The following is a 69,833-nucleotide window of genomic DNA, read 5'->3' on the forward strand; positions in this document are numbered from 1 at the left end:
AGAGGATTGGGAGGAAAGTCAGGCACCTTTCTTGCATCGGATTTAAACGTGGGGATATGGATATCTGTGGTGCCATGGACTGTGTTCAGCCTTTGACTTCTGAGAGCTGCTTAGGCTGTCAGATTTCAATGAAGAATAAGAGAGGAATGGGTTGGTGATCAAAAGGCAGTAGGTTGGCGTCAACAGTTGAAGGAGATAAACCGTCTCGTGATATGTATTTTCTCTTTTTTTTCCAATTTTATACAGCTTGTACCATATCTCTGGTGCCCTATTGCATGAGGAGGAGGCGCACAGATCAGAGTTTATGGAAGTTACAAGTAAGACCATCACAAAAGGATGTGATGATGTTGCTGTAAATCGGGAAAAGAATAGAGTAGAGTCAAACTCAAGAGCAGATGAGCATTCTTAACTCTACAAGAGGAGTGATGTGGATAAACCTTAGGAAAAGCAGGAGAAAACCAATTCAAACTTGAGTTCAACCTCAGTAGCATGTTCAGATAGGAGCCAAACAGATTTTTGTACATTTTTATTTAACATTCTTCCTCAGTTTTATTGATCATGTGACACCTTGTGTGCCTGAATATGTGACTTGTTAAAATCCGCTCATAGTAGGAGGAGAAATATTGTATATGACTATTGCTGGAGTTCTCTTAGTTGCTCTGCATGTACCCAAATCAGAGCAATCATTTTTGCCTCGGAAGTTGGTATGGGTATTAACTGCGAGTTTATAATTAATGAATATTAACACTTGTTGTCTGGACTTCCTTATTACGAGGACAGACCTTATACGTTAAAAACACCCCTATGCCAGTCACTGTTGAAAGAAAAGAGAAAACAAGTGCCATTCAAAGGGTCATGTGCGGGTCCTATTTAAACTGTGTGCGAGTCCTGTTTACTGTAACTAGATATTTGCTTGAATTCTCTCTTTAACTCTCTTTAGATCAGGCTTCCATTGTTTGAGAACTGTCTGAATCTCTGCAGGTCAAGGAGGATGTTGTTTCAGAGTCTAATGAAGATGAACATACTTCATTTTCCTCCAACAGAAGAGGTTGAGTTTTCCATTATCCTTTTCTTCTGTTTTAATCTTGTCTCCTCATTTTCAAAATCCTGAAGATCAGTGCTTTTCTTGTTTATCCATGTAGATTGCAGGGTGATCAACGGGTGATCTTGGTGTTGCCACACAACATATTAAGAAAGAAAAACAAAGACTGAACCCTAATCCATGTTGTCAGGAAGCACTGTGCGGTCAGTCCATGCTATGCCCCTTTAAAAAACTTAAAATTTGACATTTAAGAGATTATTCACAATCCAATATGTCATTAGTCATCCGTTGTGACCGCGGAACAGAAACCCCTTACTGACTCTCATTGTGTTTCGTCATCAAACACCAGTCAGTTAGTCTAACTAAAATTATAATCAACATGTTGTCCGGTCCATCATCTGTCCCACTCAACCCCACAGGTCGGAATGACTATAACGGATGACTGAATTGAAGCCTGTACAGTCTCGTTTCGTTCGCCCATGAGCCTTAGCTGTGAGAATGGACAATTGTCTCCTATGTCATCCATTCTGTCCAACCTCTGAGGTGGTAATGGATCGAAGGGACGAGCCCTGTAACTGATGGCTGAAAGGAAACCTGTTCAGTCCCATTTTGTCTGTCCCAAACTATTGTTTGACATCCGTCCAAGGGTCTTAATGGGCCTCACGCCTTCTGCGTTGGCACAGATGGCCCAACTCTGCTGGCCACCAAGAGTTATCATTTACAAGGAAATTGTAGTCTTCGATCAGCACTATGTCAACTTAAATGGAAATGGTCAACGGGTGTCAAGCTTGAGATTTGTCGAGCAAAAGGCCGGTTAACGATCCATGTCAATAAGGAAGCTGAAGACTATTCTCTTCAGTCAACGATGGGTTGACCTTTGTGGAAAAGTCAACGACCGGACATGCATTAACGGTCAAATTTTTCTTCGATCTAGTGGAGAGAGCTTCTCCGGATAGTACCCTGCAAATGCGCAAGGAATTTCCTTGCTGATCTTCAAGAAATCACTCCTTTGTGAAAACCCGTGTCACTGCAAAGCATACTCCACAACGTGAGAGAGGAGATCAGGAGTTTATCGAAGAAGAGAAACGATTCGAAGCACGTTGGCTATGGATTGTAGTGTCGTTATCGTGCGTAGATGGGGACGATTGATGGGGATGAAGAGGAGTTACAAACTCGCCAAAGCAACCCACGGAGCTGACATGGACCACTAGGGTTTTTAATAAAGAGTAGCTGGAAATAATCGGGCACGTACCCCTTATACTCGTTAGAGAATAGATGAATAGGAATCAATATAAGTTCCAACACAGATAGGATTCAACATAGATATGATTTGATGGTTAGGATTAGTTTTAACGTAGTTGTTATACATATTATATCGGCTATGATTAAATATAGATAGGATAACACATAGAAAAGATCCAACGTTTAGGATTATTTTTAACACAGCCATTATTGGTGGTGCACACGACCACGCACCATCACCGGATGTTACACCACTACCGCAAGAGACACCCCATATCATGACATGTTGCCAACGTCAACTTTGGACCCGGGATTCGAGCGTCACTTAAATTTAGATTTAAATTTTCACAGTATTTAAAATTATCTTCCCTCCAAAGCCTATAAATAGGCCAATGTTATACTGAACTCTTTGGTGATTATCATTCGAATTGAAAATTTCTTCTAAAGAAATTGGCCTAGTTTTCTCTCCTCCTCCGCCGCCGCCGCGGTCGTTGCCGCCGTTGCCGCCGCCGTCATTGTTGAGAGGATGTTGTCCTCCCCTACCCCTTGTCTGATCGCAAGCCTCCCCATGCCCAAGTGTCTTCAACAGACCACCGCTATCACATGCCACTCGCGCAACTGCCCGTGCCGTTGCATGTCGCGTGCAACTTCCCGCGCCATCACCCACCCGTGTTGTCACCTGCTGCACACGATTACCTGCGTCGTCGCTTCTTGTGTGTAGCTGCCCGTGCCGTCGCCCACCATGCACCACCGCCCGCGCCATCACTTGCTGTGCGCAAATGCACGTGCCGTCGCCTGATGCGTGCTGCCTCCTAGCCCTACGGCTGCAGTGTATAGCAGCCCGCCCATGCGACTGTCGCGTGCAGCCGCCCAGCCTCGCAGCCGCTTGCACAGCCACCTGGCCACGCGCCGTCGCCACTAGCAATGCATCGATAACTTTTTGCATCGCCCCTTCACACTACGCCCATGCTAAAGGTCCATTCTTTCCTCTTTGGTGTCGGTATTACTTCCTCTAGTCTTTCTCGTGTGTTTTCCACCGCCACCGGACTTAGTAGAATAGGTGTGTGTCTTTTTCGTAATTGACTATTCAAAATATTGAATTGACAGCTTTATTTTCACTGCAATGGTTGTAAGACAGTCCTCTCACCCTTGACCGAGGAAAGGGGCTGCACCATCAACATTTTCACCGGATTTAAATGATCGACAATTGGTCATGTTGATTTATGGTATGTTTTATCCATACTTAGTTGATCGTTAGTCTATCCTATCTGCCTAAGTCCTAGTCGTCCTGCATGAAATTGGTATTAGAGCCTAACATGTGTCTGCATTCCGTCCTGCATTTTAGACAACTTCCATCATCATTTCATCTTGCATGCATCTACGGTTAGGCAAACGCGTCATCGCCATGGCTGATCCATCCCTAGATAATTGCGAGGCTTCTATTCCCATCTGAGAGTCGTCATCCCCTCCTCCACCATCCTCATCACGTGGGATGTAGATGGTATGTTCGAGGCTGTCCATAATGGTTTTCGTGACATGAACACACGTCTAACCAATATGGACAATCGTCTAACCAACTCCATTGATACGGTTAGTGAACGAACTTGTCAGTTAGAAACTCAAGGTCATGATAGGAATCATCATGACCTTGACGATCCTTATCCACTTGAGCTTTGACCTCAAGGACACAATAGGAATCATGCTGATTATGATGATCCATGTCTGCCCGAGGGTAGACCCAGATGTCATGATCGGAATCGTCCTAAGTGAGATGATCCGCATTTGGCCGAGGATAGAACCCTAGGTCGTGATAGGAATCGTCCTCCTCGTGACGACACCTATCTGCCTGAGAATAGAACCCCAGGTAGTGATAGGAATCGTCCTCTTCGTGATGATCCCTATCCGCCTGAGGAGAGACCCCCAGGTCGTGATAGGAATTTTCCACCTCAGAATGATCCCTACCCACTTGAGGATAGATGCCGAGGTTGGAATGGGAATTGGCATGAACGAGACGATCCCAATCTACCCGAGAATAGAATACGAGTCCGAGATCATCATCGGCCTGATCATGACAACCAATGGCAGCAAATCCAAAAGGGTGTCAAAGTTGATATTCCATACTATGATGGATCTAGAGACCCTAAGGAGTACCTTGTCTGGGAGTCAAAATTAAACATCTATTTCAAATGGTACGATATGCTTGAGTGGCAAAAGGTCCAATATGCTGAGATAAGATTTGGTGGTCAAGCAATTTTTTTTTGAGAAAATCTTGAATTTTCAATTTATGACCAACGAGGTGAACCTATAGAGACGTGGCCACAAATGAAGGGTAAGCTTCATGAGGAATACGTACATGTCGCCTATTTGGATAATCTTATAGATCAGTGGCACAAATTACAATAGGGTAGATGCTCAGTGTCTGAATATATCACACAGTTTACAGAATTTTACATGAGGTGCAGGGTAGAAGAAAATACTCGAGTAGTTATTTGCTGTTTTTGAACGGGCCTTAGTCCCTATCTTGAGATAGAGTTGCTCGTTCAAAAGGCTGCTACACTTGAGCAAGCCTATGAAATAGTAGAAGATCATTGAACTTTGCCAAACCCGTTAGTAGTCGTCCCTCTCTAAGTGATCGGGCATATCCCACTTATCCTAATAGATCGTCCCCCCGCAACCCACACCTAGCTCTTCCCGCACATGCACCCACACCGAATCGTTCCACCGATGATCAACGTGTTCCTGCTCCTACGCCTCAGTTGTCCATCCCGTTGCCTACCAACGGTCATAACTCGTTATCTCTCGACTCTACCTCTAGAGCCCCCACTCATCCACCCCCATCACAGGTTGGCTAGTCCGGCATGGCATGTTTCAAATGCCAAGGACGCGGTCATAGAGCCTCTTAGTGTCCTTGGAGAGCATTGTACATAGGGAATGGATACTCTGAATTTGAAACCCTCGTTAATGATACCAATTGATAAAGAAGAATATATGATTAACAGTTATGTCGTCGATGAATGTGTCAATGAGGATGGTTTAGTGAGATTCATTGTTATCACCGATTGTCCATTGTTGTTTCTTCCCTGTGATTGATCTACTTCCGCTAGGGGAACCATTTGCTGCACCCTTATCCAACCTACTACAGACGAGTCGCTCTTGAGGACATCCATATTTTATACTTATGTTAAGATTGGCAATGAGACGTGTAAAATGATTATTGATAGTGGTAGTTGTATCAATGCCATTTCAGACGACATGACTTCACATTTAGGTTACCTTTGATTGATCATTATGTCTCACCCATATTATGTCTCATGGATCGATGCTACATCGATCCCTATGAAGAACCAATGTCTCCTCCACTCAAAGTACAATCATACGAGGAAACGGATTTGTGTGATGTGTTGCCTATGAAGGTTGAAAACATTATGTTAGGCCGCCCTTGGCTTTATGATAACGATGTACATATTTATGGTAGGAGTAACACATGTTCTTTCATTTATAATGGCAAGAAGATTATCTGGCATCCTTATACTCAAACCCCTAAGACTCCTACACCGAAATCCATTTCCTTAGGTTTATATCTTCTCAACGAGCGTCAATTTCGAAAGGAATTAGATAGTGAGTTGTATGTTTGTCTACCATGATTCTTGATCATTCTACGGAAAATTCCACCCCACTGCCACCAGAGATTTCTGAATTGCTAGCTGAATTTGAGTGTGTTTTCCCTGAGAAGTTACTCAATGCCCTTCCTCCTATGGAAGATATTCAGCATGCCATTGATTTTTTTCCTAGCTCATCCTTGTTGAATCTCCCTCACTATCATATGGGTCCCACACAATATAAAGAACTTCACCGATAAGTTCAAGAATTGTTGGACAATGGATTCATTCAGGAGAGCCTTAGTCCATGCACAGTCCCTGCACTTTTGTCTCCCAAAAAGGATGGGAGTTGGCACATGTGTATTGATAGTAGTGTTTTTAATAAGATCACCGGTAAGTATAGGTTTCCAATTTCGCGCATTGATGATATGTTTGATATGATGGCTGGTTCAGTGATTTTCTCGAAAATTGATCTAAAGAGTGTTTATCACCAAGTCAGAATGCCTCCTAGAGATGAATGGAAAACTGCCTTGAAAATTAAGGATGGCTTATATGAGTGGACGGTAATGCCTTTTGGATTATCGAATGCTCCCAACACTTTTCAACGGGTGATGAAACACATTCTTAGACCCTTTATTGGGGATTTTTTCGTAGTTTACATTGATGATATACTAATTTATAGTAAATCTAAGAATGACCATATCCATCACCTACGACAAGTATGTGAAGTTTTAAAGCCCGAACAATTATATGCTCATCCTAAGAAGTGTTCGTTCCTTGTTGATCATGTCTCATTCCTTAGATTTATCCTATCTGCACAAGGTGTTTCAGTAGATCCTACTAAAATAGAAGACATAACTACCTGGCCCACTCCTAGAAGCACCCATGACATTCATAGTTTCCATGACATTCATAACTACCTTTTATTGACGATTCATTACGAACTTTAGTACTATCATGGAACCCATGACGGAATGCTTAAAGGGTAGCCATTTTGAATGGACTACCTTAGTAGAGAAATCATGAGGAGAAAGATTATGATGACCCAAACACCCATCCTTCGTCTACCTGATTTTGGTAAAGTCTTTGAGGTCGCATGTGATGCATCCAAATTGGGAATTAGAGGAGTTTTGAGTTAAGAAAATTACCACATCTCATATTATAGTGATAAGTTAAATGATGCAAAGCTCAAATTTCATGCCATTATTCAGTCTCTATGTCACTAGCGCCACTATTTACTTTCTAAGGAATTTGTTCTTTATTTTGATTATGAGGCATTGAAGTATCTTCATTCACAACAAAAGTTGAATCCTAGGCATTGTCGATGGGTCGAGTACATCCACTTGTATACCTTCACCCTCAAACATAAAAGAAGAACCGAGAATCGGGTCGCGGATGCATTGAGTAGGCAAACCCACTTGCTAAATGTTATGAAGATTGAGGTGATCGGTTTTGAACAATTGAAAGAACCTTATGTAGATTGCCCTGATTTTTCACCTATCATCCATTCCTTAGAAAAAGGTCCCACTCCTAAAACCAAATATGATGTTCTTGAAAATGGTTTCCTTTTGTATGATCGTCGCCTATGCATTCCAGAGACATCTCTTAGAGATTTTCTTGTTTGTGAAATACACGTCAGAGGCCTAAGTGGTCACTTTGGTTGAGATAAACCATCGCATCGATTGAACATAAATTCTGTTGTCCTACTTTGAAACGGGATGTGGCAAATATCGTATCTCAATGTCGAGTGTGTGCATTAACCAAATAGGAGAAACAATACTGGTCTATATACTCCTCTCCCTGTCCCTCATAGACCGTGTGATGACGTGAGCATCGACTTTGTTTTGGGGCTTCCCCGCACTCTTAACCATCATGATTCCATCATGGTTGTTGTAAATCATTTTTTTGAGATGGCCCATTTCATTCTATGCTCCAAAACTTCTGACACTTCTCTTGTTGCCCAACTCTATTTTAATGAAGTTGTCCATCTCCATGGTCTTCCAAAGAGTATAATATCTGATAGAGACCTATGTTTCACCAGTTATTTTTGGAAAACTATTTGGCATCTTTTAGGGATTAAACTCAAGTCTTCCACTGCTTTCCACCCACAAACCGACAGTCAAACTTAGGTTGTCAATAGGAGTTTAGGAAATATTTTATGATCTTTGGTTGCCGATAACCTATAAATCCCATGGGCTTTCTAGTGACCACTTCCAATGTTTTGGATTTGTGGATTGAGAAAGAAGATTTGGCATGCCTTCACCAGTTCTGTTGACTCCACTCAAACTCCCTAATGCCTACTCGTGAGATTTGAGTTCGTTTGACCCCGTACGAATTGGTGGCACACACGACTATGCACCATCACCAAACATGACACCACTACCGCAGGAGATGCCTTGTGTCATGACACATTGCCAGCGTCAACTTCGAACCTGGTATCCGAGCATCATTCAAATTTAGATATTAATTTTTACAGTTATTTAAAATTCTCTTCCCTCGAAGGCTTATAAAAAGGCCAATGCTGTACTGAAGTCTTTGGTGATTATCTTTGGATTTGAAGTTTTCTTCTAAAGAAACTGGCTTAGTTTTCTCTCCATCATCGTCGTCATTGCCGCCGCCGCAGCTGCTGAGAGTAGGCTGTCCTCCCCTACGCCCTGGTCTGATCGCAAGCCTTCCCACGCCCAAGTGTCTTTAGCGCACCACCGTTGTCACCCGTCGCGCGTGCAACTGCCTGCGCCATTGCTTGCCACACACAACCACCTGTGTTGTCGCCGGCCCACGCCACCGCTTAACACATTAACGTGTTAACCATATTTTACAATCAATGAGAATACAACAATCGTAACCTCTAGACTGTGTTCTTCTTCTCTCTCTCTTCTCTCCTCCTCTTCCCCCCTTCTTCTACTTGAGCGAGGACAAACGTGTACATGGTATCAGAGTGTTAAGTGGTGATCAATATGGCTAGAGAAAGTTCTTCAACAGTCACTCCTGCATGTTCTACAAGTGAAATCGGCGTGGCAACTGCTGGACAAGTCCCGGTTGCAATTCCTCTGAGAATTATAATCAACCCAAGGTTGAACATCAAGAATTATCAGATGTGGAAGGGCTCTATGCTTCTAGTTTTACAATTTTATGGCTTAATGAAGTTCATAGAAGAAATTCCCCCTCCAACTTCAATTGCAGATGCCCAAGGAAATATGGCAGAGAATCTAGAGTTCAAGATATGGTGGAGAATAGATCAACAAGTTTTGGGGTTCCTCCATCAAACTATCTCTGAATCGGTTCCGCCATACACAAGCAAGGCAAAATCTTCACAAGATGCTTGGGAAAAGTTAGAGAATACTTTTGTTGGATGGAATCAAGCTTCAAAGAAAGTTCCACAACATGAAAGGTACACTATCTACATACGACTATATAAAATATTTTAAAGATGTGGTCAAGTCACTGGAAAAAATGTGTCATCATGTGAATGAGTCATCTTCTACTTATACGTTTTTAAGAGGACTAGGATCAGCATATTCCCAATTTGTGGTTAGCATCAATGCAAACCTCTACTATTTGAAATTTGATGAGATTGTTGCTAACCTGAAATCTCATGAAGTATTCCTGGTTTTTGAAAAAGAAGATGAAAGAAATTCTTTTCGCCTATGGTAAACAACCTGCAGACTCAGGAAAAATCAGCAAGGATCCAGCTACTTGAGAAAAGACTATGGTCAAAACAGATTTTTTTTCAAAATAGAGGACGAAGAAGAGGAAGAAATCAAAGATTTCAACCTCAATGTCAGCTGTGTTCCCAATTTGGACACAGAGCAAGAGAATGTCCAGAATTATAGAAGAACTTCCAAAAGTCAAGATTCTTGAATCAAAATCAACAGGCCAATGCAAAAGCATTTATCTCTACCTCTTTAGTAAATCAAGGATAGTACCCTGATAGTGGGGCGATGCATCCTGTCACAGCAGATCAAAACTCACTGATTCAACCATGTCCTTATCAACATAATGATCAACTGCAAAGAGTAATGGTAAATGTTTGACTATTTTATCAATTGGTTCTTCCAAAATTAAAACTTCTGATAGAATACTGTATTTAAAGGATATCTTACATGTACCTGACATTACAAAGAATTTGCTATCTGTTCATAAATTTACTAGAGATAATAAAGTTTTTTATTGAATTTCATGACTTTTATTGTCTTGTGAAGGACAAAACAGCCAAATTGATTCTACTCAAAGGGATAGTTAAGGACATACTTTACTATATTGAGAATCAAAATGCTGCAATGGCTGTATTTGTTGGGGAAAAGGCATCATCAGAAATTTGACATTCTCGTCTTAGGCATCCTCAATTTCATATTATAGTTTCCATCATAAATAAATTTGGTCTTCTTGTTTCTCAATTAGACAAGAATTTAATTTGTGAGCCTTGCAATTTAGCAAAATCTCGTAAGCTCCCCTTTTCTCCTACTAATCATATCTTGAGTAAATGCCTAGAAGCAATTCATTCTGACTTGTGGGGTCCTTCCCCTGTGCTTTCGCGTTCAGGTTTATCTTATTATGTTGTCTTTATAGACGATTTTAGTAAATATACTTGGATTTATCCTCTTAACAAGAAAAGTGATCTTCTTTCTACTTTTATTGAATTTCATAATCAAGTAGAAAATCAACTAAGTTCCATAATAAAATATTTACAGTTAGATTGGGGTGGAGAGTTCCTATATCTCAACTCTTGTTTGAAATTAAAAGGCATTACATATGGTATCTTGTCCTCATGCACCTAAACAGAATGGGACTGCTGAAAGAAAACAGTGTGATATAATTGAAATATCACTTGCATTGTCAAAACATGATCGCATGCCAAAATACTTTTTGGATGAAACAGTCGCTACATCCACTTTTCGTATTAATCATCTAATAACACCAGTGCAGAAAAATAAATCCCCATATGAAGTTTTGTTCAAAATTTTGCCTGATTATACATTTTTGAGAACTTTTGGTTGTTTGTGCTATCCATATTTAAAACCTTATGCTCACAACAAACTTGAAGAAAGATCAGAGACTTACATCTTCCGGGGATACAGTTCAATGCACATTTGGTATCGGTGTCTTTCTCTTCAATCAGGTAAACTTTATATCTCACGCCATGTAGTAATCTGTGAAGATTCTTTTCCATTCAAATCTAATCACAATGATTATACAAAAAAGGAATTTTAGATCCTCATCCAAAAGATTCATCTATGTCTGATACAGCTTCTATTCCCATAAATAGAAATGTATCTACGGATATTGTATCGCTACCACATTCACACTCAGCAATTTATCATATTAATGATCAACTGCCTTCTGAATCAACTCAAAATCTCAACCTGTTGATGATTATTTGAGTTAATAACACATATAAAGACTATCCTGATGTTCTTACTGCAAAATATTCGGAGAATGCATCAACCTTTGATTAAACTCCTGAATCAGATGTTCTTTTAAAAACACAAAATCTTACAGATATATATGAACAAGGAAAAACAGATATCCAACATCACGATTCTGTTATCCCGAAGGAATTATTTTTGTTCAAATAGATACCCAATACCACATTATTTGAGTATCAGTAAATCAAATATTTCTGAACCGACTTTGTTTACCACTGCATCCAAAGATAAAAATTGGATGCAGGCTATGACCACTGAATTTAATGCTCTTAAGCAAAATAACACTTGGGATCTCGTTCACTTGATCCCAATTTTCATATAATAGGTTGCAAGTGCATCTATAAATAAATATAACCCACTAGCGATATAGATAGTAAGAGGGTTTTGATTTTAATGAAACGTTTGGCCCGGTTATCAAACATACTTCAACTCGTTTAATGTTATCCTAAGCAATTAGAAAAAATGGAAGATACATCAATTATATGTATCTAATGATTTTCTCCATGGTGACTTACATGAAACAATTTTCATGGAACAACCACCAGGATTTAAGGATAAACTATACCCTCATCATGTATGTCGTTTAAACAAATCTTGGTATGGTTTGAAACAATCCCCACGAGCGTGGTTTACAAAACTTACCTTTCAACTACAAAAACTTGGTTTTACCGGTTCAAAGACTGTCACTTCATTATTTTTCAACTTACATCCTAATCCTCTTTTTATCTTGATCTATGTATATGATATTCTGATTATGGGTCCTAATACTCTTGACATTATAAATATTGTTAAATATTTGCATTCTGAATTTGCAATTAAAGATCTAGGAGCAGCACATTATTTCTTGGGGATTGAATTTATTAAACATCGTGAAGGATATCTTTTAGCTCAATCAAAAATATATTGCCTCTATTCTTGAAAGAACTAACATGGAAAACTATAAGCATGTGTCTACTCCTTGTGCTTCTTCAGAATCCCTCGACTTAAGTAATCCACTTACGGTTGATACCATCTATAGACAAACAGTTGGCGCACTCCAATATCTTACGCTCACATGTATGGATATTGCGTTTGAGCCTGTCAGAAAATGCACTCACCAACAATTGGTGATTGGCAATTTCTTAAACACTTAGATTTTAAAGGGCACTATTCTACACGATCTTTTTATATGTAATGATTCATGTGTGACTTTAAATACTTTTAGTGAGACAAACTGGGCAGGTGATAAAATAGACAAAAGATCAACAAGTGCATTCCTTTTGTACATTGGTAAAAATCTTAGTTCTTGGAGTTCCAAGAGCAACCAATGGTTGCATGGTCAAGTACAGAAGCCGAATAAAAAGCACTCGCCAACTGTGCTTCCGAGATTCTTTGGGTTCAATCCCTTCTCAAAGAAATTCACATTAAGCAAGAGCATAATCCTGTCCTATGGTGTGACAACATAGGAGCAACTTACCTGGCGGCAAATCCAGTTTTTCATGCTTGAACTAAACATATTGCAATAGATTTTTATTTTGTTCTTGAGCATGTTGCTTCCAAAAATATTCAAGTGAAGTTCATCAAAGGAGAGGAGCAGCTGGTTGATGCTTTGACGAAGCCGCTTCAAAGAGTAATATTTTTCCTCCAGAGAATCAAGCTTAACATCCATGAACGGCTGTTGCGCTTTACGCGGGGGTGAAGAGGAGTTACAAACTCGCCAAAGCAACTCGCAGAGCTGACGTGGACCAATAGGATTTTAATAAAGGGTAGCTAGTAATAATCAGACACGTACCCCTTATACTCGTCAGAGAATAGATGAATAGAATTCAATATAAGTTCCAACATAGATAGGATTCAACATAGATAGGATTATACATACATAGGATCCAACCGTTAGGATTATTTTTAACATGGCCATTATACTTGTTATAACGGCTACAATTATATCAAATTAACTATGTTCGTTATAAGTAGAAAACTTATTAATAAGAAAATTGTTATCATCTTAACCTATCGACTGTGTTCCTCTTCTCTCTCTCTTCTCTTCTCCTCTTCCCCCCTCCTTGAGCGAGGACAAACGTTTACAGGGGAGAAGAACTTGTGGGCGAGCGTGCCGGTCGAGCTTCTGAGGGAAGTTCTAGCGAGGATTGAAGATTCTTCGGAGTCGTGGCCGCAGAGGAAATCGGTGGTCGCCTGCGCGGGAGTTTGTACGAGCTGGAGAAGAATCGTAAAGGAGATCGTCGATTCCACGGCGATCTCTCGGAAATTCACATTTCCCATCTCGCTGAAGAAGGTCAGCGGTTAAAATTTTTCTTTTTTTTCTTTTTGCTGTATTTCTCGCTGCAGGAAGAACGCCAAATTTTCCTTTTTTTGCTGTCTTTGGAGTTTTTCTCGGAGTTTTTTGCTACCCAAAGTTTCTTTTTTTCTGGACGAGACATTGTTCATCATCCATACCCATCTGGGTATGGATATTATTTGCTGGTAACCGCAGTAGAATTGGCAATAAATACGGTGCCACCCAGGAAGATTTTATGGATGGAAAACTTGAGTGTTCTGAATTGGAAACTCTTGTATTTGAATATTTTCCGGCTAATCGTGTGATTTCGGTAGGTATTTGCCCCCAAAGCGGTTTTTTCGTCCTGGGACTAGTTAATCACAAGAAACACGGTGCAAGTAGGCAAGTAGGCCTATCCAGCCATGCCATGAATGCCACCTAGGAAACTTTATGACGGAAAAGCTCTGTGTTCTGAATTGGGAGCTTTTGCTTTTGAAAATTTTCTGGTGAAGGTGTGATTTGGGTGTGATGGAAATTTGCTGTTTTTGAGTCGGGGGACGAGTTAACTGTAGTTTGGCAAGAAACAGACAGATCCAGCCGTGGCCTGGATGCCAACCAGGAAGACTTTATATATAGAAAAGTTAGTGTTCTGAATTGGAAACTTGCTTTTCAATATTTGTCAACTATATATCTTTGCAGAATTTTTATCTGCACAATTTGTCCTTATAGGGATAAAACCTATTTATTCTTCTTCTTCTTCTTCTTCTTTTTCGCATGAAGAACTGTTTTGATCTCCGGAGGGATCGTTGCTGACTTGTGTAAAATGTGATGCACGACTTGAAGCCCTGCTCGGGGGACTCTGTCGTCCAGTGTCTCATCAAGAGGAACCGATCAAAGCAAACTTATCACCTCTATCTTGGTCTCACCCCAGGTAATCTCTCTCTCTCTCTCTATCTATTCATCCATCCATCTCTCTCCCTTCTCTATCTATCTCTTTCTCCTCTCTGTGCTCTCTACCTCTGTTCCTCTCTATCTCTATCTCTTTCTGCTCTCTACCTCACTATCTCCATCTCTATCTCTATCTCTGCTCTCTGCTTTCGACCTCTATATCTCTCTTTCTTTATCTCTATAGCTTAGAGTTTGTGTGGGTGGACGTACAGCTCTGGCAGAAAACGGCAAGTTCCTCTTGGTGGGCAGCAGAAGTAGGCATCTGACCTGCACAGACTACATCATTTCCACAGATCCAACCAACATATGCGAAGAAAACGAAAGCTACGCCGGCAAACTCAGGTGGGTTTCCAATCTTATCCCCTCTGGAGAGAAAAAAAACAACGATTTTTTCCCTACCCAATAGATCGATTAAGCGTTTATATTATTTCTTAATATCAGATCGAACTTTCTGGGAACGAAGTTCGTCGTGTACGACTCGGTGCCCCCTCACGCGGGGGCGATCGCCAAGAGAAGCCGCTCGGTCCGGCTTCGATCGAAGCAGGTTCTTCCCAGAATTCCATCCGGAAACTATCCCGTCGCTCACGTCAACTACGAGCTCAACGTCTTGAATTCTAGGTCAGAATCTCCTTTTCTCTCAAAACCCATCATCTCTCTCTATCTTTCCACCTCTCATTGATATTAAATCTATCTATCTCCGTCTATGCATGCATCCAGGCATGCATATGTTCGAATGTTCCTTTCTCTTTCCTTGCGATTCCTCCCCCATCTATCAATCTATACCTTTAAATTTCCGAATAATTTCTATTTATGCGTGTCTCCAGTCTTAGACAATTCTTACTGGGATCTTATCTCTCTCTCTCTCTCTTTCTCTCTCTATCTACGTCGAATCTATCGATTTATCTATCTCCGCGCATGCCTGAAAGTGTTTGAGTGTACTTGTCTCTACGCATGTATCCTGATCATTCCCTGCATGTATCTCTCTAGATGTGAACACATGCTTTTACTGGGATTCCTTATGTTTTGATCTTCAATAATCTCGAATGATGGCTAATGACTGGCGATGAAATCAGTTCGAACAATGATGGATGACAAATTCAGACAAAACGGATTATGGCTATCATCCGTCTAAAGAGCCTGCCTCTATCTGTCTCTCTGTATATCTAGGGATGATAGATTTGATCTCATTGGTCAAATATTGAATTCTTTCTTCCATGACTCAGAAAATCGATCAATCAGACTGAGAGGAAGTTGTATATTGGGCCGTAGTAATTGTGGGCGTGGTCCACTGTCTCGTCAGTCTCTTCGTTGTTCGAGCATCAATTTTGTAGCAGGTCTCTGCATTGCCTGGTCTGGAGGGGGGCCTCGAGCAAGAATGCTTCGTTCGTCCTGTTCTTACTGATTCTGAAGCTTCCTAGACTTGGGTTTTCCACGTCTCCTGTATTCTTTGATTCTCTTTGTTATCTATAGATGTTGAGATTCTCAGGTCTGCAACCATCTACATCGGCTGCCTTTGTTAATGGCCCACCCTCGTTCACCAGTCGGCCAGCTCGATTGGGAGGCTGCTATTCGCGGTTTCCTTCAGCAAGTCCCTTTTCATCATCTTCGTCATTGTTCTGATCTTTGCATCTCATCTGTCTTACTGATCGTGTGATTTTTTTTTCTTTTTTTTTCAAATTCTATGTTTGTCATATCGGTGGGGAGTTAATGTTAATCTCACTAACTGATGTTTGTCAACATGTTTTTCATTGGTCTTCTCCAAGGTTTTGTGGATGTTGACTTTCTTGAAGCAAAAAACTTAAAGTAGACTTGGTTATTTTACTTGATTGGCAGTTTTCATCTTTGGTGTACCTCTAGCAGGCTCTGTTTTGTCAATGATTTGCCCTACGAGAAGAGGCAAGATGGCGGCCATTTTAAGGCATCTTGGAAACGGAAATTACCATGAAATTACCGCAGGTAAGGTTGTGAAATATTTTCAGCATGGCCTCATAATGTGGAATGCTGCATAGGCTTGGTGAAGATTTTACCTTTTGGCTGCATTCTCTTGTTTCTGGGTTCAATATACTTGAAAATTGCAAGTTTGTTACGGGCCTTCATAGTTCATTAAATTGATAAATAGAGTTCAGAATTCGGACCATGTTGTTATCATACGATTGAAGACAAGTTCTTTCCTAGCCCAATAAGGGGTTTTAAAAATAATAGGAACTGTTTTAATTTGAGTTTATAGCATTTAAAGTCAAGGGGAGTTAGTTTCTTTCGTATCTTGCACTTTTTTTGTATTGTTAAAGATTAATTTACCAGTTTAGGGTAGATAAAGGATAACCAAATTCGTGGCACCGTTTCTTAGGTATAATCAAGGGACTCATGCACACCTTTTTCTAAGAGTGTGCCTGAATCCACGAGCACCACTTAAAACTCTCACCGAAAGAAGATCACTTGGGAGAATGATAAAATCTGCAGGAGGAAAATGTGTATTCAATTTGAAGGGAGTAGATGAGGGGTCTTTTATATGCATCGACATGGGGAAGGGCGTTCACATAGTGAGAGGGAAAAGTGACAACATACTTGGCATTTGTTGCCATAACTGAATTGCAGGATGGTGGCCGGGGAAGATCTTAAAAGTGACAAAAGGGTGATTTTTGGCCACTTGCAGGGCTGATGGGCCTTGAAAAGGAACAAAAGGAGATTCTGATTAGAACCTTGTTCTAGGTATGTATCAGAGAATGTGGAATAGAGGAGAAGAGTAGAAATGACTCACAATGATAGTGCAGCGATTACAATTCTTCAGATATTGAGGAAGATCTCAGATCCATAGCACCTCCTCGAGCTCGCCAGCCGGATGCAGCCTAAGCTCAGCGATGCCCCCGATGTCCAAGTTCTTTCTCCACTTGACCGATGCCCCTCCAGTCCAGAGGGGGCTTCCTTATATAGGAGCAATAAGTCCTTGCTCCTAGGCCAGGCAGTTAGTTACTACCCTGCGCAGTTACGATCTTGATTTTGGACTACATTGACTCCACACTTGTGGACCCCAGTGTGGTCCCACGTGCAGATTCATTCACGTTTTCTCCTCTCTGTCCTCCTCCTTTCGTCTTTCTTTTATATGTAATCCAAGGTACCATAAAAGAGGGCTGTCCTATTTAAAAGAAATACAAAAGGGCCAAATGACAAAAACACCCCTAGTGGGCTAACATGACGAAACCAACCCTGGGGAGGATGGGCATCATATCAGATTCATGGCCACTCAGAGCTGACAGGAGATTCTGCCAAATCTGATTTCTGAAATGTCAGTTCCTTCAGCATCTAGAAGTTACGGAGCCCAATAAAGTAAAATTTTCAAGAAAAGTTACAGACCCAAAAGGTAGAGGGACCACAAGAACCATAAACCTCATAATGGACCGCTAGAATCAACTGTGTGGGCCACATCAGCAAGTTAGAAGGCAATCTCCTGAGGTCGCAGAAGGAGTTGCATTCTGCCCAATAAAGCAACATGCATCTAGCATGGTGCCTATTACTGGCCAGGAAAAAGATCAACATGGTCAAACTTCTGAGGGAATCCTGAATAAGATCTTGATACAATTCTTCACCTTATTGGATTCAGGAGAAAGAGGCTAGCAGAGAGGTGCCTCAGGAGTCAAACTCAGGCCGAGGGGAACATCCCTGCTGTGCCGCTATGAAGAGAATAATGATAAATTAATTATCACGTGACATAACATATGATGACTTCTTGGACAGGCCAATAGCCTGTTGGTTATGGGGGAAAAGCACAGTACGAGGCCTTTAAAAAGAGGATTGGGAGGAAAGTCAGGCACCTTTCTTGCATCGGATTTAAACGTGGGGATATGGATATCTGTGGTGCCATGGACTGTGTTCAGCCTTTGACTTCTGAGAGCTGCTTAGGCTGTCAGATTTCAATGAAGAATAAGAGAGGAATGGGTTGGTGATCAAAAGGCAGTAGGTTGGCGTCAACAGTTGAAGGAGATAAACCGTCTCGTGATATGTATTTTCTCTTTTTTTTCCAATTTTATACAGCTTGTACCATATCTCTGGTGCCCTATTGCATGAGGAGGAGGCGCACAGATCAGAGTTTATGGAAGTTACAAGTAAGACCATCACAAAAGGATGTGATGATGTTGCTGTAAATCGGGAAAAGAATAGAGTAGAGTCAAACTCAAGAGCAGATGAGCATTCTTAACTCTACAAGAGGAGTGATGTGGATAAACCTTAGGAAAAGCAGGAGAAAACCAATTCAAACTTGAGTTCAACCTCAGTAGCATGTTCAGATAGGAGCCAAACAGATTTTTGTACATTTTTATTTAACATTCTTCCTCAGTTTTATTGATCATGTGACACCTTGTGTGCCTGAATATGTGACTTGTTAAAATCCGCTCATAGTAGGAGGAGAAATATTGTATATGACTATTGCTGGAGTTCTCTTAGTTGCTCTGCATGTACCCAAATCAGAGCAATCATTTTTGCCTCGGAAGTTGGTATGGGTATTAACTGCGAGTTTATAATTAATGAATATTAACACTTGTTGTCTGGACTTCCTTATTACGAGGACAGACCTTATACGTTAAAAACACCCCTATGCCAGTCACTGTTGAAAGAAAAGAGAAAACAAGTGCCATTCAAAGGGTCATGTGCGGGTCCTCTTCAAATTGTATGAGAGTGGAATGATAATTTTGGGGAGAATTTGGGAAGAGCACAGTTCATTGCTGATCCACTGCTGGAATGGTGAAAGCTGATACAACTCCTATTCCTATTCTCATGTCCCTGTTTACCTCGTCTCTTGATACCTCTACTGCGGAAATTTTGTTTGATCTAATAGTGTATGCAACTGATAATTTTTGAGGTTCAGGTTTTGAATACTATCTCTCTGGATCAAGACGTCCCTTATCATTTGATATACAGTCAGAACCTCTCCCTGGGCAGAGTTCGGTATTGTGCAAGAATCATATAGATTCTCTGGCATCATGCTCCGAAGCCATGGATGAAGATTTAAAGATGACATCTAAGATATTAGAGAAAATCATGCAACAACAAGGCAGACTGGATGCTGCATCATCCAGTTCATTAACTCATCAAAAGATCAGTAGATTTTGGGGGATTCAGGCGTATGTAAACTGGCAAATATGGCTGCATTGTGCAGGAGTGAACTTTTCATTTTGCTGAAAGCACAGCCCTTGAGTCCTGCAGTATTAAAATTCAACATCTGTGATGTGGAAGTGCTTCTGTTTAGCTCAGTGTAGTTCATTGGTGTATTTGAAGGCGTCTTTCTTCTGGCCAAACCCACACCTAGATGAGAGGATCAAGGTTCTTGCTCGTATGGTTGGTCATCAATCTCTTTCAAGATTCCTTATGCTTTGAGGGTATATGTGATGAGGTTGTTGTTGACTGAGGGTTTGACTGGTAGATCTCTGCCCAAATCTTTGGCTTTAGTACTAAATGGAAGGTAATCATTTCCACTTGGTACATCAAGTCGGGCATATAACTGACCAATTCCATGAATTGGGGGACCGCTTTATCCACAGAGTCTTTCTGTCTCAACCAAAAAAAGCGGTCATATGCTTCCCATGGTTTGAGGCCAAATGATGACACAATTGGCGTTTGTAGTCCTCCCAGTTCTGGAAACCTGCACAATCATCCTTGAAATAAAACCACAAGGAAGATTTACCTTCTGGGTAAGAGGCAACCACTAACTGTGAGAGGGCAATGGCATGTTCCCTCTGAAATCTGGCAGGGCTTCTCTCTACAGCACAGTCTCTTGTGGTGAAGCATTCTGTCAGTCCAAGGGTTCTTCAAGCATCCGAGCTTGAGGGTTATGTCAACCATCAATGCATCGGCCCATCGTGGCAGGACCGATGGGGCTGGTAACCGAGGTGGTGGCAGGACTGGAGGGGATTCTAATGGCAGTGATGGCAACGACTGGGGGGCTCCAAGGCTGGTGACGGTGGAAACTTGGGGGATGTGGCTACCATCTTCCCTATCAAACACTTGTTGGAACGGCGCTTGAATCTGATGACTCAGAGCTGCTGGCAGAAGAAGCTGAGGTGGCTGCCAAGCAGCACAAGTAGGTGTTGACATGATCTCCGCCAGCTGGCTCGCCAAATGTGCATAAAGCAGGTGGAAGCAGGTGTCAAGGTCTTCTATAAATTGCATGGCAGGAAGATGAAGTGGCTGCCAAGCAGCCCAAGGCATTGCTCCAATGTTGACATGACCTCTACCAGGTGCCTTGGCAACTTTCCATCAAGTAGGTAGAAGCAGGCGTCAAGTTCTTCCATGAATCATGTGGGTATGACACCAATTGGTACAATTCCCCCTATTTGGTTGTACCTGGAATACCTGATGTAATCAAACTCATTCAATAAACTTTGGATCATCCAAAATGTGCCAACAGAGTTTAAAAGGAAGAGAGAAGGGGTAGAGAGAGAGAGAGGATAGGGTGAGGAATGGGGTTTGCCGTGGCGCCTTGCAGCAGGGTAGATGACACGTGACTTTTCCTGAGGGAGAGGAAGTCGGGATGGTGTTTGACAAGAGGGAAATCGTGGCAAAGTGGGCTCTGGCTTGAGAGAAGGGATGCCAGTGGAAGGAGTTGTCTGTAGAGAACTAAGGTGGAAAGGGATATCACTAGAAGAAAACATCCTTAATGGTTCTGATATGAATCTCCCAAAGAAATACTTGAAAAGCTCCTGTTTACCCGTAATGAATTATTTGTCGTAAAAATAGTTTGGGACTACTGATAAGATCCATAATAAATCTATCAAGAAGTAGAAAAATGTTGTGTGATTAAAGTAAATCTGTCATGTCGAGCAGAAGCAATGGACAAATAACTGTTCTGCAAGAAACGTTGACGCAAGACAGAAAATGCAACACCATTCCACTACAGATCACAATCCAATGTCACAAGAATGAAGTTGCAATGGCAAGAAGAAAATGGAGGAGGAAAGAAGAAAGATAACGAGCAGGAAGACCGAAGTTGGAAAAAGGAAATGTCTTTTTCTTGATAATGAGTAGAGGAAGAAAGAAAGATCGGCTCTCCCTCTCCTTCGGATTGGGACAGATCTCCTGAAGTCCAACCCTCCTCCGCGAGAGACAAATCTTAGTCCATGCCATTTGACTGGGCTTCTCTCCTTTTTACAGGCTATAAGTCTCGCTGGTTAATGTCGTTAGACCCTGTCTGCGAGTTACTTGTGCCTGAAAATTTCTTGGCATGCTTATTCTGATAAGAATGAGGGAGGTTCCTATCAACTACCCTCAAGGAATGGGCTAGCATTTCTGTACCAGAATTGGCGGGAGATGCTGGAGCTTGGAGATTCTCTGATCCAGCAAGGAGGAGGCCAATCCAGCAAACTCTTCAGGTGGACAAGGCAGATTTGGGTCGTCCCATTATCTTATGCTATGATCCCGTGGAGATCTGACAGAAATCAAGAAAAAGATGAGGAAGATATTAAGACGAAGGAATAGAGAGAACAAGAAGAGAAGTAAGAATGGCCTAGACTTGAAGAACTCCAGGAGTTCCTGCCCTCATGACAGTCGGATACCACTACTCATGCCAAGAAACCGGAAAATGATCATTCATCAAAAGGTGTGTCTAACGAAGGGGGTATTTATCACCCTAAGATTTTCTATAATCAGTTATTTTCTGACCTTAGGCTCAGTGGTTACTGAGCCTTGTTGACCAGGTCTTCTGTGATAAGTTCTTATCAGGACTCTAACATCTTACTTCTCTTCTTTCATCCTATTCCCCTGTTTGAGGACTCTGTTGTTAATGATTTATGGAGTTTGGCTGAATGGTGATTCAAATATTCCTTTTTCTTTTAAGAATTATTTTCAAGAATTTGTGGATTCGACCAGATCTTTAGGAGATCCGCATCAGGTTCATGCTGCTCCAAAGGGAGGGCTACAGATCTTTGAATGGAAACATAAAAGAAGGGAAATGACGACTATCCCAGGAGGGGTTGGTGTTCGTATCAGTTTGCTTCTTGCATTTTCTTTACATGACGGATATAGTGAATATTCTTTGAATCTCTTGTATTTTTCTACTAGGTGAATACTTAACATTTGGTGAGTTGGATTTTTTCTCATGCTTTAGACATACATTTGGCATATGTGGGACTGACCTGTAAATAATTAATTCTCCCAGAAGAAGCCCGTTGTGAAAAGCTTGCCGCTGAAACTATTCATTCGGAGCTTAATGAAGCTGATGAAGCTAATCTTCTGGAGGAAGAAGGTTTCTTGTGTGTCCTTTTCTCCTTTGTCTCTTTATGTGTGAAACTAAAAAACATTAGCGAAGTGCTAAAAATTATCATTTTAGGTATTTTATCTTTTAAAATGTGTCAAAATCCTTAATATGAATATAAGATCATAAACTCTGCTAAATTCTTCGCCTCGAGCAATTCTTTCGTCGTTCTTGCATAGTTGTGGGACTACATCATTCTTACAAGGGAAATATAATAATGCAGGCTCTCTTGTTGATTATTGATAGATCAATAACCCTGTTGTAACACTGCTTCTAAAGGGTCCATGGATTTAGAGACTACTTCCCCGTCATTTTTTGCTCATCATGGCTTTGCATGTGTTTTGAAACCTTTATCCAGATTTGCCTGTTCTGATTGATGAATAATCAAGGAAATTTTATTTCTTAAATTGATATCCGTTCTTCCCTCTGGTAGCTCAGGTGTCACTTGATTGTAGCCATGGAAAGAATGAGAGTGACAGAGAGATCAAAGGAAGAGGCATGAGGTGGAATATATTAGGGCAAAAAGAAAGAGCGAGAAGAGTCAAGGGAACAATTGAATTGGAGAGCTCTTCTCCCTACCATCTGATTTAAATAAATTTATTAATTCTTAGGAATCTCATGGTTAATGACCAAACTACCATTTTCCCAAATTTTGGGATGCTGTAGTCTTGGGGCTAAATGTGATTGAATTATATCTGCTTGTCTGTGTCATGTTCTGATTAAGAATACTGAAAAAATCCTCCCATATTTTGGCATTTTGAAATTGATTCTCAATAATTTTAGGCTAAGTTGTGACCAAAAAGAAGGGGGTTTCTTAGTGAATTCCTCATGGACAATGCAAATAGTAGACCATAGTAAGTTTCTCTCTGTTTCTCTTAGCTATATCGTGAGACATATTGTGCAAACCAGTTCGTTTGGGGTGGCTAGGAGTATTGAAATGCAAGATTTGAACAACATAACATTACAGACCAAGTGGGTGAGCAGACTAGTGCGACTGAATAAAGATATTGCTACACGGGGTCTGGAGGACATCTATAAATCTAGCTTGGACTGGGAGAGTCGAGCAACTCCAGTCTGTGCATTCTCTGCATTCTGGCATGGATTGAGGCAGGTGTTTCCTCAAGTCCAGGAATTCTTCAAAGCCAAGTTGGGGGAGGGCACATCATTCCAATTTTGGCTAGACCCATGGTCGGCTCCGGGCAATCTAAAGTCAGAGTTCCCAAGCCTCTTTGCCCTTGCACGGACCCCTTATGCCATGATTTTGGAGTGTTGGGATGTGATAAGCTCCTCGTCTGGCTCGCCAGTACTAAGTAGAATTCAAATGTTGCGACCAGTGTTCTCAATGAAACAACAGGGGGAGACTGACGTTCGAGAGAGAAGGAAAGATAGGATAGAGCGTGGTGAGAGAGAGAGATGCCAGAGAGAGGAGGTGTGGGGTGATCTCCTTGCAAAGACGCCTACGAATTCGGCTGCCTGGAGCTCCTGGGAAAGGCAGTCGGATGAGGAAGGGAAAGGGTTAGGTGGCGTGAGAGGGAAATAGGAGAGTAGGGAGAAGAAGGCTTACTAGGGTTCTTATCTGACGCCCTTCTCTTCTTCGGCCCCCTTCTCTTATGACTCACGGGGCTCCGTGAGTCATAACCCTTAGTGGGTTTTGGCCCCCCTTCATGGTCCGAAAAGACAGGGCGTCGTTTGGCCCCCTGCTGTCATTGATACTTCTGGATCGGGGTCTTAAGAGGATGCCATGTGGGATCCATGCTTTTTCAACACACGGTGTGACCAAAGAGTGAAGGATATATGAGGATGCAGCAGAACCTATTCTACCTCAGACACTGGGAGGGATGCAGGACGGATGGGGGCCATAGGCACATCCTTCTCTATCTAATATGCTTATGTGCGGCTCAACTGCAGAGACCTACTGTAAGTGCCTAGGATCCTCTACGGGTGTCACACCATATGGAGAGACAAGATCCTCCTTGAGGCTGGCTACTATTTCAACAAAGACTAGTGATAGAAGTCGTTAGGAAGAGGTGGCTCCTAGAGTCCTTGGCTGAGGGCGCTATGTGCGAAAGCAACGAAGAAGACTGTGTCCATCTCTTCTTCGAATGCTCATTTGCCTGAGCTGTGTGGACCCACCATCCAGCCACGGGGTTGGAGGTTTTCTCGGAGGAGACCTTTTGGGATTCTACATAGGGTGGTGCACTTAGGGGGCAAGAAAGGCATGTTTGACCCTTCGCGGTGCGCTGGAAAATATGGCTGCAGGGGAATGAGGTCATCTTCTAGGAATGCATCATCAGTGGACGATGTTGTACAATCAGCGGCAAGTTTTGCCTCTGCACAGTTTAAAGGACTGCGACCGGGAAGTGGGCCGGCCCTTTGGGCCGGCCCTTTAGGCCTTATGTGCACTTAACAATCATTTTCATTTATCACATCCGGAGAGTCACTGATTTTTTGTGATCCCTATCTTTCTTAAAAAAAAGCAAGTGCCATTCTAGGGAATCCCTATTGGCTACTTCTTTAACTTGATTACATGACAGCTGCGCTATAGAACATCAAGATGATGATTTGAAAAATATTGTTCTTTGAACTTTTGTATATGCTTAGCGAATCATGCTGTAACCTTATGTGTGTTCTTAGGCTGCTGTTTGTTTCTTTTCTGCGGTTTACTTAATCTATACATCTTTCCTATTTCAGTACATTCTATATTGAAATTATTTTTATCTGTCATATAAAATTGTTTAGAAAAATATTGTTGAATAATTTAAACTGTAGTTGTAAAAGATAATCTGGGCTGTATTCTATGATCTTGTTGTGCTTAACTGAATCCTTCGAAATTTGTGCTTAGTCTTACAAGTTGGCTCTTTCCAGACATGCACGTCTTTGATTCTAGGCCACTGGTGGATCCTTTGGAACTGGTAATTCTGTAACTCTCTTCTCCTTTCATTCAATCCATTTTAATGCCGGTACTTTTTGGAAAGTAAATTTTTTACCTTTCATTAAAATTTTCTTATAATTGAATAAGGTATAGCAAGCTTCTGTCCAACTCAAACACAGATTTTCATCCTCTTCCTCTGTGCCACTTGAAGATGAATCTTCTGTTGGTCTGGTTCAAATGTCGTATATATATATATATTAACTGTGATATAAGGTTAGTTGCGACTACTTTTAGGCAGAAAATTTTCAAAAGAGGCATTGGATGGAGTCTCTATCCACCGGGCAGAAGTCGTCACCTTCCCCTATCTTCGTATCGGGATTAATCGTTGCAATTTTTTTTGAATACTTTTCACAATATGTTTTTGGAAGAATGTTAAGGGTTTTACAATATCCCTATTTTAATGGCTTACAAGCCGATCTACCTTCCTTGAATGTAGATCAATGGTGTACTGATACTGAAAGAGATTCCGTCTCTTAGTTGGCCACTTTCTCCGTGCTCTTCTGGTTCTTAAGTCACCAAAGCTATTGAGATTTTGTTCATGTTATTTAGGGATATTGTAGTCGTTGGATTCAAGCGCGTACCAACTGTGCTCGAAGCTTTCACTGATAGCAAGGACAGTACTTTTCATATTTAAGCAGGATCTTGGATTTCAACACTCCCCTGCAACACCTTCTAGTGGCCTATTGATTACCCAAGCGTGTTGTGTGTTGCTTCTGGGATTTGAACTTGCCACTTGGCCCTGATCCCATGAATGAATATATAAGAACAAACCTGGGCGAGAGAAGTCTTATCTTTGCAGCAAGCCTCCACAAAGTGCTCGAATAAATATGACTCTGATACCATGTTGAATTCAATTTGCTTACCAACTGTGCTAAAAGCTATAGCTGATAGCAAGGGCGCTACTTTTCATATTTAAGCAAGATCTTGTATTTAAACAGTTGTATTAGTGATTCTTAGAAAGATCATATTTAGTCCCTAAGGTAGAAATCAGACTTCAAACATGCCTTTTTTGTGCTCTGTTCATAGCCCACAACTCCTAATGGGATCGTGCAACATTCTTCTGTGTATACGCCATCAGCTAAATATTTTACAATTCTCAGGTTTAACTGAATTTGCTTTGGCGCTTTGCTTCTCACTGTATATTTTTCTTTGTGCAGACGTTTTGATCTTAGTCGATTATTCTGATACGATTCTTCATTCATGCTGAAGGTTTCATGCAATGCTTGTCGAAAACCAGTTAAAGCGAGTCAATATGTCGCTCATGCAGGTCAAAACCTTTTAATATCCTTTTTATGCTTCAAATTTCATGTTATTGAGAGTGGAGATCTGATCTTTAGCTTTTCAGTTGGCTTCTATTATTTTATTATTTCGTTCTCATGAATAACAGGGTTGGTGTTGTACTGCAGCTCGTTGCAAATTAATTAAATCGACTGAAGAAAAGATGGCGGAGCCCGATATATGTAGTGGCCACAAGAAGCCACCAAGAAAGGGGAGAAAAAAGATGCAGACAAGTCATGATTGTATCTTTCTGACTTGGGATTTACTTTTCCATTATATTTCCCTCTTGACTCTCTCTTTCATGGTCGTCAACCCCATTTGTGCTTATTTTTCATCGTACAATATTTCCTTATCAAGTTTTCAAAAAATAGTTTCCTTATGAAATAATTATTCACAAAAATACAGAAACTTGTGAATTTCGTCTACTTCCTTGGCAGATGCAGTAGTTATCACTTTTTTAATTCAGAATTAGGAAAATTTCATGTCAGGGGCTTGGTTTACTGTAACTAGATATTCGCTTGAATTTTCTCTTTAACCCTCTTTAGATCAGGCTTCCACTGTTGGAGAACTGTCTGAATCTCTGGAGGGCGAAGAGGATGCTGTTTCGGAGTCTAATGCAGACGAACAGACTTCCTTTTCCTCCAACGGAAGAGGTTGAGTTTTCCTTTATCCTTTTCTTCTGTTTTAATCTTGTCTCCTCATTTTCAAAATTCTGAAGATCAGTGCTTTTCTTGTTTATCCAGGTAGATTGCAGAGGCGACCAACGGTCGATCTTGGTGTTGCCACACGTCATCTTGGGAAAGAAGAACAAAGACTGAACCCTAATCCTTGTCGTCAGCAGGCTCTGTGCGGTCAGTCCATCCTATGCCACTTTAAAAAAGTTAAAATTTGACACTTCAGATATTATTCACAATCCAATCTGTCATCAGTGATCCATCATGACCGCGGAACAGAAACCCCTTACTGACTCTCATTCTGTTTCGTCATCAAACACCACTCAGTTAGTCTTAACTAAAATTATAATCGTCCTGTTGTCCGGTCCGTCATCTGTCCCATCCAACCCCACGGGTCGGAATGACCGTAACGGAAGACTGAATTGAAGTCTGTTCAGTCTCGTTTCATTCGTCCTCGAGCCTTAACTATTAGAGTCCCAAACAGTTGTCCACTCCGTCATCCATTCTGTCCAACCCCTCGGGTGGTAATGGAACGAAGCGACAAGCCCTGTAACGGATGGCCGAAAGGAAACCTGTTCAGTCCCGTTTCGTCCATCCCAAACTGTTGTCCTTCGTCCGTCCGCGAGTCTTAATGGGCCTCACGCCTTCTGCGCTGGCGCAGATGGCCCAACTCCGCTGGCCACCAAGATTTATCATTTCCAGGGAAGTCGTCGTCTCCGATCAGCGCTGGGTCAACTCTACATGGAAGCAGTCAACGGCTGTCAAGCTCGAGATTTATCGAGCAGAAGGCAGGTCAACGATCCACGTCAGCAAGGAAGCTGATGACTATTCTTTCCGGTCAACGGTGGGTTGACCTTAGTGGAAAAGTCAACGACCCGTCGTGCATTAACGGTCAGATTTTTCTTGGACCTTGCAGATGAGGTCGTCGGTGGGTCCACGTCAGCCTCGATTGGAAGCCCACGTGTCGTCCCTGGATTCTCCCTTTTTTCTCGCTTGTATTTTTTTGATTAAGCCGGACGGTTAAAAAAATAGAAAAAAAAAAGAATATCCGTGGCATATTTATCGTCATCTCGTTCTAGCCGAAGGCTGGGAAATCTGTAATTTTTGGTCAAACAAGGCCTCAAATGGATTAGTATTAAATTGTCACAAAGTATAAACTATGATTATGCGGATAAGATTGAAATTCTAGACTGCATGTTCTTCGAGAACAACCGCCTGCCTGCCGATCTTTTCCAACAGTTGGCGCGTGGCGGCTGATCTTATCCGCTGTTCATCCTCCGCGCTCTAATTTAATCAATCAACGTCACCATTGACACTAACATCTTCGTCGATTCTCCGCGCCACGTCGAACAAACTGACAGATTAGCCTTTCGAAGAACGTTCAACGATTAAAAAAAGCGTCTTTTTTGGCAAAACAACGGTGCCCACTTCTCTTCCTCCATGGAAAACAGCTGCCATGCAGTTGAATGAACTGTTCATACAAATAAATTCGCTATCTTTCTGGCTATATATAAATATATCTGTGGATCGGCAACAGAAGAAGCAGTTGATCTTGGATTTCCGGGCAAAGATAAGAACAGAGACTCGAGAGATTACGGCAAACTGTTTATTAGATCTGGAATCCTGCCAGTTCTTTCGCCGTTTCGGAGAGGCGCAGTGGAGAGAGCTTCTCCGGAGATCACCCTGCAAATGCGCGAGGAATTTCTTCGCTGAACTTCGAGAAATTACTCTTCCGCGAGAACCCATGTCGCTGCGGAGCATAATCCACGACGTGAGAGAGGAGATCGGGAATTTATCGAAGAAGAGGACCGATTCGAAGCGCGCTGGCTATGGATTTCAGTGTCGTTCTCGACCCAAATCGCTTGTTCATCCTTCGCCGATGGGGAGAGCGACGGACGAGGAGAAGAAGAACTTGTGGGCGAGCGTGCCGGTCGAGCTTTTGAGGGAAGTTCTTGCGAGGATTGAAGATTCTTCGGAGTCGTGGCCGCAGAGGAAATCGGTGGTCGCCTGCGCGGGAGTTTGTACGAGCTGGAGAAGAATCGTAAAGGAGATCGTCGATTCCACGGCGATCTCACAGAAATTCACGTTTCCCGTCTCGCTGAAGCAGGTCAGCGCTTTAAAATTTTTCTCGTTTTTCTTTTTGCTGTATTTCTCGCTGCAGGAAGAACGCCAAATTTTCCTTTTTTTGCTGTATTTGTCGTACTTCTCGGAGTTTTTTGATACCCAAAGTTTTTTTTTGGCTGGACGGGACATTGTTCATCATCCGTACCCATCTGGGTGTGGGTATTATTTGCTGCTAACCGCAGTAGAAGTGGCATTAAATACTCGTGCCACCCTGGAAGATTTTATGGATGGAAAACTTGAGTGTTCTGAATTGGGAACTCTTGCATTTGCATTTGAATATTTGCAGTAGAATTGACAAGAAATACGGTGCATGTAGGCAAGTAGGTCTGTGTTCTGAATTGGGAACATTTGCTTTTGAAAATTTGCCGGTTAAGGTGTGATTTGGGTATGATGGAAATTTGCTCTTTTTTATTCGGTGGACGAGCTAATTGTAGTTAAATTGGATGCGATCCATTCTTCTTCTTCGCTTGAAGAACTTTTTTGATCTTCGGATGGATCGTTGCTGACTTGTGTAAAATGTGATGCATGACTTGAAGCCCTGCTCGCGGGACTCTTTTGTTCAGTGTTTCATCAAGCGGAACCGATCAAAGCAAACTTATCACCTCTATCTTGGTCTTACCCCAGGTAATCTCCCTCTCTCTATCCATCCATCTCTCTCTCTCTATCTCTTTCTCCTCTCTACCTCTTTATCGCTATCTCTGCTCTCTGCTCCCTACCTCTATATCTCTCTATCTCTATCTCTGCTCTCTTTTCTCTTCTCTCTACCTCTATACCTCTCTATCTCTATCTCTATCTCTGCTCTCTGCTCTCGACATCTCTATCTCTATCTCTATCTCTGCTTTCTTCTCTCTACCTCTATATCTCTCTATCTATATCTCCATCTCTGTCTCTGCTCTCTGTTCTCTGCCTCTATATCTCTCTTTCTTTATCTATATAGCTTAGAGTTTGTGTGGGTGGACGAACAGCTCTGGCAGAAAACGGCAAGTTCCTCTTGGTGGGCAGCAGAAGTAGGCATCTGACCTGCACAGACTACATCATTTCCACAGATCCAACCAACATATGCGAAGAAAACGAAAGCTACGCCGGCAAACTCAGGTGGGTTTCCAATCTTATCCCCTCTGGAGAGAAAAAAAACAACGATTTTTCCCCTACCCAATAGATCAATTAAGCGTTTATATTATTTCTTAATTTCAGATCGAACTTTCTGGGAACGAAGTTCGTCGTGTACGACTCGGTGCCCTCTCACACGGGGCCGATCGCCGAGAGAAACCGCTCGGTCCGGCTTCGATCGAAGCAGGTTCTTCCCAGAATTCCATCCGGCAACTATCCCGTCGCTCACGTCAACTACGAGCTCAACGTCTTGAATTCTAGGTCAGAATCTCCTTTTCTCTCTAAACCCATCTCTCTCTCTCTCTATCTTTCCACCTCTCCTTGATATTAAATCCATCTTTCTCCGTCTATGCATGCATCCAGGCATGCATGTGGTCGAGTGTTCCTTTCTCTTTCCTTGCGATTACTCCCCCATCTATCAATCTATACCTATAAATTTCCAAATATTTCTATGTATGTGTATCTCCAGTCTTAGACGCTTCTTACTGGGATCTTATCTATCTCTCTCTCTATCTAACTCGAGTCTATCGATTTATGCAAGTGTCCGTGCATGCCTGAAAGTGTCTGAGTGTACTTTTCTCAATGCATGTATCTTGATCATTCCATGCATGTATCTTGCTTTTTCTGGGATCTCATCTCTCTCTCTTAACCTGTTTTTCTCTCTCTATCTACCTCTCGTTCCATCAAATCTATCTCCGTCTAAGCATACATGCATGTATGTGTTCCAGTGGACATATCTCTCTCATTATGACTCTCCTCCTATCTATCAGTATACCTCGAAATTTCATGATCTTTTATATGCATGTATCTCTCTGGACGTAAAAGATATGTGTAAAGAATTCGAACAAATTAAGAAGAACAATTAGAGGATAGAGGATAAGGAAAGCGATAAATAGATAGATAGAGACAGTTGTTAACTCCTCAAATAATATGCTTCTCTCTGGTGTCATGTATATCCGTCCACCATCCATCCATACTTAGGTAGTCATGCCTGCATGTGTTCAAGTCGGCCTATCTCTTTCTTTATGACTCTCCTCCTATCTGTTAATATACCTTTAATCTTTTCTTTTCTATGCATATATTTCTCTAGACGTAAAGATGTGTAAAGAATTTGAGCAAATTCAAGAAGAACAAGAAGAAGAGAGAGGAGGATAAGGAAGGAAAATGAATTTGAACAAGAACAAATTCAGGATAGATTTTTTTTTTGAAGGATGGAAATTCAAGATAGATAGAGGCAGTTGTGTATTTCTAACTCCCCAAATAATATGCTTCTCTATGGTGTCATGTATCTCTGTCCACCATCCATCCATATTTATCATCTTTCCTGGTTGAAATATGTTCAGGGGGCCAAGGAAAATGCAGTGCACAATGGATACTATGCCGCTGTCGGCCATGAAGGAAGATGTGGATTCCTTACAAGCAACCATGACCCCACTTACCCCATCAAAACCCTGCCAATGTGATGCGGCGGCGGCGGCGGGGGAGGTGGCGGCGGCGGCGGCGGGGGAGGTGGCGGCGGAGCGGGTGGTGTTGGAAAACAAGGCGCCGAGATGGCATGAGCTGCTTCAGTGCTGGTGCCTTAACTTCAGGGGAAGAGTCACTGTTGCCTCAGTGAAAAATTTCCAGCTTGTTGGTCCTGATAAAGAGAAGGTTGTTCTCCAGTTTGGCAAGGTGGGCAAAGACACGTTCACCATGGATTACCAGTACCCTCTGTCTGCCTTCCAAGCCTTTGCCATCTGCCTCAGCAGTTTTGATGCTAAGATCATCTGTAAATAAGTAGCTTCAACTCTAGCTTAAGCCCCTTCAAAAGGTCTCTTATTTTGTTGGATGTGATTGGTGAAGATTTCAATTAAATCAAATTCTTAATCAATGGTTGGGATTGACAAATCTCGATTGATGTTGAATGATCAGACCAGGTCTATTCTTGATAATATATAGATAAAATCCTCTTTCAGATAGCTGTTGGGTTCAACCTGACTGCTGTACCTAGAATGGTTCTGCCATGACCCTACTCAGTCAGCCTCCAATCATAGATAGATTGATGTCACCACACCTGAGGTAAGGGCGAATGAATGAAACATTAGGGGGCAAACTTAGGCTTCTGGATGTTTTTTTTATTATTGTTCTGGGGATTCTTGATACAACTGTCGGATTTACTCCCACCTGGTCTTCCCCTCTTCCAAAACACAAATGAAATGCAACTGGTGTAAGATTTTTAGAGAGACTATGATGAAAATGATTCTTGCTTAAAATACTTTGAAAAGTATCTTCAAGGCTTCTGCTCATACCCTTTCATTTCTCAGATCAACGGTGCCAGACATATTCCTTGGCATGATGCTTGCATGATTATAATATACCTAACCTTTCACTTCTTTTTTATAAGTTAAAGTGCTAGATATAGAACAACGAAAAAAAAAAACTCCACTAGCGCACTTCGAACCATACTTATCCCCTACAAAGTCATTATTTCTATAGCTATATTGATCTGCCCTGATCAAGCCTTTCTAGTGAGGGAATTAAATGGCCTTCCAGTCAAACACACATCTATTTCTCATTTCAGTTCACTGAAATAAATAATGTTTATTAACATTATTTATTTCATAATGATTGATGTGCGGTGATTATAAACATTCTAAGAATATCTATATGATGGTGGATTATGATGAGATTGTATAATTGAATATAAATGTGTATTCCATACATTCCTATGGATGATATATTTGATAAAGACATCAATAACTATTAGACAAAATAAAACTATTTTATCCCACTCATATGATCTTTGATTATTAACCATTAGTGTGGCAACACTTAGGGATAGTGGGTGCTTTTTAATGAAAGAGTTCACTGAAGTGATCCGTTGGAATATTCCTCAATGTTATTATACTTGTTTTAAGGTTGTGTAAGTGGTCCACATATCAATGACTTATTGTGGGTGGGCGAATCTAGAGAGAGAGAAAGCTAACCAAGATTAAAAACTTTGTGAACTATAAAGAGAGAAGAGAGAGAGGGAGGGAGTCCAGCAAGCCAAGAGAGAAAGAGTCTCGAGAGACCCAAAATAGAGCAAGAAGTCTAGAGAGATACAAAGAAAGAGAGAGTCTTGAGAGATCCAGATAGAGAGAGAAATCCAGAGAGATCCAGAGAGATCCAGAGAAAGACAAGTCTAGGGAGATCCAAAGAAAGATAGAGAAGTCCAGACAGATCTGAAGAGAGAAAGAGTCCAGCGAGAGAGTCCGCAGATAGGGAGAGCCATAGCTTCATTATGCCGGTTAAAAAATACCCCTAAAAATAACAAATCACCGATTTCCCGGCTGCTTCCAGAGAGTCCACAATCCACATAGAGAGAGGGGCCGAGAGAGAGAGACAGCTATAGAGACAGAGAGAGAGAGAGACAGGGAGAGAGTCATAGAGACACAGAGAGAGAGAGAGAGAAAGAGCTATAGAGACAGAGACTCAGAGAGAGAGAAAGAGAGAGGGCTGTAGAGAGAGAGAGAGAGCTATAGAGACAGAGAGAGAGAAAGAGCTACAGAGAGGGAGAAAGAGAGAGAGCTATAGAGACAGAGACTCAGAGAGAGAGAGAAAGAGAGAGAGCTATAGAGTCAGAGAGGGAGAGAGAGAGAGAGCTATAGAGACAGAGAGAGAGAAAGAACTATAGATAGAGAGAGAAAGAGAGCGAGCTATAGAGAGATAAAGCTATAGAGACAGAGGCAGAGAAGGAGAGCGAGCTATAGAGACAGAGGCAGAGAAGGAGAGCGAGCTATAGAGACAGAAAGAGAGAGAGCTATAGAGACAGAGAGAGAGAGCTATAGAGACACAGAGAGAGAGAGAGAGAGAGAGAGAGAGAGAGAGAGAGAGAGAGAGAGAGAGAACGATAGCTTCATTATGGCGTGTAAAAATTATCCCATAGAAAAAAATAACAAATCGCTGGCTTCCAGGGCGGACACGACAACTGCAGCCAGCCTACCTCATACTCATTTAGTAGCTACCTTCTTTGTACATGCACCGTAAAATACATGCAAATTTGCACCCCTCCTCCTCCCTTTATTCTCTCTCAACATCTACGCGGCCCATCTTCCTGCGCTTCCCCCCCTGGCTCAGGCCGCCTGCATCTGCCTCGCGTTCCCCGCCGCCGACGACCTCGGCGAGAGCGGGATGGTCTCCCCGTCCCCCGCCGGCATGTCGTCCGGGTGACGCTCCGCCCACTCCAGCCCCCTCACGAACTGCGTGAACGCCGGGAAGTGCTCCGGCGAGAAGAAGTAGGCCCCCATCCTCTGGTACGTCAGCTGCCCCACCGGCCCCCCCCTCCTCAACCTCTCCTTGAGCCTCTCGAACACCGCCTTCCCCCCCGCGCTCTCCCCCGCCACCGCCACCCCCCGCCGCGCGCACGCCCCCACAATCTCCCCCACCACCGCCTCCGGGCTCGCCCGCGCCGCCGCCGGCTGCGCCGCGTCCGCCAGCTCAATCCCCCCCACCACCGCCCCGCACCCGCGCCGCGCCAGCATCTCCGCCACCGCCTCGTACCCCTGGAACCCCGCCGTCAGCTCCGCCGGCCGCGCCCGGTGCTTGGACCACGCGTGCACCACCGGCACCTTCCCCGCCACCGCCACCCCCGGCAGCGCCGCGCAGGCCGCGGCCAGGACCCGCTCCCCGTGCTCCACCAGCCGCCCCGAGTACCACGCCAGGAAGAACTGCCCGTAGGGGCTGCTCCACGACCCCCCGTGCTCCTTGAAGAAGCTCGTCGCCTCGGGCGACTCGGTGTAGCGCGGCGCGTCGTGCGGCCCGGACAGCCCCCAGTACGGGTTCCCCGTCTCGTCCGCGTGCGCCTTCAGCTGCGCCAGCAGGTACTTGTCGTAGCACTGGAACTCCCCCACGCCCGTAACGCCCCCCTTGCTCTGCGACGGGTACCTCAGCTCCCCGTCCGGCCCGAGTCCTACCACCACGTCCTGCTCAAAAGACAAAAGCTTAGCCCCGTCCCGTTCCGTTTTCAGTTCTTTCTCTTGCATGTATGTATATACCTTGATGGAGGAGCCGAGGAAGTCGGAGAAGGCGGAGTGGAAGCTCTGGAAGAAGGCGGAGTAGACGTGGAGAGGGGATTTGCCGTGGAGGACGGGGAGGTCGTCGACGGAGAGGGAGAGGCAGCCGAGGTGGCGCTTGCCGGCGCGGTCGGTGAAGAGGATGTCCGGGTCGGCGTCGGCGATGGCGGTGAGCCAGGGGGGAAGAGGGATGGCGGGGGCGGTGCAGGCGTGGAAGTAGAGGCAGGGGCGGATTTGAAGGCCGGCGTCGCGGATGGTCTGGGCCAGGGCCAGGTAGCCGGTCCAGTCGTACTGGCCCATGGCTTCCTTCTCCACCACGCCCCACCAGATGGGAAGCTCCACGCCCTCCACGCCGAGCAGCTTCAGCGCCTTGAGCCCCGCCGCGATCGCCTTGGCGTGGTTCACGTTCTTGCCATCGGATACGGCGTCCAGAGGAAGCCCCACGAACAGCTGAGGTTTCCGCTCGGCCTGCGTTGATTCATCCTGATCGTCAGTCCCGCCGTCGAGAAGCAGACTATATCCGAAATCGAACGGGTTAAACGAGCTCGCGATAATTTCAAGCTTCGGCGAAGAAGGAACCGTCAATCGACAGATTTTCTCTTCTTTCTCCCTCGAGAAATCATAATTCACAAAAACTTGCGGTATTTCGTTCGAGATGAATGAAAAAGACGGATCGGAGAAGGCTTTTGGGACAAGAAAAGAAGGGAGAAACGAAGACAGAAGCGTCTCTCGGGAGATATTTCTCCCGCGATTAAACAAAATCCATCTGATTTGCGGTAATCTTGTTCTAGAAGAAAAAGACGGATCGTATCGGCTGATTCTAGAAATTCATAAAAATTTACGGTGTTTTGGCCGAGAAAACAACGGATCGGAGAAGGCTTCCGATGCAAGACAAAGGAAGAAAGAAAGTACCGTCAATCTCCGAGGTGACTCCTTCTTCTGGACCGTCTGACTCGCGGCTTCGCCGGCGACCTCCGATCGGATGGCAGCACAAACAACGGCGTGGCCTCTGTTGCTATGCTGAACGGCCGCTACCACCGCGCCGCTGTGGTGGTGGTGCTTGCCGGAGGCCGGAACAGGACACCTCATGCTCTGTGGAACGTGCAGATGGTGCGCCCTAGTCCTCGCCGGCATCATCAACACCTCCGCCGAGGCAGCTCCCGCTTGCCTTGCGATGACCGAGGCCTCCATCTCTGCGCTTATCGAATCCAGGGATGCTCAATCGAATCAAAAGACAACCGATGCTGATCACGAACTCTCCAACAATCGATCTTATTGACTCCTCTTCGACTAGAAATCGAGCGAAATCGAGCAAGAAATCGAGGGATTTGAATAGAGATAAGGAACGAATGGCTGAAGAATGACAATGAATGATGGTTGGGGAAGAACGAGGGATTCTTATTTATAGTCGTGGGAGGTTTGCCACGTGTCAAGCTCCCAGGTAAGTGCGTGTGGGGACAAATACGTTCTAGGCGGTAACCGCTCCCATCCGGTCACGCGATCCGCGAGATGACGCGGAGCGCTGAGCGAAAGCCACCTGGCAAAGTCAATCTAGTCAGATATCTCCACCATCTCCCGGTCAAAGACAATGGTCCTAGAAGAGTGGACGGTTTATCCTGAGCCGTCCGATTAGAATCACTTTCTGATCGCCGTCCATCGTCGGGTAAAAGATAAGCGCCATCCGATCTTATCCCGAGCCCCAAATAAAATCCGATCGGGCCGGAATCTTCGCACCTGCCACGTGTGCGGAGGATATTCCGCCAGCTGTACACGCGTGGGAGGTTAGGCGGCACGCGCGACTCGAAGTTTCTTTTCGAAATAAAATCAAAAAATAATTTTAAATGGATGGTTAGCGGTTTTCCGTCGTCTTAAACTCTTAGCGCCGTTGTTTGTGCCCGGAGTTGGGCCTATCCGTCCACGCAACGCTGACCTGGCGAATCCGACGGCCAGTTTTGTCCGGATCTGTAGATCAGCCTCCCCTAGAAAGTGATCTTCCAACCCACTAGAAAAAATAAAAAGAAAAAAAAAACAAATGCTGACGTAAGCCGGCGCCGCTATCTGTCGTAACCTCGCAAAGTGCGGCGTTATTGGGCCGACAATAGGACTGACAGAGACGGCCCAAAGAAGGAAGCTTAAATAATTAAGTCAACGAGTCAACGCCGCCTAAAACCACTCAACCCGTCTCTCACACCAGAGGGAAAAAAACTGGAATAAAAGACTAACGGCAGGTGACTCGTTGACCTCCACGTCGGAGCCAAGCAAGATCTTGAGCTCAGGGGCTCCATCTCACGTGATGGCAGCGAAACCTATGGGCTCGTCGTCGGCTCCCGCCGCCGCCGCCGAAGATGTAGCTCGTGGCCGTGCTGGCAGAAAGAGGTTGACTTTTTAGATGGTGAAATACCATGAGAAAAATTAAATTAGGAGGAATTATAAATAAATGCCATTACCCGACACGTCGGTAATGGCGGCGGCAGTTTTCTGCTGAACGATGGCCTTCAGATTGTTACCGGAGGCAAGGACAAGGAAGTTTCGGAGGTGCTGCTTCTGCTCCTTGGCACTGGTCGTCTTAGCAACCGCCTCCTCCAAAGCGGACAGATCTTCAAGCCGGGCGCGTGGAAGAGAGAGGAGGACCTGCAATCACACCGCAAAGGTTCAGGATTTCTGGTTTAGGGTTCAGGGTTTAGGGTTTATGAGAAAACCTGTCTGGGAGCCGGGTCCTTGTCTGAAAAATAAACAAAGATCTCTCGGCAGAGGCCCAGGAGATCTGAGCAGACAAAGGCATTGGACTCGACACCTAAGGCTTGAATTCCAGCGTATAATAGGTCCCTGGCGACGAAACCCTTCAGCTCTGGATCGTCCGTGGCAGTGGCAAGAAGGATGACGACGCCACAAAAGGAGACGACTTTTGAGACCGAGCCGCTATCCGTCCAAGCAAACGCCTCTCTGCAAATCTGCAACGCCGGCACTGCCAGAGCCTTGTGGCCCAACACGAAGCTGCAAAATTCAATGTTTAGTCGACCCGAAATTGATGATCACCATAGAGAGAGAAAGTCAACAGAGAAGGATTACGCCGTCAACGAAGTGGATGAGAAGGAAGAGAGCGGCTTGAGGGAGGAGGGGTCAGCACGTCTGATGCTGGCCAGCTGCTCGAGGGAAGGAATCCCCTTGTTTCGAGCGGGCAGGGCGAGGAGAGAGAAGAGAAGTGTGATCTCCCGGGTCAAGTCACGGAGCAGCTTCTCCTCCATGACTTCCACATTCAGGTCCGGGCCAGGCTGGTTGCCAAACTGGTCGGGGACCTTGGCCCGGCTTTCGCGCAAAAGCCCGGCCCAGGAGTAGGAGAGGGCTTGCTGGCAGTGCATGAAAAGAGGGTACAACGTCTTCTCCAGCCACTCCTCCCAAAGATTTGGGGGGCAGGATTTCACCAAGGGAATGAGGACCAAATGAATAAGCTGGCGAATGTGCCTGAACTCCATGGTCTGTATGTTCTCCATTACAGCCGCGGAGAACGCTGAGCTCTCCACGCAGAGGAAGAAGCCCTCCCCCGCCATTATCGACAGGCCCAGCACGTTGTAGCTGCATGCAAGAAACAATCGACCCATTGGAATCAATGCTAAATCCCAAGTCCTAAAAACCTAAACCCCAGTGTGTAATAAAGTCTTTAGTCTAACCCTAATTCAAAACCTGAAATATTACTTCATAAAGTCTAATCCATAAATCCTAAAATCTTGGGCCTTGAAAACTAAAACCCTAATGTCTGCAGACGCACTGTTCACATTGTGGAACACCTATGACAACGATGCTGTTCACTTAGGTGCTGTTGACATACTACACCGCCAGGGGGCTAGAACCAACTGTTGTCATCTGAGGGCTCCCCAGCAACCTGCTGAAATATCACTGGTGTATACCTTTCCTTTCTGTCATGGACGTGGACAAGGCAGGTCTGTATGTAATTAGGATATTTAAGCTCCCTCCACGCAAACAAGCTCTTCCAAACGCTAAATATTATCATATATAAACCTCCCTGGGTGGCATCCAGGGCATGGATGGATCAGTCTCCAAGCACGACCCTAGGGTCGGTCGTACCCGACACCATGTTTTTGTCAAAAAAAAAACTATAACCCTAATGATAAACCCTGCAAGGGCATGGATGGATCAGTCCCCGAGCACGTCCCTCGGGTCGGTCGTACCCGACACCATGTGTTTGTCCAAAAAAAAACTATTAACCCTAATAACAAACCCTGAATATTCATTCATAAGGACTAATAAGTAAATCCTAAATCCAAAAAACATCAACCGTAACCATTAACCTTAAAAACTCGACCTTAAAATCGAAATCTTACTTCATAAAGACTAAACCCCAAAACCTGAAATTCTACAGCCCTAAACCCTGAGCCCTAAACTCTAAACACTACGCTAAACCCTATTCTCAAAATTCTAAATCGTTAACCTTGACTCCTAAAACCTAGGCCCTAAAAATAAACCCAAAATCCTTAATGTCAATCATAAATCCTGAACCAAACGGCTTTGGGAAAATGATCAGTTTTTAAGGGGAAAGTAAAGACCAAGTTTACCAGCTATCTCTGACGCCCTTGAGCCAGTTTCTGATGGTATTTTCATTTGAGCCAGAGTCCATCTCGATGGAAGGATACTCCAGACGACCTGACTGGCTTTTGGAAGGCTTACTGGCCACTTCACCGAGTAGACTGGTCTGCTCAGATGGGCTCATCGTCATAGCTAATCTAATTTCGCTCGGCAGTGACTGAGATCCCACCTGAGACCACAACACATGTATCGACCGCACAAGCTGCAGGTAAAGTAACATGAGATTAGTGTTCTTCCGAGAACTCCAGAGAGGGGGGAAGGATATTTTTCTAGCTCTTGTGGTACCCGTAAAAGTGGAGGAAGGATCCACGGCAAGTGAGAACACATGGGATGCTGGGAAGTCGAAACCTCAGTGGCTGCTTTCTTCGCTCCACCCCTTCTGAGAGCCTTCTCGAAGAAAGTTACATTGTGGTAAATAGACCACATAATCTGTGATTTAGAGAAAAGCATCTTCAGTCCATTTGGGTCATAGAGATAAGATCTCTGCCATTCCGAATCAGTCCATTGATTGCTCAAGGGTTCAAGCAACCATGCCAAGACTTCCTGCTGCTGCTGAATCCTGCACACATAAGAACATATATTGGATCCTTGAACATAATATACCATAAATTGAACTGACTGACAGCGTGCCTACCCAGAGGAAGATGCCATGACAAGAATGGCTTCAGCGATCATATTATGTTCTCCACGAAGCAGAAGTCCCTCTCCTTGGAGGTAAGTCATGGTCTCTGCGATTCCCTACAAGAAGGAATGCAACAATAGAATTAGCCGTCATTCATCCCACCAGGATAACAATGACGATTTTGTCTTGTCATCGTCCCTTTGTTAACCTTGGATGAGGATTTTGCCTGCGGCAGGATGAGATGGAAAAATCGTCATCATCATTCAAGTTGCCAATGATGACGGATTTTTCAATAAAATTTACTATCATAAAGAAAAACTAAATCGACTTCAAAATATAATTTCTTATTGTCATTGAAATGGATATCTCTATTGATCCTTCTATCACTCGTTAAAAAAATGAACTCGAATTAGAAATTCCAGAAAAATGGATGTTCAAAAGATTTTTTCTATTTGTCACAAGTAAAAATATGCTATTAAATGTTATCCAACTAGAACAAATGCAAAAGGTTAAAAAATGCTTACCTTCATATGAGGCAAAATACTTTTTTCAGAAGCTCTGGCAATCCGAAGAAACGAAGTGCAAATCTGCAATCTTGCGTGGCCAGCAATGGTAGCACAAGAGTCCTGCATAACAAAGCAATCCTATATATATGAGAAAAAAATAGGAGTGCAAATAATAAAAATGATCACACATACCTCAGGAGCCAGCGGAATTGAATTCAAAAGTTGAAATAGCTTATCTATGACACAACCAACTGCTTCAGGGAAACATCTCAAATAAGGCCCAAATGCATCTAAATACCGCCCTAAAACCTCTGCTAGGGCTGGTTCAGTCCATTTTAAACCTAGGAGCTCTCTTAATAGCCCTACAAAAGACAAGTGATCAATTTGCAGTGACGAAATGTAAAGAAGGATGAGCACAGAATGACTCAAAATGGTACCTTCCAAAACGCTTTTCAGTCCAAATTTAACCTCCTCGGGGTTGCCAAGCCAGTTTGGTTCCTCAAAAATTGCACCAATTATTGTTTCCAACCCCAATTGCATATTTTCAAGCAAGCTTTGGCCCTTGAAAAAACAGATGCAGACTAATCATGATTTAGAATACCATAGAATCGGCTCACAAGAATCTAACCCTCAGGAAAAATGACTTTCAAGAAAAAATGAATTCGAGAGCCCCAAAGCTTACATAAGACTACGTCGTTTAAGGTCCCACTTTTAAGATTGTATTATATTAACCCAAGAAAAAGAGGAGAAAAACAAATTTATCGAATATCATGCATGGAATGGCTATTGTATCCAGCGAAGTCGTATTTGTTGGGAAGAGAAAAGGACAAGTGGAAGTTTTTATCAAATGGAATGGCCTCCCCGACGAAGATGCATCTAGGGATCCCCTGAAAGCCATACGCGTCCAATTTCCTGATATTCACCTTGGAAACAGGGTGATAATGGAAGAGAGTGGAAACGATAAGGCCCCGATTAGAGTATATGAGACATGGAAAAGAGGGTAGTCAAACAAAGGGCATTAACAAGGCAACAAACATCAGGGGATCTTGTATGCGGGGTGGTTCTGACGTGGCAACTAACACCCAGCCTTGACTGGGGGTGGGAGGAGGAATAAACAACACACATAATTAAGAGGTGAGACCTCAAAGAAAGGTATCTTTTGGCAGTTGGATTTCTTGAAGTGTGCAGGAATCTTGAAGGGACGTGCTGTACGGAGCAAGGGGTAATCCCAGGGCGCTCGTGCTATCAAGGGGAGCTAGGTAACAAGAAGATAAGTAATCACTTGAAGCTCAGTCAAACGATCTCTACCGTGAGAGTGTGACATTCACAGCTATAAGTAGAATGATTGTATCATAATTCTTGCCCACAATAAACATCGTTAAGGTCATTCTCATTGCCCACAGCTTGAGTGATGGTGAGAATTTCATCATTATCTTCATCAGCCTGGTGGCAGATGACTAACAATGACAATTTAACCATAGGTGTCAACACAGTGAAGTTAGCAGCAGGAGAGTGGTGAAGGCAATGATGAGACGAACTTGTTGTCGTCATCATCATATGTGATAACAAACACTGAAGTAAAATGAGCAGGACTGGAAACTGAAGTTATATGTCACCGACCTTTAGTGGTGGCGGCGCCGAAGATGCGACGTAGGCACTAATAGTCATTTCAACCCTTTGAGAAACCTTTGCTGCCGCTATAACTGGTTTGTGCAAGGCAGCAAGCCGAACGAGCTCCAACTGTGAGAAAAGTGTTTGCATTTAGAGTTGATAGGTAGTGAGATGGTGGTTTCAGAAGTAAAATCAGTTTAATTTGTCACTTTTTATTTCTTTGAAATAATATTGTGTAAATGACAAAGATAATAACGTAAACTATTTTTCCGTAAAAAATACTTCATTGAATGCAGAAAAGTGGAGTACCAATCTAGAGCGGTACTGGCTAAAGCCAACCCTAGAGTCAAGTTCACTGCTCCATAATTCCCACGTGTCCATGACTTCAGTTCCAGATTGGACAACCTTTGTGATCATACGCCTGAAGCAGACATCGAGAATCGATGCACATATGTCATCGTTGATAATTAAGTTTAGTTTGTTCTTCATTTTTTCAGCAGCCTGTGTAGAAGTTTTTGTCTTGGAAGATATGTCCTTCAAAATTACCTGTCAAAAATGCAAAACCTGAAAGTTGTTTATTCATATCCTCGGATCAGAAAATAAAATCAAGGGAGCATGATGGCGACTACTAGCGTACCAGCCAAAAGTTCAGTGAAGAGATGTGGAGTGTGAATTTGTAATGCTGGAAGTACACCATCATCTGGGAACACAAACATGATCATAGAAATTTTTAAAATGGTGGAATAAGAAGTAATAAAATGGAAATAAAACTGTTTCTTACGCGCTGTCCATTTTAACAAAACAATCTTAACAATTGGACGCCAAATTGAGCTTGTGTCTCAGGAAGAACCGATAAATATTCTTTATTTTAAAACATAACCGGTAAAAGTCATGAGATGGACAATGAAAGTAATTTTAAGTGTAAATCAGATACAAAAAAATCAAAAGAAACTCACAAAGTAACTTCTTTAATCAAAGTAAATTAAAACAACCATCACCAGTTTCTGGACCGTTAGAGAAGAAACTTCCATGCGGCGACCCGATATACAAAAAGAGTTAATGACAGAAATTGGGAATTCTTTCCTCATTAATAGTTTATCGATGGATACATATACTGACTACTGAAGGCATAAAAAAGGATCTCATAAGAAACTCTCTTAACGTCCAACTATTAAAGGGTATCCTGAAAATTACAGTTTGAGATGTAAGTGCGGAGTTCTGAAGAAATACCTGTTGAACGTACTGGGAAAGTGCACCCTCATCCTCAATAGTGACCTGCATAAATGAGGAACCAAATGCCACCATACTCTCACAAATGGATTCAGAAAATATAAGTTCCCCCTCATCCATTTGCTCTGAACTGGAACCGTATTTGCTCAATAACTCCCCCGACGCATTCAGCAAAATGCGGAAAACATTCATCATTGCACCGTCGAATTCATTAACAGATTCGTCATTCGGCCGTTTCCTAAAAATAGAAACGTGAATGATTATCTTTTCACAAGTATTTACTTTTATGAAACATCTAAGTCAAAGTTTCTTCTGCATGAATACCTCTGGGAAAGAAGTTTAAAGAACTCACACGCATGGACACGGAAGTCAACAGAAGACAGAAAGAACCCGCATCTGCCAAAAGTCATGTCAGATTCCTAAACGTTATGTTCAAACAAAAAATACTTTTTTAAGAAATAACAGCTTACACATCAATTAGCTTATAATTGGCAAGGTCAGGTACAGGTGCCCATTCCGCATACGCATTCACAGCATTTAGTGTTGCCGTGACAGCTGCTGCATGCTGTTTTGCAGCATCAAATTGTTGCTTACTTGCTTCGTTGAATGCACCAGTAAAATGTCTTTCAAGCAACTGCAGCGCAAGGGACGGTTAACATTTAACTTTTTTCAGTAAACAATTACTGTGGAATTCATTTTGAATGTGTCTAAATCAGGAAACTTACGCTATAAAGGAGAGGCAATATTTGTGACAGGGACTGCGAAAGCCCACGTAACAGCGATTTTCGCCGATCACCTGAAGAGTCGATTCAAATAAAAGCCTGATAGAAAATATGTGCATTTGAAGAGATATGAGAAGAACCTTCTAAATCTTCATAGTGGACTGTGATATCTTCAGGAAGCCATCTCAGCAACATAGACACGAGTTCGGCCTAAATTTTAAAAGAAGAATTATTTCTTATATAGAGTCACCAAAATTGAATCCAGGATGCAAATGACGGAATACCTCCAAAGGACCTTTATTAGATAAAGATATTAACGAAGGCATAAGTTCTTGCCAAAGTTCCAAGCCTTCTCTCCTGATAATCTAAATTTAGGAAAGGAAAGTGACAAGGATTAAAGCACATAAAAAACAGTAGCCTGATCCAGAGGCCAACGCAAAAAACGAGATACCTCTGCAACGAGGGCAGCAGCCTGACTCTTCAGAGCCCATGCTTCATGCGGGATAGATATGCTAGGTAGCAATTCGATGGCTGCATTAGCGAAGTACCTTCTTTCTGCGGAGGTTAACTCCTCCCATCTTACTCGAACTAAGTGCTATAAAATAAGTAATCAAGCCCCAGTTGGAGGATTGCAGTAAATCAAAATATAGAAAGGGGGAAATTGTGAGAAGATATATTGACAAGGCATGATCCACCAAGATTGCTACGATTGAATTTGAAAGAAAAATGTTTGATTAATATTACAGTAGAGGCCTCATGAAAAATGAGAATCCTTACTGAGACTACCGACCAAGCTAATTGCAAATTGTATCAACATTACGAAACCAAGATCAATACGTAGTAAGGCACTATTTGATGAGAAAATATTTGTTTCAATCAGAGATATTAGTATTTGTTTCAAAAAATATACTATGGAATATCCACGAAACCCAAGGCTAAAAAGAGCAGTTCATTGGCGTTAATGATGTCATAACTTATAGATGTTTCTGTTCAAGTAGGTGATACAGAACTGTCAGAGATATGTAATCCAGATAGCCAATAAATTTCAATGACAACGAAAAAATCCTACTGTAGTTCGAAAGAGATATGCAAAATCTTGATTTTTAGGGGAGATAATTTGAGTAAGGAAGAACCTGCAGCATCTTCAGTCCATGCAGCCGAATCTCAGCTGACCAGTCCTTTCTAAGCAATACAAATGATGTGCTGCCCAAGAGACGGACATCTCCGTTTCTGATCTGCATTATCAATTTGACTTAAATGAGGATGCTGAAATTCTATTTAAAACGCACAACCCCCATTCTCCACTTGATTAGTCCCAAAGCTTATTCCTTTATGCACTCCTATTACCTCTCTATTCTAATTTATAATCATATCATCAATTATAAAAGTGAGACGATGAAAAAAAAGCCTTCTTGACAGCGTCCTATTCATCATACGATTTGTCAAGAAGAAGCGTAATATGCACCAATCATTTAAATCAGAGTAATGAGCAACACATCGACTACAAGTTTTTTTTCAAAAAAAAAACAAAACATACCGATTCCAAGTAAGATAAAGCAGTTCTTTTCGCGTCGGAGGGGGAACGCCAATCCATCGCCGTGTTAATGGCTTGGGCCACATTGACGGCAACGGTTGCACTGTCGTCCATCTCCAAGGGCTTGCCGCGGCGCAGGATCACCCTCTACCGAGAGGACGCTTCTCGAAACCAACCTCTATGATCAGATACCGAGTTTGACGGAAAAAGGGCCGATGGCGGCATCCGATCAATCAAAAAAACTGATGAAAATTCCAAAAAAAAAAGGAAAAATCCGAGATATCCGCCGTTCCGACAGCAAGAAAATCACTTCAGAACTCCATTACACGGCGGATGAAGCGGCGCCGTGAAGAAGATGATGAAGAACAACACGCCGAAGAAGATCTTAGACGAGGGATAGAGCAGAACTGGCAGCGCCGCGCCGGGAACTCCGAGCCTAATGAGCTTTCTAAGCTTTGAGTAGCCTTGGACAGGCGGCGTCCTTTACGGAATTACGGGTGACCCGAACCCGGCCCGACAATCTCCACGGGTCTCCGGACCCGTAAATTTAAACAGGATCCGACTCACCTGCCGTTTTCAATTTTAGTAAGGAATCTTCTGAAAGACAAAGTTTATTATTTTGATCATTCCGAAGACGTTGACGGACGAGGAATCACGGAACCGACGTCCTAGTTAACTTGCGTCTACGTCGTCCGTATTGCGGAGTCTCAAAAGTTTGTTAAAAGATGACGGATGAACGGACGGAGGACGACTAACGCTGACTAGAATCATTTATACTAATACCAATAAAACTTCATTTATGTTACTAACTAGACTCTGATGAATAATACTGGAAATATAGTGCAGACACGCAGATGTGGATGAAAAATCGCCCTGTCTAGGAGCTTGGATGAATGATGGGACTGTAGGATCGTCAACCGGTCTCTGGCTGAAATAACCGTCCCGTCCAGGGCCTTGGACGGTAGACGGGACAGTTCCTGTCTCCTGTGAAACACAAATTCTGAGTGGATGTATCCACTGCTTCGTCCCAGAAGTCGGACGGGACGAGAATGTCTTGGACAGGACGGGGTGTGGAAAATATTTCGGCTAGGGAATGCCACGTCCAGGATGTGATGCCCCGGACGTGACGGAGCGGATGACGAAACATGACGGACATTGACGTGACGAAACTTTTGTCACGTCACCGTCCCGTCACACATCCCAGCATATGCAAAAAAAACCGTCATGTTCCCATCACCGTCCCTCCACAGGGTGTCCTGTCACGTCCCCATCACCGTGACAGTGTCACCATCACCGGTGAAGTGAATAAAGCCCTACTTGAACGGAAGGTATATCTCCAATTATTTATAGAAAGCGTCAGTTTGTGCTGCGCAAAAAAACAGGGACTTCTGTGCAAAATGCCAAGAAATCGAAATGGCCATGTCACGTGTCGAAATCTCAGTCGTCGGGAAGATTAAAAATAATGATTTTTATATGTATTTTCTGTCTGTTTTAACTTTTCAAAAATTCCGTCACGGCCGTCATCTGTGACGGCCATTCCGTCACATCACGCGTTCTAGGCACCCCGTCACTGTCACATCCCCGTCACGACCACTTCGTCTTCTGTCACCGTCACCATCACAGACCCCTAAAACCGTCACCTTCATGTTTCCGTCACGGTGACGAGTGATGTGATGGATGAGGAGTGACAATTTCATCTGTGCAAATTGGGATGTATAGTGCAAGGGCGCGAACGGGATGGTAATTTTGTCTGTGCAAGAAAAAAACTTCTCGTCCAGGACTTCGGATGATTGATGGGACGAAGAATTGTTCCCCTGTCCCTGGACGGGACGATTGCTTCATCCTCTAGGGCCTTGGACGGGGGACGGGACAGTTATTTTATCTTGTGGGAGTATATTATGCACATGACAGGTCCACCTGGCCAATGCACGTGCTGTGCCACATGTCAATTTCTGAGTGGTCTAAGACTGATGCGCGTGACAGGGCCTTGGACGGGACAGGACACGGACTAAGAAAAATGGGACGGGACTAACTTCATCCCGTTCCGTCCATCGTCCACGTCCCGGACGACCCTGAACTTTATTGGGATGTAGGACGGGACAATCTTCGTCCAGTCCCGTTCTTCGTCTCCGTCCTGGACGATCGTGCACTATCAGCCGGAAGGTAGTAAAGGTGGTTAAACATAGGAATCAAATTATAGTCGGAGGTTTAGGAGAATGATTAAATTGCTCGGTTAGTGGCGGCTATATAAAGGGCTGAGGAGCTTCTCCGAGGTCCTCTCATGGCGGCAGCGGGGATGGGCGTTCGAGTGCCGGCGCTGCTACTGGTGGCTCTCACGGCGGCAGCGCTGCTCCTCTTTTTCCTCCTTCCCGCCCTCTCCCCCTCCCCCTCTCGCGGCGCGAGCTCAATCGATCAAATCGGCTGTTCTTCCGCCATTAGAACGCCAGATCCGGTCTCTGCGACGGAGGACGACGTCTCCTGGCTCCGATCACAGCTCGATCTCAATGGCCTCGTTGATCCTCCGTCCACTCCCGAGCAGTGGCACGCCCTCCGCAAGGGCATCAACCCTCGCACCCGCGCTCAGCAGCTCGAAGATCTCCGCCGGTACCAAAATCTAGATCTTCAATTCATTCATCGCCGGGCCCTAATTTCTTCTCGATTGCAGATACAAAGGGATTTCGCACTACGAGGAGGATAATCGAACCAGGCTGTCTTGCCCGGGGGAGCTTCTAGTCGAGGAGCACCATAGCAACTACGGCGAGCCGTGGGCGGGGGGGCGGGACGTGTTCGAGTTCCTGGCTAGCGCCGGCGGTCTCCGGCCGTCCGATCTCGTCCTCGAGATCGGCTGTGGAACCCTCCGCGTCGGCCTGCACTTCGTCCGCTACCTCGACGCCGGCCGCTTCCACTGCCTCGAGCGCGACGAGCTCTCTTTAATGGCGGCATTGCGCTACGAGCTGCCTTCCCAAGGGCTGCTCCACAAGCGGCCCGTTATAGTCCGTGGAGAAACCATGGATTTCGACAAGCTCGGCTCGTCGTTGCAGTACGATTTGATCTACGCCAGCGCAGTTTTCCTTCACATTCCGGACAAGCTGGTTTGGGTGGGTCTGGAGAGGTTGGCCCAGAGATTGAAACCCAGTAGAGGAAGGATCTTCGTCTCGCATAATGTGAAGTTTTGCACGAGATTGGGATCGGAGGAGTGCGGGCGTCGGCTCAAGGAGATTGGGCTGGAGTATTTGGGGAAGAGGATCCATGACAGTCTGCTGTTCAACCACTACGAGATCTGGTTCGAGTTCTGGAGGCCCAAGGCTTAGAATTCTGGAGAATATGGAAGAGTGGCAATTCAGGAGGGTGCCTCACCGTTTTAATCAGGCGAGTTCGGGGAGCAGATCGATTGCAAATTGCAATGCCTCTATTGGCTTCTCGGCCTCTGATCCAGCAGAAGACTCCATTAAGTTTATCGTCGAATATAATCCTGGTACGCTGCCCGTAAAACTCAAAATCTGTTTGTTGCATTCTTGGGGGGTAATTTGACTCCTCAACCACGCAAATCGAGTGTTCTGCTTGGCCAATTTTTTAGTCTCTCTTGATTATTTAATCCATTTCTAGTCTGGTTGATCGATATATGTGGATGGGGTTTGTGTTTTTTAAAGGGTTGATTATGGCAAGTTTCTGGAGTCTGCCATGCATATAACGATGAAGGGAATCATATGTGCTGGAAGATGGGTACAGTTAGAGAAAAGCATTTATCAAATCACTTGTCCCTGACCTTGGAACCAACTATAGGAGTGAAAAAACGTGTTGATCTACTGTATCTTTTTTCAGAATAAGAAACAGAAGGTTTAGTAGTGTAATAACGATTGAGAAACTTGGTCTTGATTTTTACTAAGCCTGTCTTCGCTAGGAGTTGGTGCACTGAATCCAGAACCAAGGGGAGTGCTTGAATCCACAAACAGAAGCGAATTCAAATAGAAAAATCTCTCAAAAAAGAATAAATATATTTTAGGTTTGTTCTGAAGGGTTTTATCCGCCTCTCTATATGCTGCATTAGGAAAAAAAATACAAGCAAAAATTCTGAGCTCTTGAGTCTTTATTAAAGAGATGTGTACAAAATAATTCAGATCAGTATCCTATTTAACTCTGTATTAAAGAGATGCCTACAAAATAAACAACCATGAATCTGTATATAATTCAGATCCTTGTTAATTCATTCTTAGTCAAATCAATACAAATACGAGATGTGTACAAAATAGATCAGATCAGTATCCTGTTTAACTCTTTCTTAAGGAGATGCCTACAAAATGAACAACCCAGAATCTGGATATAATTCAGATCCTTGGTATTTCATTCTCAGTCAAATAAATACAAATATCAGATGTGTACAAAATAATTCAGATCAGTATCCTATTTAACTCTTTATTAATGAGATGCCTACAAAATGAACAACCCTGAATCTGGATATAATTCAGATCCTTGGTATTTCATTCTCAGTCAAATAAATACAAATATCAGATGTGTACAAAATAATTCAGATCAGTATCCTATTTAACTCTTTATTAATGAGATGCCTACAAAATGAACAACCCTGAATCTGGATATAATATAGATCCTTGTTATTTCATTCTTAGTCAAATAAATACAAATATGAGGTGTGTACAAAATAATTCAGATCAGTATCCTATTTAACTCTTTATTAAAGAGATGCCTACAAAATAAACAACCCTGAATCTGGATATAACATAGATCCTTGTTATTTCAGTGTTAGTCAAATGAATACAAATTTGATTATCATGGTGTATAATATTTTACTAAGTGATAAATAGGATGCAATCAAACCAGCAGTAATACACCAGACCTCATCATAGTTCTGAAGTTAAGCGTGCTTGGGAGAGAGCAGTACTAGGATGGGTGACCTTTTGTGAAGTGCTGTTGCACCCCTTCTATAAATTCTTTTTTAAAAATATATTAAGTCATCAGTACAGATTTAAGATGCATAACTCGCATACAGATGAAATTTGATAAGCATTAGTGATATCGAACAGTCTCTTTATAATTTTAATTGTTCTTTTTTGTTCTTCTATGTCATGAACTTTTCTTGAGCTCATCAATGTCATATCTTCTTCCTATTTAAACTAAGATTTAAAATAGATTTAATGATTCCATATCATCCCAATTGATTTGAATAGAAGAATCTCAAAAAGAAAAGTGAATAACGAGCTGAACTTAGGTGTCTCACTTAAAAGAAACATGCGATAAAGCATGCCAACAATTGATGTATGGGCATCTAATGGGAGCCTACCTCTATCTGATAATACCTCAAAATACAGAACATTGACTTTGGTTCAGACAATTGTTTCTTTTGAATTCTCCTATTGAAGTATACACTGCTTTGTGATCCAATATTCACAACAATGTAACGAGATATATGAATCTTGTGCCTTAACACACATTTATTGTACTGTATTTCCATTTCTATTTCGTTAGTAGGATGACAATTTAAAGACTAGAAAAGCTCTCATATTTTTGGTGCACGACAGAATGTTTGACATTCAAAAGGTTAGTAGACTTATTGTGAGCTAATGTTTTATATTTCATTTTTGGTTAACAGTAACTACAAACCAGTCAATCTCAATCAAACATTGCTCTTATGGAAAATAAATTATGTCCAAATTATATTGGACTGATCTTAGAAGTTATACCCTTCAATAGTTGTATTATATCATATCAATGTATTTTTATACCTAATCGTTAATAATTATGTAATTATCTTTTGATAATCATGATTTGATAATTATTCAACTATTCGATCATTAATTGACCAATCTCCTGAAAATGAAGTATAGGTTAACAGTTATTAGATTGCATCAAGCACCCACTGATAGATCATCATGTCTGAATATGCCATGCTCCAAGTTATGAATCTGCCTGGAATCTCATTACAATATGACTGAAACTAAAGTAAATTGATAAAAACAGTCAAATGTATTTATTTATAAAATAATAATTTAACATTAAAAATAAGTCAAAATTTTTTCCAAATATTATCAATTTTACATATAGAGCCTGTACAATTATAAACAAACTTAATATATTGTAAATGATGCATTTGCCAAATATTTAAATAATACACATAGATTTATAATATTTTTAAGAGAAGTGATAGATCAATCCTTAAATACACAAAATTATCATAAACCAGTAATTTCACCTTTTAATTCCAGAAATTTTTTGAATGCCGCATATTTGGAGGAGAAACCATGGCTTTGAGCAGAAAAATGATACATCTATGAAATTGGGTGGAGAGACGAGTCTATATATTTGTTCCATGAATTTTTATAGTAGAAATGAAAATGAGCTCTACGCAATTTTCACGGCGACCTCCACATGTGGAAGGGGAAAATACTAGTCTTTTGGAAGTTAATAAAACATATCTATTGGTCATTTTCCAAAGATGGTGAAGGATAAACTATTGTTCTATCCATTAGTGACCAAATGGGACCATACTATATACTGAGGATAAATGAGGGAAATATAACTTTAGTGGCATCTTTGTGGGTGTTTAAACACGACATATTGAATATTCCCTAATTTGTGGGCTTAATACCTTTTAATTGGAATTTCCCTTTTTTCCTGATCACTCATGTTAGATATGATATCCTTATTTTTATTTGTTGAAACAACAATTTTCCTTTTCAAATTTAGAGCAGTCAATTCAAGTTTTTTATATCTTGTAGCGTTCATAAACATAAAAATAATAATTAAATGTGAAATAAAATGAGACATATATGATGGATATTATGTGGTCGTCAAGCAAATCGTGTTTTATTTAAGTTGATTGAATAAAAAATTATATTCATTGTTATTTCAGTGTGATGTTTATAATGAAGTCAATGAATATGTGCAATGACCTAGTGAATTATGATGATATCATAATAGAGTGATCAATAGTCTTTAAACATGTAATCTAAATATTCTTATTTGATAGATGGTTGAGATGGACATGTTATCCAAATAGAAATGCACTATCTGATACTAATGCGATGAGTATAATTGATCTTGTGGTTACTAGTGTGGTGACACTAAGGACAAATAGTGGGTACTCTTTTGAGAAAGAGTTTACTGTATTGATTCAAAGAATCCATAAATGGTATTATACCAAAACGTCAATCATGTTGATTCATATCACGATTGTATAATTGATCCATTGACTTGAGACACCAATAACATTTCGTGGATGGATGTTTACATTTTGACTACAACTCATAAACATCAAATGTTTTAAGAAGATCACAAAGGTGATTGAATGGCCAAGACGGGATCACCCACCCTCAGTATAAGACAAGATTGACTCAAGGAAGACGATGTAGAAAATTCTTGGCCAGGGTAGCGAGGATTTTGGAGGAGAAGTCTTTAATGATCCTTGTTACGCATCAATAATAATCGAATGAAGGATTAGGGTTTGAAGTTCAACCATACCCTAAGTCATTCGAGAGTCTTGTGCAGATGAAGGATTATACGTATACGGTAACTGATAACGGTGAAGGTTCCATGACAGAGTTTGAACATTTATTAGAATCTTCTAGAGCACGAGTTGTAGCTTGGCACCCCACGGGCTGGAAACATTGATTGGGTTAAATAAATCCTTAGTTAATTAATCTAATTTTTGACATAGTTCATTAATAAGGTTGGTCAATAATTGTTATTGGGCCACCAAGGCTATTAACTAGAATGATATGTGGGCCTAGATGGTCACATGCATAAGATCATAGAGGCATTGGTGAATGAATTTTCCTTGATGAGTTTTTGAGAAAAACTTAAGTAAAATATAAATAGGGGAAGGGGCACCCATATTAGGCACCCAAGCCATCTAGAGATTCCCCCTCCTTCTCTTCTGTTGGGTTCGGTGCCTTGGTTCATCCATGGAAAATATATTTCCATGGATGCAGAAGTGTAGTCGATCGATTCTTAATCGATCTTTAAAAAATAAAAATTTAAAGTAACTTTTGGGGAACTCGTTCCACCCTTGACTTTGCCGCTCCGAGATCGTTCTAAAGCTGTTCACGCATCCGGCCTCTAGAAGTATCCACGCGATCACTCGATGCTTTGATCTCCGCCTCTCACGAGATGTCCTTGGTCAAAACGTAGTCGTCCACTCACGAGATGTCCTTGGTGTCTCAGGTTAGTGGATCACTTATACAACTGTGACTTGAATCAACCTGATCGATGTTTAGGTATAATACCATTCAGGGATTCATATGGATCAATTTTGTGAACTCTTTCTCCAAAGAGCACCCACTATCGGTCCTTAGTGTCACCACACTAATAGCTAGAGGATCAGCCATACTTATTGTATAAGTAGGATCAGCTAGTGCTATCCTATCTGGATAATTTGATGTTTGTCTCGACTATCCATTAAATAGGAATATTTAGAATACATGTTTAAAGACTAGTGATCATTGTATTATGATCTCATCATAATTCAGTAAGTCATTGCACGTATTCATGGACTTCATTATAAACACCACACGGAACAATAATGAACTCAAATATTTTATTCAATGAACTTAATTAAACATGGTAGTGTGATTGGCTTGACGGCCACATAATATCCATCATCTTCACTCTGAGCATTTCTTCACTCAATCGAAGGAGATACTCTTCATGGTGAGAAGATCTTTAAGATTTTCAAGACGAGTTGAAGAAGAAGTGGATATCCAAGAGCAACTTGATTGCATGAATACTTCTAAATGATGGGCCAGTGAATGGACTCAGAACAATCTCACAGTGAGCAAGTCAAGGGTGGAAAAAGTTCCCCAAAAGGTACATATGATGTGTTGATTTCAAAGATCAATTTGGAATCAATAATCACTTCCGCTTTATGAAATTTTTTTTTCTATGATTGACCCAAGGCATAGAACCCAAAAATGTATACATATTATGCCCTCCATTAATTATATTTTTGCACTTCGAACAAGGTGATAAAATTGTATTGATTCAGAATTGAATTTATTTCTTCAACTGCACCAAATCCATAGAAATTGTGCCAATTGTTAAACCAGAATTTGGGTTACAATATGTCTTTTTAATGCTCTCATTTATGTAGCATATTTCGTTAAATCCACAAGGGGCGAGTAATGAGAAAGTGAATGATCCTTAAATTTTATTTTAGAATATTCTTTTGAGGTATTTATATTTTTGTATTAAGTTTTATCGACAATTTTAAAAATGAAAGACAATTAGTTTAAAATATTTCAATGAATGAAATAAATATTTATTTTAGTTTTAATAAATTCTACTAATTAATTTTCATTTAATTTTTTTGGATTTTTATAGCAGGAAATAAATTAAAATAAATTTGGATATCTTTATGGATGGCATGCTGGTCGGCTGAAAAAATTGTTGGCGGTTGCGGTGGCTAGCGTGCAAGTGTTTTTCTCCAAAATCATACAAACCTGGTTGTTCCCTCCCCTAAGTGCCAAGTGTTTTTCTCCAAGAATCCTGATCAAACTTGAAATCTCTTCCCCACTCTTGTAAAACAAGTGGATCAAAGTGAGCGGAGAAGAGTTTAAATTGGAGTTCCATAACTCTCCAAGATTTTAGACTCAATTCTAGGTATTTAGAGGGCCAAACTTTAAAAGTCCATAAATTGACTTTTCAAATTAAAACTATGCATTATTTCCATTATCTTGCCTTGATTTGACTGAGTTCTTAAAAAAGGCTTAAATGGGCACAAGAAATGGATTTCTTGTGTGTATTAGGCCTCTTTTATGATCTACGATATGGTTTGGGTTATTTTCTGGTTCAATAAGGGGCTTTGGATTCTCATTTCCTCCCATTTACAGTTGAAATTTACTATTTATTCACCTAAGTTGTCTATTTCAAATAAAACTCCAAGAAGACATGAGAAATCAATTAGTGTTACTCTAAAAGATCTATAAAATACATAAAAATAGATCTTAGGAAAATAAATCAAAATTTTCCAAGTGTAACTTTAATGGTAAATAATGTAAATGTAAACCCAAAAATAAGTGGTGAAAATGTGGAAAATAATATTTTTATTGACCTAATTTGATGTCACCAGATCTCATCATTATTCACCTAGTAATTATACATATTTATGGAATTCAGTTGTAATCATCACACATGCCTTATAATGAATATACAATATTAATGCATATTAAATGAGATGCAAAACATGTGATTGGCTTATAGGTCGCATATATTTTGAACAATTATATGCTCACTAAATGCCAATCATATATTCTACATCTTGTTTGAAATTCATGAATGATAACGTAATCGTCATCATGTATATGTTGATTTTATAATCAAGTCCAAGAATATATGCAATGGTTAGTGAATTGTAATGTGATCATAACGTGGTGATCATTTATCTTTATACATATATTGTAGAAATTTATATCCATAGGATATTTCATAAGGACAAAAAACAACTGGATGGAATAGTAATATATGGTCCCACTCATATGTTAAGTATAGTTGATATCATAAATCAGGATTATAACTTTGGACTTTGATCAAGATTTTTAAGTATGTGTTTAGAGGAATGTTAATAGTGGATTATACCAGGTCAGCTCTCACTAAATGGGTTTGAAATAATAAATCACATAGTTAATCATATCAGGATGCATGAATATTCCATATTACTAAAATTAGATGGTTGAAACTATGAAACTCACACATGCATTGGATGATTACCTACATGTATATGAAGAGATATAATGTTTGACCTTCTGTTCAATGGGTCCCATCATTAATATATGACTCAAAATTTTATGACACATATATAAAAAAGAGCAAGAAAGAAATTTCACCTTGTGATGAAATCTGCAAGAAGTTATAGAAAAAAATTGTACGCCACATTTTTTTCTCAAATTATCCATGATTCATAGGATTTAGACACGTGTTTTTGGTGCAAGATTCAAGAAGTTACAATGAGGGCACCAGTGTAACCAAGAATTTTCCCTATCAATGACCTTGACCTGAAGATCATCACTTGGATTTGTTTATAAATTGTTATTTATTATGCGACAAAAACATTATTACTAACATCCATCTCTTTGAATTTATTTAAAGAGATGACTTTTTAAAAACTCCATAGAAATATGTGGAATCTAGAATCATGTCATATGTGGGTTTTAATTGAGGAGAATATAGGAGAAAATTGAGAAATCCCAGATTAAAATAGCCAATTTACAAATTTTTTTGGGTGGATTCACATAATGATTCATCATGAATAAATTTTGAAGGTTCTGCAATAAATCATAATTCTAGGTCAATCCTAGATGCGCCCAGCCTCTTGTTCGAAAAAAAGAATCATATATAGATAGTGGTGGCGTGGCTTCGGTTACGTGCTCAACGACAAGACCTACAGCCCACGACGCGACGGATTTCCACTCTAAAATGGGAGTGGAGTTTGACTTCTATACTTCTTTCAATAATTCTTCAGATTCTCCTAGATCCTTCGATAGTTTTTAAGTTCTTTTGAAAATTACTAGAAACATGAAGAAACATCTAGTGATAATCTGAAAAGATTTCAAACAAAGAATATTGATTTCTGCATATCTTAACTGGTCATGAGGAGTTAGTATGAAGCAAAACAGAAGAAGAGATAGTGACAAAATAAGGGAAGAAAAGAATAATGGCATCTGTAAAAGGAAGCCATATCGAGCCATCTCATGATACTTAATTAAATATTCAAAAAATTTTATATGAAAGATATTAATGGATTAATTTTAATTTAATATCAATGAATATCTCTCTGAATGAAATTATTTGCATATATGTGAATTATTTGACTAATTATATATAAAAACTTGAAGGAAGCCCTAGTAAGCTTTGGGGTTCAACTAATTGAAGGCTTTGGGAACCAAGTTGAAGAAGGTGAAGCATCTTCATGCTTTGAAGACTTTAGGGATAAAGCACATTAGAGATTCACCAACTTTTTAATTTCTTGCTATCCTTGGTATGGCTAATTTATGAATGACTTTCTTGGAGAAAATGAGAGACAAACATTGAAGACTACCTAAGCTGTCTTATAAAATTTTATTGAGTCTACCAAATTATCTATCTCATTCCTCAGATAGGTATGTTAGGTTCAAACATTGAAGGCTAGCCTTTATTTGGATGAGACTAGTGTGATTCACACATCATAACATTGTGGACATAATCATAATGATACTAAGAAAATGGTGATCAAATCATCTGTGCATAGATCGGATCAGTAAAATTTCAATTTCTCGAGTAAGACATGTTGAACTTCCCAATTTTCCAGCCTCTAGACATATCCCCACAATTGCTGGCATGCCAAATACATTGTCTATCAACTTCCATCTTGACAAGCCATGTTCTCACTCCACCGTCATTGTTATATTGTCTAGATCACATTGAAAATGGAGAGGAGCAAAGAGAAGAAGGAAGAAGGATGGGAACCTAAAAGATTCTGGCCCTGTTAAATTTTGTCCAAGGTCTTTCCCTCTTTATACTAAGTGAGATTTTTCATAAAATCCCTAAACTTTAGCTATATCTTTTGAAGTATAAAAGACCATTTATGTGTGACCCTCTAGGCCCATGCATCAGTCTTGGTAGTGACTTAGTTGGCATAATAGCTATTATTGGCCTTCCAAATTATTTTAATTTATCATCAAATAGATTAATTACTGATAGATTGATTTAACCCAATAGATAAGTTCCATCTCTAGCCTATGGCGTGCCAAGCTACAACTCATGATTTAGAAGATACAAAGGAGAGCATTGACTTACTCATGGAACTTTTTTGTCATTAATTACTATGTACTTTTAGTCCTTTACCTTTTTGATTATCCGATGATGACTTAGGGTATTGTCAACTATCAGACCGTAATTGGTCATCTGATTTAGTACTGGTGTGTTAAAAAATCATCATAAAACTCTTCTCCAATAATCCACTACCTTGACCAAGGGCTTCATCGCATCATCTTCATTAAGATGTTCCCTCTTATTCCTAGTGCAGGCAATCCCATCTTGACCACTCAATAAATTTTAAGAGCAAAGACAGTTTGTAATTCCATGAATAGGAACTCATAGGTCATAGATAAAAGAGAAATGTCAGTCTAAAATATGTATTTGGTGTCTCAGGATTTAAGATCAATTAAAAAACCATTATGTGAATCCACCTGATTGATGTTTATGAATAATACTATTCGAGGGATGCACATAAATCAATTCAATGAACTATTTACTTCAAATATAATTCAACATCTGCCCCTGGTTTCTCAACACTGGTGGCTACAATATTGGCCATTGCATCATGTGATTGAACTAGATAGTACACCTTTTATATTGTAAAAGGATTAACTTTTTGAATCTTTTATAAACTACTAAAAGATTGTATCAATAAAAATACAACCTTTTATTTCAAAAATCAAATATAATTTATGAAAAAATAGGTTTATTTTAGTTAGGAAGGACCAAATTATGATAAGATGCATACTTTAAATTGTGAGAGTCATTTTTGTGTTGATAAAAATATCTTTAAATTCCTAAATGAGATTTTGTTACCTTTGTGAATAAATATGATCACAGATTTTGTAAAGCATGCACCACATGAAAAGTATTCCAAAAAGTGCCAGCAAATATGAAATCCACATGCCTACGTTAATTATGGAATTTTTTTTTCCAGGGGATTGATAAAAACATGAAATTTTATAGGATAATGTGAAAAAAATTTAATTCATGTCACTTATAAATGGGATGGAGTAATTTCGACAAAGGGGTGATCATGGAAATTTCATGAGATTTGTTTGGAGTCACTTGATAGATTTTTTATGCCTAAACATGATTTGTAGGAAAGTGATCCCTTTTAAAAAGAGGAAATTTTGATCAGCATGGGTAAAATTATTCAAAATCATAGAATACATATCCCTTACCATCTTCAAATCAATGGGAAAGATGATTGAAAAACAATTAGAGAAAAACGAAGAAAACAGTAGAACCTAGAAGAAAATGTGGGATACACAATAATATGATTCTTTATGGTCATACATACAATTTTAAATTCAATAATAAGTAAAAATTAATAGAACCATACAAGTGTTCAATTTAATTTGGTTCTAGGAAGAAATCCTGTATAAATAAAACATTGTGCGCTATGGCTATGAAAATATGAAAAAAATGATATGACTGACTAACAAAGACATACATTTTTGCAATTAAAAGAGTTCAATAATATGATCCTTTGTGGACATAAATACAAAATTTTAATTTAATAATAAGAAAAAACTAAAGAGCCATACAAATTTTCAATTTAATTTGGTTCAAGGAAAAAATCCTGTATAAATAAAACATTGTTCGTTATGGCTATGAAAATATGAAAAAAATGATATGACTGACTAACAAAAACATACATTTTTACAATTACAAGAGTTCAATAATATTTAAAATGAAGCATAAAAACTAAATCTAAGTAAAATTCCAGAAACGACAAATTTCATAGGAAGACATTGTTACAAAACCATCCACCCAAAACAATACTTTATGGTTGTATGCTGCAAGTTAAAACTTTTTGCGTGAGTATGATATCAAATTCATGGGCACATATATTTTTCATGAATTTTATTATCAAAGAGCCAAAAGATAACATATAATTAAAACCTTAATAATAAAATGCAAAATAAGATTCAGCGAATTGCTTCTGCTTCGTACCTCATCATGAATAATGCAAAAATAGATTTGTTATCTATTTTTTTGGATTCTATTTTTTTTATTTTTTTCATGTATAGTAAATTATCATAAAAGATATATTGATTTTATATCCCAAATGTGGTTTTCATACATCATTAAATAGAATAATATCTTAATTTGGGGCGGAATTTTTTTTGTGAAAATGATAAATTTGACATATGTTTTTATCTTCTTGATCTTCCGGGTTCCATTTTTTTCATAATATCAATTTCGTACTAACAATTCATGCAGATTTGAGTAAAACTTTAAGTTCTTGGAAGAATTAGATGAGTTTCCCTTCAAATATTTATTTTAAAATACGGAATTCTGGCATGCAATTATTCATGCATAATAGTTGAGGATAATATAAATCGATAAAAAATGGTATTGTCTCATATAGAATGAATCTTCATGAGACAAAGCCATATGTGATTATCTAAATCATAACCGAGCTCAAAATAAAGGAAATTATGAATTTTACATTGCTTTGAATGATAAATCACAATTTGGAAATGATCTGATTGATAACATAAATTACACAAAACTGTGTGGAACATAAACTGGAAATTCTGATTCCTGAAATTTTTGTCTCTTATGGGTGTTTAAACCATTAGGTGATTTCTCTGAGTAAAAGGAATCATTTATGAAAATGGGAGGAGAGATGAGTGTGTAGGACACGAAAAAATATTTTCTTTGTAATAAAATATACCTATTTTCATTATCAAAATATGGAGAAGGATAAACTATCCTTTTATCACGATTTTTACTGAATACTTTCATTTATGATTCATGTGAGTAATGACTTATTAAAATCCTAAAATAGAAAGGTGATAAAGTAACATAATTTAGAAATGTGATGGCATATTTTGGGTGTTTAATTATGAACTTTAAAATATTCCCTTATTGTTAGGATCTAAAACATTTTTGACGTAGGACGACTATGGGATGGACGATTTAGGGCGGATGACGAGGCTATGGGTAGGAATGGGTAAGGGATAAAACAATCCACAGAAATCACGGTCGATTCTCGGACTTAAAACCGATGAAATCTGGTGGTGCAGCTCCGAATTATCGAGGGCGAGTACTGTCTTCCCCGCGACGATGCCTAAGCACGAAATCAATACCTCGAATTCACGTCGAAGAAACACTCGAAAAGGAGAGAAGAAGAGGAAATCCAAGTCTAATTCTGACGAAACTTCCGAGAAAATACTGAGCGGAGAACACGCCGACACCACAGGGTTCAGGTATACTCAGTCCGCAAAGCGGTAGAGGCTGGTAATTCTGCTCGTGGCGGCGGTGATGACGGTGATGACGACGGGAAGGTTAGGGCAAGATGAGGTAGGCAATCCTCCAAGAAGAGTTAGAAAGAAAACTCAATTCTTGAATTATGATTGCCTAATGAGTTCTTGAAACAAATGACCTTATATAGGCCTTGGAGGAAAGAGAAAATAACTAGAAAATAAGACGATCACGTCACGCCAAAGGGCAGTTGTGGATCTGCCTTTGGCGTCAGGTCATGACGCGTGGAGACGTGCGCGGGTGGTGACGTGGCGGACGACGGTTGTGGCGTGTTGACTTCTTCGTTGACTCCTGTTGACCGAGGTGGGTTGACTTCTGTTGACTTCATCTTTGGATCCGTAACGTCTGTGTTGACCCCGACTGCCTGCGGTGACGTGTCCCAGGCTGATGCATTGGCGTCCTCGCCATCAATTTTTATTTGACTATTACTATTCATATATATTTTAAGGCAATTGATTAGAGGTTTTTGATAATTCTGACTTTTATTTATCTAAGATACTGATCCCCATCAAACCTTTTGTTCCATAATTCTGATTTTTAATTTCTTCTTCTTTTAACCATAGATATATACATATTTTCAAGTTACTTTGTCCCCCTTGATGAGGAGGAAATCATTAGTATGATATATTTACAAAAATTGCACAAATTAACTTTTTTAATAATATTAGTAATATATGGGATGGTAGTTATGAGGAAAACCACTGAATTATTAAAAATCTCTTACAAAAATTTGTGTATTGAGGAAATTAAATGAAATTATGTTTAGATCCTTTTTATTTTTGAAATGAAAATTAAATGTATTTAGAATGTGAGTTTCAAAGGAATTAATAGGTTTAACAGGAAACTTAATTGCCTGTTTTTAGAGGTTTGTAATATTTTTATTTATATAATTTTAATCATTTTAGGAAGATATATGAAGATACAAAATGAAAATTATTCCTAGTTTTGTGAACATATCGGTCTGAATATTAAGTTAATAAAGTGAATTTAGAGATGCTTACTCGAATGATTATAATTCAAATAGGATTTCAAAATATATTTATTTATATAATCATATGAAGGGGCACTTAGAAAACTATTGGTAGTTTATGAACATATCAGTTTGATTGAACAGCCAAGAGTGATTTTAGATGATAATTTCTACTATTATAATTTCAATACAATAAAACTATAACTATTTAATGAACTTATAGTTTATATATATGAAGAATATAGTTCTAGATAATTGTACGATTATTATTGTGATATATTACTCGTGTATTATATGATACGTTCAAATAAATTTTATTGATATTAGGAGAAATAGAATCAGATAATCTTTAAATAAGTCCTCTACTTGAAATCCTTGGGAAAACCAAGGGGACATCCTAATAGTCAGGCTTAAAGACATGCAAAGAGAACATGCAAAGAGATCAGAACATATACCTGAATCCTATAAACATGTTGGCAAGAATATATGTTATTTGGTTTAAGCACAATATTAGTTTTAAGTTGGAATATTATTTGATATTTACCCATGTTTATTGATCAATTAGACATCTTTTTGTTGAGTGATGTTTTTAAAATATACAATTCAAATATTATTTTTTGGTGTGGAGTATTTGATTATTGTGTGTATGTTGTGTTACTAATGGATTAGGAACTTTCATGTTATAACATGAATAAGGATAAGTTCTCACTGGGCCTGGAATATGAACTATTTCTATTTATTATAAAAATAATAATATTAATGAAGAAGATAACATCCAATTTCTGTTATCAATATATATACTATTAATGAAAATTTCCTATTTACAATAAATAATCTACATTTTAATTGGTTAAAGGCTTTAAATAAAATCTAATTAACCACCTCATAAAATGTTGATACCACATAATATCCAACATTACTCAATCAACTTCATTGCCAAAGTCAATATTCTAATGCTATTTTTTCTTGTGTATGCTTTTGTATGTACTAGATCTTATATTTCCTTTGAACTATACCTACAACCAAGTTTTTGAGTATGTTCATAAGAACCATCGAAATGTAGTGAAATAGACTTGCTATCCAAATGTCTTTACATGTACGAATCATGTTTCTTTTTTTTCATTGATAAAAGGTTTAATTTGGAAAATGCTATGTGGTTACCATGTCTGGCAGACAGAAAATATGGAATTCAACTGTTTAGTCTGAGTCAGAAATGAAAGTTTGAGATGGAACATATTATAACTAAAGAAGCATCATATTTGAGAAATAATAAAAGAATTATTTTTTCGGTGAACAGTAAAAGATGATGCACTGCCAAATAAAATAATGATATTAAATATCAAAACTTTCACAAGATAGAATATTATTTAGAAATCTCTGTGTTGATGAATGATCAGAATAGGCTTCATATGTATAGATGAAGGATCATCACATTTGAAAATTTTATTTATTTTGGTTTGGCATAGGCAAGTAACTAGGAGAACTAGCAGACAATCGAATGAGACTTCTTAAGTTCAGCTTTACTTAATGAATCAGACAAGAATATCCTCCAAAAAAATTCCTTGTAATGAAATGTGCACCATCATGCACGATCCTCAAGTAAGATCAAATCCTGCTCCTTTGAACCAGGCTCATGGTCGAAGATAGGTAGTCCTCTCCATGGGCCTTCAAAATAGTGTCACCACAATTTTCCTCTAAAACACCACAATCATTTCATTGTTATCATCACCATCTGCAGATTGAGTAACTGTGAAAATTTCATCATCATCAATATCCTCTTCCATGTTCTCAGCTCCATATCCCCATCTTCCAAGGCAGTTTTCTGCAAATAGAAATACATCTTTGATGATATTCTCTTGCAATTATTCCTACGCCATCCTGAGATTTCTCCTGATTTTCTCAAACTGCTGCTCGACCATCTTTATCTCCTCATCAAATCTAAATAATCTTTGTGACTGACCGCTCTCTCTGTCATCTGATCACCTCCAACGTTTCCTCCATGCTATAGATCTCCTTGCAAACACAAGTCAACATGTAGTCCCTCCAAAATCATCCTTCCGGCTGCAAATGTGCAGAAGTATCACCACCTTCAGTCTGTCTCCTGAGACAAACTATTAAATCAAGCGATGGATACGTCTTAAATCGTAAGTAGCTGTTAATTTGTCAATGGTATGATTTTTCCGTTCTGTATTTATGATATTTTGCACTCGCATAACGCTTATTCATTTTCATGAAATCTCTTATTTTACAACGTCGTTTGTGTCTCTCTATCTCATTTATTGATCTGTATTTTTTCTATCTTCCTTCTTATCTCTGTTACTGTTTTCAGATGATAACAGAGTGTTCATCACCAATGAACAATCGTGAGTTCAACATGTCTAAGAACAGAGCATCTCCATCAAGGCAACCATTAACCAGCTCCGGAAAGCATCCAATGCCATCAGCTTTTCCTCCAAACACCTACCTGCTATGATGCACACAATTAATCCATTTCTCTTAAAACTGAAGACCTACTCTTGTGGATGTAACTGAAATTTCTCTTACTCTGTTAGCTCTAGCAAGTCTCCTTCAACCTTACTAGGATGAGGCAGCTTCAACTACCATCTATCTCTTTAAAAGGATGATCATGGCACTTCTCCTCATTAAGTTTCTATGAATTTTTTTCTCCAATTAACTGTTTTTTCAGAGCTTAGAGTCTTTGGATGCCACTGCTATCCAAATCTTTGGGCCAATGCACCAAACAATATCTCAAATCACTCTAAACCAAGCATTTGTCTAGGCTATAATTCATTACACAGCGGATATCATACTCACTTGATATCCTCTGGTAAAATTCCCTTCATGTTCAATTCTTCGAGAATGATATCCCATTCTGCACTTTAAATCAACTTCCAATCCCACTTCCTTTCCTGGACTACTCAATATTTCGCCCATTAGCCCCCCATTTATCAACATTCCATTTCGACCTTTTGTCATCCATCCATCTATCTCAACCATGCAGCAGTATTCTCCCGTTTCTTGAAACTTTCAGTCTTTTCGTTATAAAAGTTGCTTCAATTCTAGACGATTGTGATCAGTCACTCCTATCCCCCCACTCAAATCCTAAGTGAAAGCTGCACTGATATTTCTGATGTTCAAAACTCTTTTTTTCCATTTTTCATAAAATCTCTCATTTTACTACTTTGTTTCTCTCTACGTCGCTTCCTCATCTGCATGTTCTGGATCTTCCTTCATCTCTCTTCCATCAATTTCACAGAAACACGATGATCCAATCATCAGTAACAGTATCACGATCATGATCAGGAAAATGCATGCTGCGGAGAAATGGGCCAGCAATTTCCGAGAGAGTCAGAGGTAGCAGAGAAACAGCGAGCAGTTATCGAATCCGCGATCAAAAGCAAACTCCATCAGAATTTCAATCCATATCAATATGGATTTCATTCATCGGTCGAGGCAGACTGACGCAGATTGAAGATCCGACGAACGATTCATCGCGCACGCTCAACAAATCTGTACCTTAAATGAAGCTCGAACGATTTCCGTATGAATGAACAGACGACAAGGAGAAGAACGAAGCCAATATATACGCTGCCACGAATAGTGGGCTCGGATTGAACAGCTGCAAGAAGCTAAGGGAGAACCAAGGCGAGTTCTTGCTCCATGGCTTCGACGTCGGCCTCGTCGGCGGTGACGGTGGCGGCGACGGTGACGGTCCGGGCGGCGGCGCCGCCACCGTCGTTGTCGCAGACGGCGGAGGCGGCGAGGAGGTCGGCGTCGGGCTTGTCGAAGACTTGAAGGACTTGAGAGGCGAGGCCGGGGCGCCATTCGCTGGTTACGGCGAAGAAGGCCATCTTGCCGGAGACGGTGACGGCGATAGAGGAGGAGGAGGCCTTGTTGTTCTTCGCCTTCTTCCTGGCCTTCTTGGCCGCCTCCATCTCCCTGATCGTCTCTTCGAGCTCCTCGATGTAATTGATCGTCTCGTCGACGATCCTCGCCCTTGGCGCCTGCGAAACAAGATAATCCTGTCAGCCCCGAGAAAGAAGACGACTCAAGTTCATGCGTCATCCTCTTCATCATCTTCTTCTTCTTTTTCTTCTTCTTCTTCTTCATGATCATTATCATCAGCGACATCATCATCTTCTTCTTCATCGTTATCATCAGTAACATCATCTTCATCATCATCATCAGCATCGCCACCAGCATCTTCTTTTTCTTCATCATCATTAGCATCATCATTATCACCATCTTCTCTTCTTCTTCATCATCATCATCATCATCATCATCATCATCTTCTTCTTCGTCTTCTTCTTCATCATCACCATCATCATCATCATCTTCATGGTCTTCTTCTTCTTCTTTTTCATCTCCATCATCATCATCATCGTCGTTTTCTTCTTCTTCTTCTACTACAACATATTTTTTCTTCTTCTTCTATAGATTTCTTCTTCTACTACGACATATTTATTCTTTTTATTCTCCTTCTACATACTTCTTCTTTTACTACAATATATTTCTTCTTCTCTTCTACTACTCTTCTGCATATTTCTTCTTCTCCTTCTACATACTTCGTCATCTTCTTCCACATATTTCTTCTTCTACTGAAACATATTTCTTCTTCTTCCTCGAAATCATACTTCTTCTTCTTCTTCTTCTTCTTCTCCTCCTCCTCCTCCTCCTCCTATATATGTCTTCTTCTTCCTCCACACATTCTTCTTCTTCTACTGCAACATATTTCATCTTCTTCCTCCGCACATTTCTTCTTCTTCTTCTACTGCAACATATTTCCTCTTCTTCCTCTACACTTTTCTTCTTCTTCTTCTTCTTCTTCTTCTACTGCACCTTTTTTCATCTTCTTCCTCTACACTTTTCTTCTTCTTCTACTGAAACATATTTCATCTTCTTCCTCCACACATTTCTTCTTCTTCTTCTACTGCACCTTATTTCATCTTCTTCCTCTACACTTTTCTTCTTCTTCTACTGCAACATATTTCATCTTCTTCCTCTAATACATCTTCTTCTACACACCAGTACTAATTTTTTTCTAAAACTGCAACTACTTGTTTCTCAATCTTCATCTTCGTCTTCTAAATCTCTCACACGCATCTTCTTCGGCGTACCTTGGGGAAGAGGTTGGGCACCACGGACTGAAGCACCGCGTAGAGCTCGTTCATCTTCTCCCTCCTGCTCCGCTCCATGAACACCGTCTGCTTTCCCCCCACAGACGCTGTCAAGACTCTCGCTCCACAACGCCTCCCCTTCATCTCCTCCACCTCCCCTTTGACGGAGAAATAGAGATAGAGAAAGATATAGATAGATGTATAGATAGAGAGAGAGTGGTAAGAATATAAATGATAGAGACGGTCATCTTCCTCGAAGTGGGGGTTTGGATTATTATCTTATCGGCGGAGGATGATGGCGTAGACCACCGGCGGCGCCGCCTTCTCTCTCTGCTCTCTGTCAGATTTCACTGTCTGTTCACCCTTCAGTTTCCGCAGCGACTAAAGAGCTCCCATGTGTCGCCACTCCTTTTAAGTTATTCTTTCCTCTTCTTCCTCCTCCCTCTTCTTCCCATTTTTGTCTATTTTCTCTCTCGTAGAGATTCGCAGAGAAACGTAGAGAGAGAGAGAGAGAGAGAGAGAGAGAGAGAGATAATGGGCGACTTAGAAAGAGAGAGATAGAGATGACGTTGTCCAGCAAATTAGAGAGAGAGAGAGATGACGTTGTCCAGCAAATTAGAGAGAGAGATAGAGAAAGAGGTTGCTAGAGAGTTAGAAGGAGAGACTGCCTGCGAGTTAGAGAGAGAGAGTTAGAAAGAGAGATTGCCAGCGAATTAGAGAGAGATTGAGAAAGAGGTTGCGAGAGAGTTGGAAAGAGAGATCGCCCCCGAGTTAGAAAGAGAGATTGAGAAAGAGGTCGCGAGAGAGTTAGAAAGAGAGACTGCCAGCGAGTTAGGGAGAGAAATAGAGAAAGAGGTTGCGAGAGAGTTAGAAATAGAAACTGCCAGCGAGGTAGAGAGAGAGATAGAGAAAGAGGTTGTGAGAGAGTTTAGAAAGAGAGACTGCCAGCGAGGTAGAGAGAGAGATCGAGATAGAGGTTGCGAGAGAGTTAGAGAGAGAGA

At 40.9% G+C, this 69,833-nt stretch overlaps 6 protein-coding genes and 1 pseudogene across 16 annotated transcripts; 4 read left to right on the forward strand and 3 right to left on the reverse strand.

Annotated features, from left to right (window-relative positions):
* Positions 1–13,303: 13,303 nt before the first annotated feature.
* On the forward strand, positions 13,304–28,809 carry LOC144710441 (uncharacterized). 9 transcript variants are annotated; one of them, XM_078584253.1, is made up of 12 exons: positions 13,304–13,581; positions 14,344–14,494; positions 14,724–14,853; positions 14,953–15,129; positions 16,372–16,467; positions 22,655–22,748; positions 25,593–25,662; positions 26,892–26,949; positions 27,070–27,202; positions 27,506–27,613; positions 27,704–27,811; positions 28,296–28,809. In XM_078584253.1, the coding sequence occupies exons 5-12, from the start codon at positions 16,453–16,455 to the stop codon at positions 28,454–28,456; spliced, it is 747 nt and encodes a 248-aa protein (XP_078440379.1). In that variant the 5' UTR covers positions 13,304–13,581; positions 14,344–14,494; positions 14,724–14,853; positions 14,953–15,129; positions 16,372–16,452; the 3' UTR covers positions 28,457–28,809. The 9 variants fall into 9 exon arrangements, with proteins under 9 accessions (XP_078440379.1, XP_078440369.1, XP_078440402.1 ...); XM_078584243.1 differs by having other exon boundaries at positions 14,407–14,494; XM_078584276.1 differs by having other exon boundaries at positions 14,407–14,494; positions 25,616–25,662; positions 27,089–27,202.
* Positions 28,810–29,153: 344 nt separating this feature from the next.
* LOC144710434 (tubby-like F-box protein 3) lies at positions 29,154–32,738 on the forward strand. Its single transcript, XM_078584206.1, has 5 exons — positions 29,154–29,741; positions 30,295–30,382; positions 30,724–30,853; positions 30,953–31,129; positions 32,212–32,738. The coding sequence occupies exons 1-5, from the start codon at positions 29,379–29,381 to the stop codon at positions 32,642–32,644; spliced, it is 1,191 nt and encodes a 396-aa protein (XP_078440332.1). The 5' UTR covers positions 29,154–29,378; the 3' UTR covers positions 32,645–32,738.
* Positions 32,739–34,730: 1,992 nt separating this feature from the next.
* Positions 34,731–37,290, reverse strand: LOC144710501 (inactive beta-amylase 9-like). Its single transcript, XM_078584307.1, has 3 exons — positions 36,814–37,290; positions 35,884–36,369; positions 34,731–35,811 (listed from the first exon to the last, which is right to left on the reverse strand). The coding sequence occupies exons 1-3, from the start codon at positions 37,090–37,092 to the stop codon at positions 34,963–34,965; spliced, it is 1,614 nt and encodes a 537-aa protein (XP_078440433.1). The 5' UTR covers positions 37,093–37,290; the 3' UTR covers positions 34,731–34,962.
* Positions 37,291–38,006: 716 nt separating this feature from the next.
* Positions 38,007–47,189, reverse strand: LOC144710488 (ARM repeat superfamily protein). 2 transcript variants are annotated; one of them, XM_078584287.1, is made up of 22 exons: positions 46,732–47,189; positions 46,328–46,429; positions 45,646–45,789; positions 45,479–45,559; positions 45,335–45,404; positions 45,198–45,268; positions 44,943–45,106; positions 44,797–44,868; positions 44,473–44,710; positions 43,880–43,942; positions 43,552–43,788; positions 43,252–43,371; positions 42,069–42,192; positions 41,824–41,993; positions 41,650–41,751; positions 41,138–41,241; positions 40,789–41,062; positions 40,473–40,705; positions 38,971–39,474; positions 38,601–38,895; positions 38,349–38,532; positions 38,007–38,264 (listed from the first exon to the last, which is right to left on the reverse strand). In XM_078584287.1, exons 1-22 carry the CDS (start codon positions 46,840–46,842, stop codon positions 38,188–38,190), a joined length of 3,540 nt encoding a protein of 1,179 aa, XP_078440413.1. In that variant the 5' UTR covers positions 46,843–47,189; the 3' UTR covers positions 38,007–38,187. The 2 variants fall into 2 exon arrangements, with proteins under 2 accessions (XP_078440413.1, XP_078440422.1); XM_078584296.1 differs by lacking the exon at positions 46,732–47,189 and having other exon boundaries at positions 45,646–45,782; positions 46,328–46,426.
* A 1,803-nt stretch (positions 47,190–48,992) lies between these two features.
* LOC144710511 (S-adenosyl-L-methionine-dependent methyltransferases superfamily protein) lies at positions 48,993–50,614 on the forward strand. Of its 2 annotated transcripts, XR_013583305.1 has the most exons (3): positions 48,993–49,332; positions 49,394–50,203; positions 50,379–50,614. XR_013583305.1 is itself a non-coding variant. In XM_078584318.1 (2 exons), exons 1-2 carry the CDS (start codon positions 49,010–49,012, stop codon positions 50,037–50,039), a joined length of 969 nt encoding a protein of 322 aa, XP_078440444.1. In that variant the 5' UTR covers positions 48,993–49,009; the 3' UTR covers positions 50,040–50,351. The 2 variants fall into 2 exon arrangements, 1 of the variants encoding a protein (XP_078440444.1); XM_078584318.1 differs by lacking the exon at positions 50,379–50,614 and having other exon boundaries at positions 49,394–50,351.
* A 933-nt stretch (positions 50,615–51,547) lies between these two features.
* On the forward strand, positions 51,548–51,663 carry LOC144714284 (5S ribosomal RNA; annotated as a pseudogene).
* Positions 51,664–67,326: 15,663 nt separating this feature from the next.
* Positions 67,327–69,213, reverse strand: LOC144716651 (transcription factor bHLH13-like). The gene is made up of 2 exons (XM_078591847.1): positions 68,833–69,213; positions 67,327–67,719 (listed from the first exon to the last, which is right to left on the reverse strand). Exons 1-2 carry the CDS (start codon positions 68,974–68,976, stop codon positions 67,345–67,347), a joined length of 519 nt encoding a protein of 172 aa, XP_078447973.1. The 5' UTR covers positions 68,977–69,213; the 3' UTR covers positions 67,327–67,344.
* Between the last annotated feature and the right edge of the window lie 620 nt (positions 69,214–69,833).

Source organism: Wolffia australiana, chromosome 1, assembly GCF_029677425.1.
Source record: "Wolffia australiana isolate 7733 chromosome 1, ASM2967742v1".
Taxonomy (NCBI): domain Eukaryota; kingdom Viridiplantae; phylum Streptophyta; class Magnoliopsida; order Alismatales; family Araceae; genus Wolffia; species Wolffia australiana.

Excerpts from the sequence above, each read along its gene's own strand:
- LOC144716651 (XM_078591847.1), bottom strand. The coding sequence starts at position 68,976 with ATGAAGGGGAGGCGTTGTGGAGCGAGAGTCTTGACAGCGTCTGTGGGG. Across the intron at positions 67,720-68,832 it reads TGCCCAACCTCTTCCCCAAG|GCGCCAAGGGCGAGGATCGT; the intron begins GTACGCCGAAGA and ends CTTGTTTCGCAG.
- LOC144710434 (XM_078584206.1), top strand. The coding sequence starts at position 29,379 with ATGTCGCTGCGGAGCATAATCCACGACGTGAGAGAGGAGATCGGGAAT. Across the intron at positions 29,742-30,294 it reads TTCCCGTCTCGCTGAAGCAG|CCCTGCTCGCGGGACTCTTT; the intron begins GTCAGCGCTTTA and ends CATGACTTGAAG. Across the intron at positions 30,854-30,952 it reads AGCTACGCCGGCAAACTCAG|ATCGAACTTTCTGGGAACGA; the intron begins GTGGGTTTCCAA and ends TCTTAATTTCAG.
- LOC144710488 (XM_078584287.1), bottom strand. The coding sequence starts at position 46,842 with ATGGACGACAGTGCAACCGTTGCCGTCAATGTGGCCCAAGCCATTAAC. Across the intron at positions 45,405-45,478 it reads CTAATAAAGGTCCTTTGGAG|GCCGAACTCGTGTCTATGTT; the intron begins GTATTCCGTCAT and ends TTTAAAATTTAG. Across the intron at positions 45,269-45,334 it reads CCACTATGAAGATTTAGAAG|GTGATCGGCGAAAATCGCTG; the intron begins GTTCTTCTCATA and ends TCGACTCTTCAG.
- LOC144710441 (XM_078584214.1), top strand. The coding sequence starts at position 16,386 with ATGATTTGCCCTACGAGAAGAGGCAAGATGGCGGCCATTTTAAGGCAT. Across the intron at positions 16,468-22,654 it reads TTACCATGAAATTACCGCAG|AAGAAGCCCGTTGTGAAAAG; the intron begins GTAAGGTTGTGA and ends TAATTCTCCCAG. Across the intron at positions 22,742-25,592 it reads TAATCTTCTGGAGGAAGAAG|TCTTACAAGTTGGCTCTTTC; the intron begins GTTTCTTGTGTG and ends ATTTGTGCTTAG.
- LOC144710501 (XM_078584307.1), bottom strand. The coding sequence starts at position 37,092 with ATGGAGGCCTCGGTCATCGCAAGGCAAGCGGGAGCTGCCTCGGCGGAG. Across the intron at positions 36,370-36,813 it reads AGTCACCTCGGAGATTGACG|GCCGAGCGGAAACCTCAGCT; the intron begins GTACTTTCTTTC and ends GAATCAACGCAG. Across the intron at positions 35,812-35,883 it reads TCCTCGGCTCCTCCATCAAG|GACGTGGTGGTAGGACTCGG; the intron begins GTATATACATAC and ends TCTTTTGAGCAG.
- LOC144710511 (XM_078584318.1), top strand. The coding sequence starts at position 49,010 with ATGGCGGCAGCGGGGATGGGCGTTCGAGTGCCGGCGCTGCTACTGGTG. Across the intron at positions 49,333-49,393 it reads CAGCTCGAAGATCTCCGCCG|ATACAAAGGGATTTCGCACT; the intron begins GTACCAAAATCT and ends TCTCGATTGCAG.